Source organism: Myotis myotis, unplaced genomic scaffold, assembly GCF_014108235.1.
Source record: "Myotis myotis isolate mMyoMyo1 unplaced genomic scaffold, mMyoMyo1.p scaffold_m19_p_12, whole genome shotgun sequence".
Lineage (NCBI taxonomy): Eukaryota > Metazoa > Chordata > Mammalia > Chiroptera > Vespertilionidae > Myotis > Myotis myotis.
Window position 1 is genome coordinate 25,168,067 of NW_023416316.1, and position 71,030 is coordinate 25,239,096.

Below are 71,030 nucleotides of genomic sequence, written 5' to 3' on the forward strand. Positions count from 1 at the left end.
TAGCAATGTGCTTCCTCCCCTCCCACATCTTTCCTCCAGTTCAACCAGGCCTCTGAAATGCATGAGCAAGGCCTCAATACTTAAACCCCCTCTCTCCAGATGGGTCAGGAGGCAGGAAAGCAATCTCCCTCAATATCTGGTTTGGGCCAGTAGGAAGAAGGCCAGACTTGGAGGTTGGTGGTTCAGGTTCCAGGCTCAGACTACCAGTCTAGCTCTGTGACCTTAGTCAAATCACTCTATACTCTGAGCACCAGTGTCTTTTCTCTTTTTTAAGAGTTTAAGGTGAACTGAAATAAATAAGTACAGTTTAGGGTGAAAGTGAGTTTATTAATGAAGCAGTGAGACAGGGAATGGGCTACTCCACAGACAAAACAGTCTGAGCACCAGGCTTGATCTGAAAAATGATAATAGCTATTTCCTAAGTCTACTGCAAGGATCCAGTAAAGCACTTAGAAAGTGGGTCCCTGTGCTGGGCTTAATTTTCTTCTGTAGCTGTCTTGAAATTCTTAATTTTTGAAGGAGGAGCTCTGCATTTTCATTTTGCGCTGGCCCCTGTAGCTGGTCCTATCTATGTATGCCCTTGACCAAATAATTTAAAACCTCTCAGAGCTCTACAGCCTATAATGAATCGAATTAAATTGTTAGGACAATTATCAATCCTTCCTCTGCCTTTTAGCAAAATTTGACACAGTTGATCACTCCCTCTTTCTTGAAGCATTTTCCCACTTGGCTTCTAGGGCACTGCACTTCCCTGGTTTTCCTTTGCCTCACTGGCTGCTCCTTTGCTCCCTAATCCATTAGCACGTCCAGAGAAACTCCTAATCATCTCTTGCAAACATGCTCCTCCTAGTCTTTCTCATCTTTTCATGGTAACTCCATCCTTCCAGTTGCTCAGACCAAAACCCTTGTCATAGTTTTTTACTGCATCTCTCACTCCATGCCCAATTTGTAAGCTGCTCCAGAATTGACCACTTCACCACCATCATCACAGCCCAACTCTGGATTACTGCAAAACCTACCTCACCTCCCTGCTTCCACCTCCTCCCCTGTGCCCAGTGGTCTGTTCTCCGCACAGTTGCCAGAATAATCTTTTAAAAATATAAGCCAAGTCGCATCACTCCTCTGTTAAAAGCCATCCCATCACTATGCATCTCGCTCAGAGTAGAAATCCCCACAGGAGGTAGGAGCCGAGCCACCTCTGTGAACCCACCTCCTACCACTCCCTCACCTCAGGCCATTGGTCGGTGCCCCTCTGCCTAGAATGCCTTCCCAGATATCAGTCTGGATGGCCCCTCATCTTCAGTTCTACTCAACTGTCCCACATCGGTCAATCCTTCCCTGATTACCTGATTTGCAACCACCATCAACCTTCCCCCTCATTCCTCATCCAGTCCTTCCCTGCTCACTTTTCTCCAAAGCATTCACCACCATCTGATATGTATCATATTTTCTTTATTTGCATATTGTTTATCTCTTCCCATTAGACTATAGGCTCTGTATGGACAGGACTTTGTCTCTTAACTGCTATATAACCAGCACATAGGATAGTGCCAGTGAATGATGGTAGAAAGTTCTGGAATAGATGATGTTATTACTATCATTAGGTTACAGTTGCATCAGCCCCTCTGACTGTATAAGGTACTTTCACAAGCTGTATGCCTAGGAAGCTAGTCCTGCATACAGGAGTGAGGCATTTATGGGGACTACTGTGAGCCAAGCCTCCCCACCAGACACAACTGTGGAGATAGAAAGGCAAGTCTAAGAGTTTGTGGCCTAGAGGGAGGTTTCATAAATTTATGCAAATAACTCTAGAACAAGGCAGCATTTGTTAAAAATATGCCTTTAATGCCTAACATCTCACATTCTGCCAGTGACGCTGGAGTTTTCTAGAGAGAAGGGACAATGAACTCTGGCTTGTAAACTTACTGTGTGGCTATTTCTGTCCCAGACTAGTTTCTACTCTGGCCTCCTTATCACACCAGAGACACCTTGCCTGACTTCCAATCTAGTTTGCTACAAAGTCCCTCCTCCACTAGCCCCCTCCACCCAATAGTGTCCCCTAATTAACTGTTAACTGGAAACCCCTCCCACTTATAGTCCCTCCACATTCTGCTCCTAGATACTGGGAACAAGAGGCAGGGGTGGGATCAACTTTGGAGGATTGCAATAGAGAATAAAGAATCTAAATACGTCCTTACAATGAAGATGATTATCTCTATGAGCCTGCAGTACACAGAACTCAGAGACTACATCTGTTCATCTTTGTGGCTTGACAGCCTTGCCCAGTATGTGGTACAGAGTGGGCATTCAGTTATGTTTGCTGGATCGTTGACATGGGTGTTATAAGCTCCAAGTCAAGATAATCCTATTTAAGAAGTACTTCCTCATCTTCTGTAAGGTGCCCCAGATGTATTCTATAAGGTTATTTTATTGAGCTGTCATAAGAAACAACCATTAAGAATTAAAACATCTCAAAAAATAAACAATATTTAAAATGCAAGTTTAAATATAAAGTGACATTTTATAATTTCAAAGTTTCTTTTAATTTGCATTTGATTTCTTTAAGTCCTTTATCTGAAAATCCAAAAATAATCCAGAGATAGATTACAAAGCATGCCTTCCATTCCCTACAGGATTCCTCTGAATAGGGACTCCCTGAACTTATCTGAATTTTTAGATAGAGACTTGTGAGAAAGAATGAGGAACTGAGAAACGTAAAGCTAAAGCATTAGGATCTGCTAATTAAAAACCACGTTAAGTTTTGGCAGTGGTTACTTGTGTGTGTGTGTGTGTGTGTGTGTGTGTGTGTGTTATGTAATTTTCAATACTTTTCAGTGTGTATGTTCACATCACACATACATTTTCATACTCAGGCAAGATCAAGCATAAGAAGATAGCCCATCTTATAATCAGTAAGAGGTGCTGTCAGCAATAAGCGAGAAAATTTGGGACAGGTAAATCCTTCCTTAGTTCTTGTTTCTTTGTATATAAAGTAGGAGGAGGAACTAGATGGTTACAGGGGCCCTTCCAGTTCTAATGTGTTAAGAGTCTATGAAAGTATGGGCACCTATTCACATTATAGAGGATCCCTTTCAAATTTTCTGTTTCTGAAATGCCTTTAAACTATGACTTGGTTTCCCAAAATCTGGTTACTGTATTTTTATTATTAAGTAGAGACCCAGTGCACAAATTCGTGCATGGGAGGGGGCCAGCTGGCTGGGGGGGAGGGGCTGCAGGAGGTTGGCCAACCACAGTGTGTGTCATAGCAACTGGTCATTCCGGTCGATCCAGTTGTTCTGGTCATCTGGTCGCTTGGCTTTAGTATATATAGATAAAAGCAGCCAACGATAAAGCACATTCAACATGTCAGGCACATAAAATGCCTTATATTGATTATTTGATTCAGTGATCACAATAACCTCATGAGGTAGATGATGAATTGTTCCCATGTGAGAGGTAAAGTGGCTCCATGACTAAGGTCACTGAATTAGGGGATGTGGCAACACTGGAATTTAAACTCTCATCAATTTAATTTATGACTCCAGGACACAATGTTAACCCAAGTCTCCCTGACTGGCTGCAGGTATCAGATGTTCAGTGTTCCCTCCGTAGATGAACAACTGTGGTTCTCTGTGCCTTTTGCCTCCACAAATGGGGTGACCAATTGGAGATGGGGTGATTCCTTCCACTTCAGCTTTATTTCTGTGACTTACCATGGTGATGTTTTCATTAGGAAATGCTTTTTTACTTTTCTGGATGAGTACCAGTGGGTTTCACTAGTTAGCTTGAGTCACTTGTGAATGATCGGGTTAGCAGAAAAGGGTTCAAATTTGCTTTGAATTCCTATTTTAGGTCTTTTTAAATTTAAATTCTTTATTGTTTAAAGTATTACATATGCCTCCTTTTTCCCCCATTGACCTCTTCCAGCCCGCTCCCAGCCCCCCAGCACATGCCCTCACCCCCCTAGTGCCTGTGTCCATTGGTTATGCTTATATGCATGCATACAAGTCCTTTGGTTGATCTCTTACCCACCCCTCCCCTGCCTTTCCTCTGAGGTTTGACAGTCTTTCGATGCTTCTCTGGATATATTTTTGTTTATCAGTTTGTGTTGTCCATTATATTCCACAAATGAGTGAGACCATGTGATATTTATCTTTCTCCAACTGGCTTATTTTGCTTAGCATAATGCTCTCCAGGTCCATCCATGCTGTTGCAAATGGTAAGAGTTCCTTCTTTTTTACAGCAGCATAGTATTCCATTGTGTAGATGTACCACTGGTTTTTAATCCATTCATCTGCTGATGGCCACTTAGGCTGTTTCCAAATCTTAGCTATTGTAAATTGTGCTGCTATGAACATAGGGGTGCATATATCCTTTCTGATTGGTGTTTCTGATTTTTTAGGCTATATTCCTAGAAGTGGGATTACTGGGTCAAATGGGAGCTCCATTTTTAATATTTTGAGGAAACTCTATACTAGTACTGTTCTCCACAGTGGCTGCACCAGTCTTTATTTCCACCAGCAGTGCAGGAGGATTCCTTTTTCTCCACCTTCTTGCCAGCACTTGTCGTTTTTTTTTTTGTTTGTTTGTTTGTTTTTAAATTAAATCTTTATTGTTCAGATTATTACATTTGTTCCTCTTTTTTTTCCCCCCATAACTCCCCTCCTCCCAGTTCCCGCCCCACCCTCCGCCCTCACTCCCCACCCACTGTCCTCATCCATAGGTGCACGATTTTTGTCCAGTCTCTTCCCGCATCTCCCACACCCCTTTCCCCCCCAGGAATAGTCAGTCCATTCCCTTTCTATGTCCCTGATTCTATTATAATCAACAGTTCATTCTGTTCATCAGATTATTTATTCACTTGATTCTTAGATTCACTTGTTGATAGATGCATATTTGTTGTTCATAATTTGTATCTTTACCTTTTTCTTCCTCTTCCCCTTCTTAAAGGATACCTTTCAGCATTTCATATAATCCTGGTTTGGTGGTGATGAACTCCTTTAGCTTTTCCTTATCTGTGAAGCTCTTTATCTGACCTTCAATTCTGAATGATAGCTTTGCTGGATAAAGTAATCTTGGTTGTAGGTTCTTGGTATTCATCACTTTGAATATTTCTTGCCACTCCCTTCTGGCCTGCAAAGTTTCTGTTGAGAAATCTCAGCTGACAGTCGTATGGGTATTCCCTTGTAGGTAACTGAGTTTCTTTCTCTTGCTGTTTTTAAGATTCTCTCTTTATCTTTTGCTCTTGGCATTTTAATTATGATGTGTCTTGGTGTGGTCCTCTTTGGATTCCTTTTGTTTGGGGTTCTCCGCGCTTCTTGGACCTGTAAGTCCATTTCTTTCACCAGGTGGGGGAAGTTTTCTGTCATTATTTCTTCAAATAGGTTTTCAATATCTTGTTCTCTCTCATCTTCTGGCACCCCTATAATTCTGATGTTGGTACGCTTGAAGCTGTCCCAGAGGCTCCTTACACTATCCTCGCATTTTTGGATTCTTTTTTCATTTTGCTTTTCCGGTTGGGTGTTTTTTGCTTCCTCGCATTTCAAATCATTGACTTGATTCTTGCGCTCCTCTGGTCTGCTGTCGGGAGTCTGTATAATATTCGTTATTTCAGTCCGTGTATACTTAATTTCTAGTTGGTTCCCCAATATAAGATCGAGGGTCTCATTAGTTTTCTTGTAGATCTCATTAAGTTTATCGGCGGCTTCTTTTTTTTTTTTTTTTTTTTTTTTTATTTATTTTTAATTAAATCTTTATTGTTCAGATTATTACATTTGTTCCTCTTTTTTTTCCCCCCATAACTCCCCTCCTCCCAGTTCCCGCCCCACCCTCCGCCCTCACTCCCCACCCACTGTCCTCATCCATAGGTGCACGATTTTTGTCCAGTCTCTTCCCGCATCTCCCACACCCCTTTCCCCCCCAGGAATAGTCAGTCCATTCCCTTTCTATGTCCCTGATTCTATTATAATCAACAGTTTATTCTGTTCATCAGATTATTTATTCACTTGATTCTTAGATTCACTTGTTGATAGATGCATATTTGTTGTTCATAATTTGTATCTTTACCTTTTTCTTCCTCTTCCCCTTCTTAAAGGATACCTTTCAGCATTTCATATAATCCTGGTTTGGTGGTGATGAACTCCTTTAGCTTTTCCTTATCTGTGAAGCTCTTTATCTGACCTTCAATTCTGAATGATAGCTTTGCTGGATAAAGTAATCTTGGTTGTAGGTTCTTGGTATTCATCACTTTGAATATTTCTTGCCACTCCCTTCTGGCCTGCAAAGTTTCTGTTGAGAAATCAGCTGACAGTCGTATGGGTATTCCCTTGTAGGTAACTGAGTTTCTTTCTCTTGCTGTTTTTAAGATTCTCTCTTTATCTTTTGCTCTTGGCATTTTAATTATGATGTGTCTTGGTGTGGTCCTCTTTGGATTCCTTTTGTTTGGGGTTCTCCGCGCTTCTTGGACCTGTAAGTCCATTTCTTTCACCAGGTGGGGGAAGTTTTCTGTCATTATTTCTTCAAATAGGTTTTCAATATCTTGCTCTCTCTCATCTTCTGGCACCCCTATAATTCTGATGTTGGTACGCTTGAAGCTGTCCCAGAGGCTCCTTACACTATCCTCGCATTTTTGGATTCTTTTTTCATTTTGCTTTTCCGGTTGGGTGTTTTTTGCTTCCTCGCATTTCAAATCATTGACTTGATTCTTGCGCTCCTCTGGTCTGCTGTCGGGAGTCTGTATAATATTCGTTATTTCAGTCCGTGTATGCTTAATTTCTAGTTGGTTCCCCAATATAAGATCGAGGGTCTTATTAGTTTTCTTGTAGATCTCATTAAGTTTATCGACGGCTTCTAAACAGTTCTTGAGAGACCTTAAAAGTGTGGTTCTGAACTCTATATCTTCCATTGACAATTTTGTCCTGTTTCTTTGTCTCCGCATTTTGTTATGCTTCCTTGGTGCACCCCCTAGTGGTCTTTGTTCACAGTCTTATAGTTAAATCTTGATTGTTGTAGCTAATTCCAGGGAGGGTTTGACCTCCAGGCCAAGTGGCTATGAGAATCAGCTGTGTCAGCAGTGAGAGAACTTCTGTCCTCTAGGGAGGTGCTAATCTGGCGTTTGCCTGAGGCTATCCGGCAAATGCCTGTGTGCAGGGCTTGGGCGGGGCGGGTCGCACAGGATCAACAGGGTGGGCCGGAGAGAGCAGTTATGGCGGCTCTCAGTCCTGTCCCCAGGGGCTCTGCCTCTCTGAGTCCCAGCACCCGCTGCAAAGCTCAGAGAGAAAGCTGCACTCGCTCTGACCGAAGCCAGACAGTCCCGCTTCTCCCGTTTGAGTCTGGGTCCCTAAAGACTCGCCCGTATCTGGAGCTCAGAGTCTGTGACTCCCTCCCGATTGAAAACGCCAACCGTGCTCTCGGCCGCCAGCCCGCTCCGCGCACTCCGCACCTCAGAATTTGACTTCAGCACTGCGCCTCCTCTGAGTGTCCGTATGCGTTTCTCATTCCTCCTAGTTGTAGGACTTCCACTCAGCCAGCGTTCCTGTGGTTCTGGGTGATGTCCCTTCCGTTTTTTGGTTTCACTTTTGAAGTAGTTGTTCAAAGCAGCAAACTCCAGCGTTAACCTATGCCGCCATCTTGGTTCTCTATCGGCGGCTTCTAAACAGTTCTTGAGAGACCTTAAAAGTGTGGTTCTGAACTCTATATCTTCCATTGACAATTTTGTCCTGTTTCTTTGTCTCCGCATTTTGTTATGCTTCCTTGGTGCACTCCCTAGTGGTCTTTGTTCGCAGTCTTATAGTTAAATCTTGATTGTTGTAGCTAATTCCAGGGAGGGTTTGACCTCCAGGCCAAGTGGCTGTGAGAATCAGCTGTGTCAGCAATGAGAGAACTTCTGTCCTCTAGGGAGGTGCTAATCTGGCGTTTGCCTGAGGCTATCTGGCAAATGCCTGTGTGCAGGGCTTGGGCGGGGCGGGTCGCACAGGATCAACAGGGTGGGCCAGAGAGAGCAGTTATGGCGGCTCTCAGTCCTGTCCCCAGGGGCTCTGCCTCTCTGAGTCCCAGCACCCGCTGCAAAGCTCAGAGAGAAAGCTGCACTCGCTCTGACCGAAGCCAGACAGTCCCGCTTCTCCCGTTTGAGTCTGGGTCCCTAAAGACTCGCCCGGATCTGGAGCTCAGAGTCTGCGACTCCCTCCTGATTGAAAACGCCGACCGCGCCCTCCGCCGCCAGCCCGCTCCGCGCACTCCGCACCTCAGAATTTGACTTCAGCACTGCGCCTCCTCTGAGTGTCCGTATGCGTTTCTCTTTCCTCCTAGTTGTAGGACTTCCACTCAGCCAGCGTTCCTGTGGTTCTGGGTGATGTCCCTTCCGTTTTTTGGTTTCACTTTTGAAGTAGTTGTTCAAAGCAGCAAACTCCGGCGTTAACCTATGCCGCCATCTTGGTTCTCTGTTGATTTGTTGATGATAGCCATTCTGACAGGTGTGAGATGGTACCTCATTGTCATTTTGATTTGCATCTCTCAGATGATTAGTGACTTTGAGCATGTTTTCATATGTCTCTTGGCCTTCTGTATGTCCTCTTTCGAAAAGTATATACTAGTATTTAGGTCCTTTGCCCATTTTTTGATTGAATTGTTTATCCTAGTTTAGGTCTTTACGCCTATTATCTAAGTCTATTACAGCACATACAGCAAGACTTCATTTTACATAAATTTGCAACAGATTAAGGTAAAAAAATGCCACATGGGAAAAACAATATAAGATTAATTTCACAAGCATATGGCACTCTGCATAATTTTCACATTTATTATTTTCACTTTCACAAAAACTGTGTGAGGTGCGCAAGTCAGGAATTATTTTTACCCACTTTGCAAATAAGGAAAGAGAGCCACAGAAAGGGGTGAGTGACTTGTTCTAGGACATGGATCTGGTTAAATCCTAGACTAGTGTTCTATCTGTGCCACCCCCTCTGTAAAACAGAACGTCAGACTCAGGTACTTGTTGGCATGCAGAACCAAGTGGCTCCTGTACCAGAGGCTGTGCCACGCCAGGCTGGGGCCGTGGGCTCCTGTATAACTAGTAACTGTGCTAGAGGGTGGGGACAGAGCAGCAGCCATGACCCCTACTCACACCTGTGCACTGTGATAAAGAAAGTAGAAGTAGCCAGCAGCTGTGGTCCAACCAGATAAAACTTTTAGGCGGGAAGTCAAGTGAAAAGTGAGTTTGTGTGTGTGTGTGTGTAAGCTGTTAATTGCTTTTGAAATTTTTTAAAAAGGCAGCTTGAGGAAGTCGGACCACATAGCAGGAAGGTATTGCAGCAAGATGGATTTGGGAAAGAACCAATCTCGTTTGACACTGCATCAGACACCTGATTCTCACCAAGAAAACTACATTCCAGGTAATGAAAGAGTTTGTAGCTGTTGGGAAGAATTGGGCTATGATTATTTTCCTCTTTTTTATGGATCTGGCAAAAAAGGGGCATGATTGAGTACATTCATATAACCATAGGTGGGAAGAAGGGTTGTATATCTTTATGAAGTGCCTTCTAGTGCTAGGATTCTAATAAGCTAGAGAAACACAAGGAAATAATAAGTAAATTATTAATAAGAAATACATTTAAATGAAAGATAGTGAAAATACCCAATATTGGATGGTTGTGGTTAAACAAGTACACATCCATATATATCTATGGTATGTAAATTTGGTATAACTTTTGGGAAGCTTATAGCAATAGATAGCAGGAACTGTAGTGCTTATTCTTTTGGTTCACTAATTTTACTCATTGGGTCTATCCTAAAGCAGCATTTCTCAAAACGTTTTGCAGAATTTAGGCCTTGAGACAGTGCTTTTAAACGTTTTCGTGCCTTGGGCCCCTTTGACATTTGATGAACTCCTAGATTCCTACACTCTTATCTTTTGGGGCTCCCAGTGCAAATTTGCTGTCACTCCACAGGTTCTAAGAAAGCCTACATCAAAGACCCATTTAATGTTCCTCAAGCTTGGACAGCAACAGAACCTTTTTTTGATGATAACTTTAATATTCCAAAGAACGTGGAGAAACACCATCCTATGGAAAAAATCCAAAGGGAAAAAGAGAGTATATGCATGAGTGTGCTTATTATAGTTTGATTTACAACGGCAAAAAAATAACTGGCAACAACCTAAATGTTCAACACAAGTAGAATGACTGGGTAAATGAGAACACATCAACCTGATTAAGTATCATGCAGTCATTAAAGTTATAATTATGAAGACCAGATCACGGAAAATGATCTGATATAATGTTTGGTTAATAAATGATAAAATTGTGGTATATTCTCATTACAGTTTTGTGTAACATAGGAGCTAGATGGGTATGAGGAATAAAATAAAAACAGGTTATAATGTTAAAGATGGAAGAACATGGCTGATTTTTCTTTTCTTTCATGTGTATACAATATGTGAAAATTATTTTGAAGAAATTAATAGGTTGGTAGCACAGTTACATACAAAAACTGACCCTTTAATTTTAAAAGGTTTACTGTTTGCTCCTAGACATTCTTTGGAAGTACAAGGATAAATAAGGTAGAGTCCTTGTCCTCAAAAAGCTAGGAGAGAAGATAGACATCCAGCATAGAGTCCTTGGCTATAGGACTCTTGCTGATAAATGTCAGAATTTGTTGCTATCTCCTATAACTTTCATTTTGATCTTACAGAAGTGATTGGAAGTTGGAGTTTGCGAAACAGAGAGCAGCTCAGGAAAAGAAAAGCTGAAGCACAAGAAAAGCAAACTTCACAATGGCAATTTGGGTATGGTATCCTTATAAGGGAAAAAGGAGCTGATATGTTTTTAAAAATACGTTTTTATTGATTTTTAGATAGAGAGGGAAAGGAAGAGGGAGGTAGAAACATCAATGAGAGAGAAACATCAATCAACTGCCTCCTGCATGTCCCCTATTGGGGATTGAGCTCCCAACCCGGGCATGTGCCCTGACTGGGAATCAAACCAGGGACCTCTTGGAGCATGGGACGATGCTCAATCCACCAGCCGGGCAAGGAGCTGATATTTATCCAGCAAATGCTATGTGCCAAGAGCACTTTCACACACTATATTTTATCATTCCAACTATCCTGTAAATCAGGAACTATTATCCCTATTTACAAAAAAAAAAAAAAAAAAGAAATCAAGTGTCCAATGGGTTAAATCTCTTGTCTAAAGTCACACAGCTGGTCAAGTGGTGAGAACAGAATTTTATCTCCCATCTCTTTAAATTAAAACACCAGACAATCGAATTATGCTGTTGAGAGGCCTGGTATCCAACCACTCTGGTAATTTAAACACAGAAGAATCTTGTTGTTGGGAGCAAGAGACACCGTTAGGAAATCTCTGAGCTTGTTCTCCAAGCTTCCTTAGTAATCCTTATCAAATGAGTGTGATTAACTCTCTAGGAAGGAAACCAACACTGTAAATGAGTGATGTGACAAGATAGTTTGGGAATTCTTAAATCTCCCATCTAAGTCACCTGTCCTCTCAGGGAGGGAGTACAAGAACATGATTATAAATTAGGCAGCATCAAACTGCACCCATTTAGAATATGATTGAAAACAGGGACATTTCTTGCTTGGAGATGGAAAAGGGGAGAGCAGGGAGCCAACGAGCACAGCATCTATCGAAGCCAGGATTTTTGTCCCTTGGCACTATTGACACTGGGGGCAGGATACTTCTTAGTGTGAGAAGCTGTCCTGTGCATTGAGGATGCTTAGCAGCATCCTCTGGCCAATAGCAATCCTCTTTTCTCCCCAGTTATGACAACCAAAAATGTCAACATTGTCAAATGTCTCCTGGGGCAGGTAGAGAGGGAGCAAAATGGCCCCCAGTTGAGAACCACTGATCTAAGCACTCTTCTTAAAAAAGGGCATTTGTCTTTTCTGCTGCAATACCTCACATACGATTGGTAAATAGGAGAATGTTGTCAGTATAATGTGGAAGTTGTGTTGATTCATGATTTTTTCCTAGTCAAAGGAGCTAGAATATTGGGAATAGAAGGAAAGGAAAAAGCCTTTATCGTGGCTGCTGTTTAGGCAGGATCCTTTTCAGACTGCATCCAGGGCTGTTCCCTAAGAGAAGAGTAGCAGGTTACACTTCGTCCTGTGCTCAACCTAATGACAACTTCCCTGGCTCAGAGTGCCGCCCTTATTTGCATAATCTCGGCACCTGCAAACCTGCATTTACACGGTTGCTTTTGGGCATTTTTATTATCCCCTGAGGCAGCCTCCAGTCATGATTACCTACCTGTCTGGACTATCCAAGTTATCTTAAGTACCAATTATTGGTTCTGCTAGTGTTGAAAAAGTTGCATAGGTTTTGAGTCATTTGCCCCAGCTCATTTCCCCCCATAACCACTGTTACTTTTAGTGCATGATTTTTCAGAAAGTGAGATTTTCCAGGAATGTGTTTATTATTTTTTAGCAGAAACATCTATACTTGGGTCCTGTGGCAGGTGACTCTGTTGAAGAGTATCCAATTAGCTCTCTAAATTCTATGTTTGCCCAGCAACCTTCTGATCATTTATTGGCTTCCCAAGTACTTGCTACAGAGAAAGAGTGCATTCATTTATCAGCCCAAATACTCTTTGCTGTGTGACTTTGCACTTCTCACTGTTCATTTAAAAATGGGCCTTTGGGTTTACATATCAGTCTATTTGAGCTGGTTGATGAGCTCTGCCCCTGATAAATGGAGCTAGTGTTAGTGTGCTGGTAGAATTGGGTTTCTATGCTTGCTGGACTGGGGAGCCAAGGCTGAGGAAGTCACTGAAGTACATGACACCTTGGTGAACCTCTTAGCAGTTGGCTGTGCTTGCTCTGGTGACACATTTTTGTACTGAGTACTGTTCTCACTACAGCATACCACACAGTGAAACCTTAGTAGTTCCAGAGAGAAGCAGCAGGTGTAATGACTAAGAGCCTGGCTATTAAAGCCATGATGATTAGATTAGAAGCCTGGCTCCCCTACTTCCTAGGCATTTGATCTTGGATTATTACTCCCTCTTTCTGGGCCTCAGTTTTATCATCTGCAAAATGGAGATAATAGTATCCACCTCAAAAGTTGATGTGAAATCATTATTCCTTATATGAGAACTAGAGGTTTGGTGCACAAAATTTGTGCACGAGTAGGATCCCTAGGCCTGGCCAGTGAACAGGACCGATTGGGGCCTTCCGGCTGCCAGCCAAGGCCTCCCTTCTCCAGCTGCCAACTGCCAGCTGGGGCCTTCCTTTGTTCTGCGCCGCCCCCTTGTGGTCACACATCACAGTAAGCAATAGGACATCAGGTCTCCCGGTCAAACTCCCGTGGGGACACTTTGCATATCAGCCTTTTATATATATAGATAAGGAAATTACTTAAAACAGTGCCTGGCAAATAGGAAGCACTATAAGTTTCCTATAGGAATACAAGAGTGCTACTTTATATTTGGATAATTCATTCATGTAAATTATTACATGCAATTCTTATAACAACCACATGATGTTGGGGAGATACTATATATTCCATTTAACCTATGAAGAAAACAAGGCAGAGAGAGGTTAAGTGACTTACCCATAATCACATAGTTGATAAATGACAGAATCTTTTGAAAAACTACCAGGAAGAATATGGGACATGTATATTACTCAGATTTCCTCCTTTAGAGATCTATATAACAAATTATTTAGGACTTAATATCTGGGAAAAAGTGTTTCCTGAAGAATTCAGATAATTTGACAATAAGGATTTTATAACTTACCTTGTTACCTTGGTTACTTGGAGTTATATTTTAAAAAGTTGAGGTTCCATACCACCATTTTTAGATTCCCTTTTCTTCTAATTAATTTTTAATATTTTGACTATCCTATTGCATATATACCTTTTTAATATTGACTTTAAACTGGTTTTGGTAAGGCAATCTTTAAATTTTTTTGATTATGAAAATTTTCAAACACACAAAATAGAGTATATGTACATTTTTAAGGTGTACAAGGAACTATGGGCATTACAAAGATATAAAAGACACTGGTTTAATCACTAAAGAACATCTAGTTTATTTTTTTTAAAGGTTTCTCCAGAAATAACTACGGATTGAGGCAGCCTCTGTTCCTGGCCTTAAGTGTGATCCTCCTAATAAATCACAAAGGAGTGTTAAGCAGGGAGAGCATTTCAGCCCTCTGGTCTATAAGAGAAGGCTCTCTGGAACAGGTAGCATGGGGCAGAATTTCAATAGGTTTAGAAAAATGATCAAGTGTTTATTTATAACCTTTTCCTCCCCCCTGAGCCCATCTGTATTAGCCATCTGTATTTGGTTATATTTGCAGTACCCAACCATTTGTCATTGGCTGCAATTTCCATGTACATCCTTTGATCTTTAGATCTTTAATCCAGCTATTACTTCAGAGTAAGCATGACATGGCCACTCATGCCTTTCCACCAGGCTTGTTAACTTCAAGAAATGTTTTTTGCAGCTTGTGATCCAGCTTACAATATATCTCATATGACTTTTTTTTCTTATCTTCTATGTATCATTCCAATTTTAGTATATGTGCTGCCAAAGCGAGCGCTCAAGACACTGTATTAGATAAGCAAGCCATATACATCATCCACCTGCAGATTACAGAACAAGGAGCAGTGCCTGGACTGAGGGTGTAGAAACGCAAATGTATGAGTTTACCCAGGACATAGTGGGCCTAACTCAAACAGACTAAACCCAAAGAGACTAGTGTAAAAACCAGAATGCCAGTCTATTCATTTATAGCATAATTATACATTTTCATAACCAATTAAGTATATGCTCTCAAACACACACTACACTTCCTGGTGAGCAAGGCATCAGAGACACAAAGTTCTTGAGGGACAGTCCTCTCCTGACAACTGAGTACATCTAGCCCTGCTCCTTCATTTGGCAGACAAGGAGGTTTAGGCCCAGAGAGATTAAGTGACTTGTTCAAAGGCTATGAAACAAGGCAGTGGGATACCTGGACTGTTATTACCGAGCACGTATCTGAATTCTGTAGCCCTGTTGCTGACACTAATTCTGATCTCTCCACAGAGAGAAAAAATACAAGCGGCAGAGAACAGGAAAAGGAAACCAAAGGGGCAGAAAGAACAAACAAAATACAGAACTGAAGGTGGAGCCTCAGTCACAATTAGAAAAGGAAATGATGGAGAATGCACTGACACCTACAGAGAAAGAAAACGAATCACCTAGGAGTGTAACTGAAGCTCTCCCTTCAGTAGCCTCCCCACAGAGAATTGAACCTGAGAAAACATTTTCTGCAATAGGTCAAGAAAGCATTATATGTCAGGAAAATTCTTCTCAGTACCAAGAAACAACAGTTCAAAACCACCCTTCTGAAATAGGCCAAGATATGGCTGAACCTGAAGACCTCTCTCCTAAAATGTGCCAAGAAATCTCTGTAATTCAAGGCCCTTCTTCCAGAATGTGCCATGATATGGCTGAACCTGAAGACCTCTCTCCTACCATGTGCCAAGAAACGTCTGTAGTCAAAGCCCTTCCTTCTAAAACCCATGAAGACATAGCTGGCATGGAAGGATGCGCTCTTGAAGCATACCCCAAACCAGATGTGCCTAAAGGCTACACTCTTGAAACATACCAAAAAAGAGCTGAACCCAAGGAAGACAGTACTGAACCAGGTCAAGGAATAGCTGGGACTGAAAACTTTCCTCCTAAAATACAACAAGAAATAGCTGTGCCTAAAGACCTTTCTACAAAAGCATACCAAGAAACAGCTGAACCTGAACACATTTCTCATAAAGCATACGAAGGAAATTCTGTGCCCAAAGCCCTCTCTTATAAGACAACCCAAGAAACACCTGCTCATGAGGAATGTCCGTCTGAAATACACATTTACCAAAACACACCTGAGCCTGAAGATTGTGCACCTGAAATATACCAAGAAAAACAAGGGCCTGAAGACCTCTCTACTAAGCCATACGAAAATAAGAATGTGCCTACAGAATGCTTTCCTGAGCCAGACCAAGAAGCAGATGGGCCCCAAGGCCAGGATCCTAAAGCACACCAGGAAGATGCTAAGGCTGTTCATACTTCTTCTCAAGGTAGGGGTGGCTTATAGGGACAAGTCAACGACCTGTTTCCATTTATAATTAGAGCATTAAATAGTTATATCTCCCTCAGAGTGGTGATTTATAGCCTTCTTCAACAATCCTTGGTTATCCCGTCATCTCAAAGGGTATCATTAATGTCATTGGCTAGTTTTTCATTTAACCAATGTCTGTTTGGCACATTTTCAAGAATTAAAAGAAAATAATTGAAAATATAAGTGTATATAGTAGTTACTTGTACATGCTATCCACTTTGAGAAGCTTTAGCCAGTGAAAAGAAATGAACCCAATATAGGATAATGTGTGTGCAAAATATTTTAGGGATAATTAAGTTTAGATTTACAAGAAAACTTGAATAGAGTTTTTCTAGAAAATTAAAATTTCCTGGCAAGTAAATACATGGTGTACAGTACTGAAGAAGATACAAAGGTGTAAAATGTGATTCCTGTTAACCAGGATTTATCATGTTTATCAAAAACCCTTTTTATTTTATTATTTGTCTGAAAAGCTTTCTCCTAAGTATAGAATTTTGAAGAGAATGTAACCTTTCTTCAATTTAACTTGCCTCAGGGACATTACTGAGAATCTCTGTTCTCTTTGTACAGTGCTGTAGATTGTACTATAAGAAAATGGGCTCCCCTAGCTGGTTTGGCTCAGTGGATAGAGCATCAGCCTGCAGACTAAAGAGTCCAGGGTCTGATTCCAGTCAAGGGCACATACTGGTTGCATCTTAATCCCCGGCCCTGGTCAGGGAATATGTGGGAGGCAACCAATTGATGTGATCTTTCTTTCTGCCTCTCCCCCTCCTTTCCACTCTCTCTAAAAATCAATGGAAAAATATCCTTGGGTGAGGAGTAACAAAAAAAAAGAAAGAAAAAGAAATTGAGCTGAGACTGTCAGACCATAGTTTTCTCCAGGGAATTATTTTCTAAAGAAATCCTTTTGATAGTTTATTTACTGTTTCTCCTTAAAGAAGAGTGCAACAAAACCATGGGATTAGTAGGGTTCCAAGTAATGTTTTAAAAATCTTTGCCTACCTGCTAGGTTAAAAAAAACACTAATTGTTTTAATTTCCACCTTTTTGATGACTAATGCTACTTGACATCTTTTCATGATTATTATGAATTTGAATTTTTTCTTTTGAGAATTGCCTGTTTGAATCCTTGTTCTATTTTAAGTTTGGGATATCTATCTTTTTTTGGTTGATTAAAAACTCTTTAAATAATAGTTATTAAACCTTTGCCTACATATAAGTTGTACATATTTTTTCCAGTTGTTGTTTGTGGTTTAACTTTGTTTATAGTGCTTTTTGTCTTGTATATGACAACATTTAAATTTAAATTTTTAGTTGTTCAAATGTATCAATCTTTTCCTTTATGGTTTCTGGTCTGTGTTCTGCTTAGAAAGGCCTTTATAATCCGAAGATTATAGGAACATTCTATTGTTTCTACAACATTTATGGTATTTTAATATTTATATCTTTAATTCATCTGTAATTTGTTTTTGTGCAAAGTCTGAGGTAGAGTTTTGTTTTTCTTCAAATGGATAGTCAATTGTCCTAATACCATTTATTGAACCTATTTTTATATTTTATTTTATTTTACAGAAATGAAAGAAAAACCCAAAGCACAAGAACCAGAGACACCAGCAATTCCAAACGTTCCTCAAGAGATTCACCCAGAAAATGACGTCTATAGTTATGTTTTGTTTTAACAATGCTCAATCATAACAATTGTGCAACAAAATACACATCTTATTACATGTGACTTTTCTCAAAATATTGTAGCAATCTCTACAATATTCATTCATATTTTAATAGTGTGTTCTTTTTCCATGTATAGATCATATCTGAAAGAGAGAACTAATGTGTTTTCCAGGCTATACTACATAGACAACAACCTACAGTGTGTGTGTGCGCATGTGTGTGTGTATGTATATGTATATTGGGGTGAGGATAGTGGTGGGGAAAGACGAAAATGAGAAAGGGGAGGGCTGAATAATTAACTTTCCCCTAATATTTTTTATTATTTTTTAATTTACACCTGTGGATATTTTTTCATTGATTTTCAGAGAGAGAGTGGAAGGGAGGAGGAGAGATAGAGGGAGAAAAACATCGATGTAAGAGAGAGACATGGATTGGTTGCCTTCCGCACGCGCCCTGACCAGGGCCTGGGATTGAGCCTGCAACTGAAGTATGTGCCCTGGACTGGAATTGAACCTGGGACTCTTCAGTCCATGGGCTGACGCTCTATCCACAGAGCCATACCAGCTAGGGCTTGATTAATTCTTAAGAGCAAAAAAATTAATAAATTTGAGCACTTAAAATTTGGGTGAGTATATACTTTTCTTGTAAACTTTGTTCAACTAATAATGTAACAATAGCATCAAAATTTTATTTAAGTTTTAGTTGTTTTTTTAAGTTAATTTTATCTTTCTGGGACTCCAAAGATATTTTGTAGTGCTGAATGTATTTACTTGTGTATTTGAATTTTGTTTTTACTTTTTATATATTGTATTTGTACATTAAATCATTATTACATGCTTAATTGTGTGGAATACATCATGGTAAGCATTTTGAAGGTTAGAAGACTTATAACACTTAGTCCATCAGGTGTTTAATCTAGTCTTATGGGGGTATAAAACAGGAAACAAATAATTACTAAAGAAAATAGTAAATGATAGTGCCATTTGAACAGTAGATACAATAAAGGGAATGGTCTCTTTTGCTGAAGTGATCTGAAAAATTACACGAGTGGAGCCTTGAAAGATGGAGAGGATTTCTATTATAGGTGAGGATAACGGCATTATTATGGTATGTTCTACAGAGAGGAGTGAATTCAAGTGTTCAAGACGTTCAGTTAATGCAGGGTACCTGTGGAATAGCAGCTTAGTAGCTAAAAATCTTGTATTATTAGAGTGTACAGAATTTTGAATACTTAACTAAGAAGTATATCCCTTACTTGTTAGGTAATAGGGAACTAAGTAAGACTTTTGAACAATGAAGTGGCAGTTTTAGTATTTTAGGAGTATTTATTTGGTGATAATGGTCAGGATTAACTGAAAATGACGAGAGCCTGGGGGCAGGAGCAGGAACTATTCTGGGTGGGAAGAGGTCGGGAAGTTTGGTTCAGCAAGGGCACAATTGCCTAAACTTTCTATGCAGACGTAGGCAACAGTAAAGAACAAGACAATCCTAGTCTCTTAAGCATTCATGGTGTAGAACAGTGGTTCTCAACCCTCTTGGTATATAAGAACCACTGGGGAAGATTTCGAAATTACAATGCCCAGACACCTCCCTGGGGCTTCTATTCACCTGCCTAGGATGACATCCAGACATAGGTATATTTTTTATTTTGCTTTAAATGACTTTTTGAGGAACAACTTTAGAATTACATAAAAGTAAAGATAGTACAGATATTCCTGTATACCTCTCACCCAGTTGACATCATCTTTAACCATGGTCCACGTACCAAAACTTAAGAAATTAAGATGTTACATTACCTTGAAGAGGTAGCAATCTACTTCATTAGTGTTTCCAAGTCTGCTCTGCATTTCAGTACTTGTCACACTTGGTAATGAATGTATTTTTGTGTGTGAATGTCATTATAGATGATGTCTAAGGCAGGGAAGGCAAATAAATACCTCATTTTCTACACTAGACTGTCCACATATTAAGGAAGACTGTCACTTTCCACAGCACCACCATCTAGTGGCAAACACAGCTATTACCACCCAGTTTTACAATGTATATATAGCTCAGCCATCCTCAAACTTGTTTCTTCAGCTACACAGAGCTGTTTCCGAATGGAAACAGAATAATTGCATTCTTTTCCAAATTGTCAAGTGCCTTTCTTTTCAAACCACGTTCTCTTTAAATCCTTGGCTTTTTCTGCTGATTCTTTTCTACTAGTGACCCATTAGTTCATAACAAATGAACAGGTTTAGAAACAGCTTTTTAAAAAAAATGGTTGTTAAGCTTTTAAGTCTGTGGACTTGTATGCTTTTGAATAATTTATATTGTAGGCAATATGTCTCCATCCAACAACCACCACGCCACCTGAACCAACAGGATAAAATTCCCAGAAACAGAAAAATGCATACAGAGAAACTTAAAATAGATAACAGATGATGTTACAAATGGGTAAAAGGATAGGCTATCCTACAGGGATAACTGCTCATCGAATGGGATTTTAAAAAAGAGTCCTCATTGTCCCTCAGCTTCTCAGAGCTGCCCAGAAACGACGACCCTAATCCCTTCAATGCAAATGGCCAGCTGACTCTCAATTTCATTCTCACTTCAGTTTCCTTGAGGGAGGGAGCACAAAAACAGTCCCAACTTCTTAACCCCTAATCGGTATGGGGTTTCCCATCCATTTTATTTGAAGGTTTACCTGGGTTCCTTTCTGGTAAATCATTCTTATTACGGAAAAATGGGAGGGGAGCATACATACAAGTATGAATGTATGGGTATTCCCACCACCCAAGGAGAATTTTAAACATTTCCTAACATCCGATCATTTTGCTATTTGGTCATTGCATATACACATTCTCCCCCCGCCCCCACATTATTTTTCTTTAAATATTAGCGTTATGCGCTTGATATGTAGGATGCTTATTTGGAGACAGACATCTTTTAAATCTTCTTGATTGTGCCCTCCCCCCACCCGTTGGGAAGGGCGGGGACTCGGAGTCGCTGACTGCTCTGAAAGGGCTAGCAACTGCAATGGGTCCGCGCGAGACAACTAAGACACCGGTTCGGTTCCGAGAGGAACCCCGTAACGGGAGAGGAACAGAGGATGACAAACACCTGCACAGCAAAGGTAACCTTTGGGCTGCCCGAGGACATTGCGCGCGCCCCATCCGCAGCGCCTGCGCCGGATACTGACACCACCTTGCGGGTGCGACTGCTGCGCAGGCGCCAGGCATGCAGACCGGAACCGGAAGGCTAGAACGCGTGGAGTGGGCGCCTCTGTCACCTGTAGCCATGCGCGGCTTGGAGGAACCAGGGCGTCGCCCCACAGCGACCCCGTGCGGGTGCGTGAAGCCGGCTCTGGAGACAGGTAACTTCTGAGAGGCTGGAGATTTCGCCCTCGGAAGAGGCCTAGGTGTGGGCCGCCCACTTCACTGCAGAGAGGGACGAGAAATGCAAGACCCTGAGCTGACGTGCGTCACATTGACTGCGAAGGCACGGCTCACGTGCTTCGTCGACCACGTGACCCGTCTAGGCGGGCTGGATGACGTCACCATGTTCCTCGGTAGCTGAGGTCCGCCGGTCTTGCGGAGGTGGTTGAACTGGCCTCGTCCCGAGTAACGGCTCTCGTAGGGAGCTTTTGTTCATGTAGGAGAGAGAGGATGTGTGCCGCTGGTGGTGTGCGGGTTAGGGATTAGTGCCGCCAGTGAGGAGCTTCCTGTAGGCAATGAGGAAAGCCTGGAAAGGCCAGAGGGAGGAAATAGTTTTAAACTGGGCCCGGAAAGATGAAATGAGTTTGCTTCTTTTTTTTTCACCTCTGCATGTAGAGCAAACTATAGTAACTTTACAAACTAGAGGATGCAAGTGGAAGGAAATTACCCACCACCCAGAGAAAACCATGGTGAATATCTTGATGTTTGTTTTACTGCATACACCCTGGAAATATGAGTTGATATATGACCCCTAAAAACTTAAGATTCATAAAAATCCATGGTCAATCATTTTAATTTTAAGGGGTTAATTATTTTGTTTTATAGATGTCCTCTAACTTAACAAGTTCCCTTGTTAAGGGATTAAATTATAGGGCATTTAGGGTATTGCCAGTTTTCATTGTTTTAAATGAAAGTTCTTGAAACTAAAATCTTTGTGTATGCTCTAAATGTTTGACTTAAATTTCTTAAAAGTACTGTTATCTGGTCAAAGGTTGTGCTCTTTTTTTTTTTTAAAGTTGCACTCTACCAGATTACAAGTCTAGTATTTTGACGGGCAGGAAAGAGCGTGGCTCAGAGGTTCGTGGAATTGGATTAGGAAGCTGTAAATCCAGAAGTATTTGATGGAACAGGGAGTTTGGGGAACCATTGATTGGATTCAGATTATAGAGAACCTTGAACACCAGGCTAAGAAATGCACCATCTGTTAACAGAGGGGAAGCATGGAAAGTTAAAGTTAGTAGCATAACATAGGGAACCCAGAGTCTGGAGGATTGGAGTAGTGTGTGTTGAGGAGGGGAGGGACTGGCAGAGGGGAGACAAATTATAACAAGAGTCATTTAATAGTCCAGGCAAGAAGTGGAGAGGACCTACCATTTGAACTTTTCTGCCTGCACAAGACTTGTAAATAAACACTGTGCACAAAACCTCTACATCAGTAACTTACTGGTCTTTTTCTTACTACACAGTTAATATAGTTGTTGTAATATTGTTAAAAGGAAGGAAAGCCCGAGCAAGGGCTGTAAAAACCACTCCTTGCTGAGCACCTTCTATTGTACTAGGTACTTTACATCTTTTGATAATCTTATAATTCTGATATAGGTGTTATTATCCTTGTTTTATAGATGAGAAAACAGATTTAGAGACGTAAGCGATTTTGTCCAAGGTCACACAGCTAATGTAATAGCTCTACCTTGTTTTTGTCCTTTTTCTCTTCGATACCCTAACCCTCCCGTATTACTTAGGGAATCACTTCACCCCATTTCTCTGATTTTCATGCCAGTACTACTCCCATGGCATGCCTGTGCTTATTCCTACCCTGCATGTAAGAATCATGTTCTGTAGTTGTATAACACCTGGTAGGTTTTAAAACTATGAAATCAATGCCTTAGAAAAAACATGTTTTCATACACCGTTTGACTAATGATTTCTTACCTAATTTATTTTCTACAGGGAATCTTTTAACTGAGCCAATTGGCTATTTGGAATCCTGTTTCTCAGCCAAGAATGGTACTCCAAGGCAGCCATCCATTTGTCGCCATTCAAGGGCTTGTTTGAGAATTAGAAAGAGCATCTTTAATAATCCTGAACATTCCTTGATGGGTTTAGAAGAGTTTTCTCATGTTTGGTAAGTTGTTTTATAGCGTTGGGCAGAGCTTGCCCCTGAGTAAAATGTATTCCAGTTGATATGCAACCACTGACGGAGGCAGCCTTAGAGCCTGTCATCCAGACCAACCTGTCTATTGCATGAGATTCCTCTGCTGTATTTGTGCATGTGATTGTCTGCATAACTTGGACACCCTGAGGGAAGCTTGGGATACACTGAGGAGGCACGGTCCTTTTGCAGTTGGCTCTCATTGTGATCAACACCTTTCTGTTGAGCTGAAATCTGTAGACCCTCTCTGTTCTGTCTATGGGTAGTCATTCTGTCCTCTGCACCAGCAGTCAGCAAGCTGTGGCCCATGGACCAAATCCATCCCACACCTTCTGTTTTTGTAAATACGTGTGTAGGAACAGCCACATGCATTTGTTAATGTGCTACAGCAGCAGAGTTGAATAGTTACAGCAGAGACTGGTTGGCCTACAAACCCTAAAATATTTGATATCTGACTTTTTACTGAAAGTTTTTGGACCCTGCCCTACACCCATGAAGAATTAAGTCTGCTCTTCTTAGAAGACAAAAGAGACCTTAGAAATCTGGATAGTTTATAAAATGTTACCTGGGGACTCTTTCCCCCTCCCCACGTGGGAGTCTGCTTATTTCTCAATAAATTTCCACCTTTTACAATAATAATAATAATAAATAATAATAATAATAATAAAAATAAAGTGTTACCTATATTAAAGCCTGTGTTATATGTGTCATTTGGAATTCTTTTTGTCCATTCTTCCTCACCCCAACATCAGCAGTCTGAAGTGGTCTAATTTTACTGGTGTAGACCTAAAATTAAGTTTTTGTTCTGAAATACTTAACTTTTTCATGTTAGTTTGGATAGATTAGAAAGAACATGGGTGTTCTGATGATCTAGTGTGTATGATCTTGATTGGATTATTTAAGTTAACATTGCTGATATAAAAAAAATGGACTCAGGAGTATATAGATTTTTTTTTTTCTTAATTCTCCTCTTCTTCTTCTTTTTCATCCCCACCTTCCAACACTCTTCAGGGATTATCGCTGTTAACAGATCGGTGTATATCCTGCCAGGCCTTTTCTTTCTTTTTCTTTTTTGATACTCATAGAAGCATAAATATATACATACAGAGTGAGTTTTTTTTTAAAAAAAATGGAATATGTTTTCTTCACTTAGTGTGTATATCATGACAGTACATATAGATTTACTTTCTTTTGCTTTAATGGCTGCCTGTTAGTGCAAAATATAGATGTACCATGATTTGACTGTTCCCTTGTTAATGGAGACTTATTTTGCTATTACAGTCATGCTGTAACAAACCCCCTTAGACACATTCTTGGGCACTTGTATATTTTTATGAATAGGATATGGGAAGTGGCTGTATTGGGTTAGAAGGTGTACATACTTATCATTTTGGAGAGCTCCTGCCAAATTGCCCTCTAAAAAGCGTAACCAATGTATACGTCAAGGGTAAATGAAAATGACCTTTTCCATACACGATTGATAACACTATTTGTTACCAATTTTTTACATTTTTGCCTGACAGGAAAAAACAGTATTTTGTTTTTTTAGTTTAATTTTTTTTTTTTATTAACAAAGTTTAACATCTTTTCATATAGTTGTTAGCTATTTCTCTTTCTTTTGTCAATTACTTTTTCATGGTTTTTGTTTCGTTTCCTATATTGAGTTGTCCTTTGTGATATGTAGGAATAGTTTAGATACCACAGGTATTAACCTATTCATTGTCTATTATACACACAGCAAACATTTTCTCCTTGGATGACATTTTGTAGCACATAAACTTTATGATTTCAAATCTGTTAACTGCTTTTCTTCATAGATTCTTGCTTTTAATCTTGTATAGGAAGGCCTAGTCAAGTTGTTTAACATTTCTGAACAGCAATTTCCTCATCCTTAAAATGGGGAATAAATTATACTTCTTAGGATTGTTAAGCAGATTAAATGATGTGAATATAAAAATGTCTAGCATACTGCCTGGCATATACCAAACACCTCATAAATATTGTTTATGGGGCACTTGACAAACATCTATTAAGTTCTTACTGTGTACCAGTCATTGTAGTAGGGACAAAGGATACAGAGATAAGACTCTTCCTTCATGAAACAGGAATGGTATTTTTTTTCTCACGGATTACATTTTAATACCATTAAAAGCATTCTTTCTGATTTAATTTGTGAGGATTAAAGATTTTCCTCCGTCAGCTCATTATGATAAATTAACTTGTGCTTTTTTCTTACTCAGTGGTTTGTTTTTTTCAATAGGATTTTGTTTGTTTTTCACAAAAATGGTCATTTGAGCTGTAAGGCAAAAGTTCAGCCTCCTAGGCTGAATGGTGCGAAGACTGGCGTTTTCTCCACAAGGAGCCCACATCGTCCCAATGCAATAGGACTGACCCTGGCCAAGCTGGAAAAGGTAGAAGGTACACATGTCGTTTTTACTTTTAACCTTTTTTTCTTCTTAAAAAGAAGTCTTATAAAATCTGCATAATATTCAACACTGGCTGTTATTCAGACAAATACTGGTGATGTCGAGAAACATTTTGACATAAACTGTCAGGATGCTCAGAACTTATTTATATTGTTACATTTATCCAAGTTTAAATTATTTAAAAATAACTTTTAAGATTTCATAATCATTAAATTAGGAACCAGATTTTCTCTGACTTGGAATGCAGTAAATACAAATGTATTTGGATGCTTTCAAAATTTAACACACAGTAACTGGTCATACATGCATATGTGGTCAGCACACGGAGTGGTGGTGTGTCATTTCTTCCCTGCAGCCTGGAGGAAGTGAACTTGCATTGTGCTGCAGTTGTGTTTGTCAGCTGTGATTCGTGGCAGAGGGCCTGGGATGAATCACACTGTAGGGTCAAACATCTGTCAGATTGTAGAAGTCCCTGTGTAGAATACCAGATTAGTTTTCACTCCCTGTTAATGTATAACCTAGTTTCTGAGCCAGACGATTTGGAAAGCAGGCATCCCTTCTTGAACTTCTGGCCTAATCAGCACATTTGTTAGAGAGGCAGAAGATGAAGCAGCAGGTGGACTGGAAGTCAGAAGACCGCTCCAGGCCTCAGCCTGCTTATTTGTTCAGTGGGCAAAGAAGAAGGACCTGCCTCTCTGGAACGCTGCATGATTTTTTTGAGGATCTTATAAGACAAAAGCTCTAAGAATACTTTTCAGACTTTTGGGTGCTAAAAAGATGAGAGCAGTTATTTTGCTTGTTCTTTCTCAGAACTTGAACTCCTCTGCTGGATTGTATTCAACCAGGCCTTGGATAGGTTTTCTGGAAAAATTCTGTAGCTGATCCAACTTGAGTTTTATTAATTTGTGATGACTAACCAACTTGGGTAAGCAGTACTAGAACATTTTATGATCATTTGTACACCCACACATATTTTCTGAGCACTGAATATGTGCCAGGCATTGTTCCAGGTGCTGGGGATATAGTGATAAACAGATCAGATAAAAATCCCTGCCCTACAGAAGAACTTAACACCCTAACGGGGGAGATCAAATCAGAAAGGTGAAAGGCAAGCACAATAACACTATAGTTACTAAATATGCATTATAGTGACTACTAATGTTTGTGTGGTATGTACAGTTTATGAAGAGCGTTCATGTGCGTTATCTCACAGTGGCTCTGTGGGTTTGATAGGGTAACAATCTCCATTTTATGGATGAGGCCACTGCTGTTCTTTGATATTAGATAATTTTAATAATAGCCTCTATCCAGGGGGTAGTCTGACTCCAAATCCCATGTGCTCTTCCCTATGCTACATTGCCTTTCTTTCTTCAGTAGACATTGTTAGGCATAATCACTTAGAAAGTACAAAAGGCATCTTTCCAAAGTTCCAGGCTCACTCACAGTAAGCATAATTTTAGAAATCAAAGTCCTTTGTTAGTCATGTTTTTCTTAAACGGAGACAGAATCCAATGTGATCATACATAGTTTTTCTGGCCAATTTCCCAAGGATCCAGTTAGTAGACTTAGACTGTGCACGAGTAGTAGGATCTGGAGAGCAGTTATGTAAGTGAGAAAACAAGAGACCTGTTCTTAATATTTGGTAATGGTGACTTGTGTTCTGCTTAATTGTTTGATGGAGTATTAAATTTCAATTGCTGCATAACATGTTATGCACTTATCAGTTTAAATAACACACATTTATTATGTGTTTAAAACATTATGTTTTTGTGGGTCAGGAGCTGGGTCCTCAGCTTAGGGTCTCACCAGGCTGCAATTAAGGTGTCAGCTGGGATGAGTTCTTATCTGGAGGCTTGACTGGAAGAATTCACTTCCAAGCTCACTCAGGTTGTTGGCAGAATTCACTTCCTTATAGTTGTGGGACTGAGGGCCCCAGCTTCTTGCTGGTTGTTGGTTGGTGGCTGCCCTCCACTCCTAGACACCCCGCCTGCAGTTTCTTGCCACCTGGGCTATCCCTGCGTGGCTGCTTACTTCATCAAGTCCACATGGAGAGTCTCTTGAGTGAGTCTGCCAGCAAGCACGGGCATCTTAACATAATATTGTTACTGGAGTGATATCAAGTCACACTCAAGAGGATAGGATTGTACACGGCTGTGAACACCAGGAGGTGGGCTTCATGGGGACCACCTTAGAGTCTGTTTGCCACAATGGAAACCCTCATTGGTCCCACAGAGATACATTGAGGACACCAATGTGCCTGACGAGAGTTAGAAGCCCCAGTAATGCAAAGATGAGTCAGCCCCACCCAGTGCTGAAGGGCTCAACTGCTCACTGTCTAGGGCAGGGGTGGGCAAACTTTTTGACTCGAGGGCCACAATGGGTTCTTAAACTGGACCGGAGGGCCGGAACAAAAGCATGGATGGAGTGTTTGTGTGAACTAATATAAATTCAAAGTAAACATCATTACATAAAAGGGTACGGTCTTTTTTTTCAATAGTTTTATTCATTTCAAACGGGCCGTAGTTTGCCCACGGCTGGTCTAGGGAGAGAGACTCTAAGCCGGTTATTGCCGGACCACATGAAGAGGGCTCTAGGAGAAGTTTGTATACAGTTCCTCTAGAACACGAAAGAGTGCTTATGTCTGGGAGAGCCAGGAGGGCTTTTGTAGAAGAGGTGTTATGTGAGAGCCTTGGAGAGCAAGTGGGCGTTTGACAGGTAAAGACGAGGATGGGTTTCCAGTGTATGTCAGCACCAGGTGTAAGAGAGCCTGGTACATAAGAGAATTGTGAGCAAGCTTAGGGAAGCATAAGTAGACGATGTCAGTTCTTCAGTTGTTTACACTATTCTTCATTGTTATTTCTAAGATGTATTTTTCACATTATAGGTGGAACTATATACCTTTCTGGAATTGACATGATTCATGGCACACCTGTACTGGACATAAAGCCCTACATTGCTGATTATGACTCACCACAAAATTTGATTGAGCCTTTAGGGGAGTGTAATTTACAGAATAACCAAAATAAACCAAAAATTGTGTCCCGGTCTGATGCCAAGACTGACAGCCGTGTTCAGCAACAGCTCTCTGAGTGTGAGGAACCACAGCCCTGCGGTCGCACTAAGGAGAAGCCTACATGTCCCGAACACAGAGCTTCAGGAGAAAATGACACGCAACACAAAGACACAGCCAAAATCCAGCAACGCTCGCCTAAGCACAGGGAGACAGCAGACTTGGGTTTAGAATCCAGAAGTGGTCAGACACTGAGTCTGGCGGAGAAGCAGATGGGCCCATGTCTCCTGGAGAAGAGCTTTTCAGAGGAGAGTACAGATAAGCGGCCACGGAGAAGGAAAGAAGCAGTGGTCCCACAAGGAGGCAGTGGGGAGGTGCAGCCCGTGCCTCCTCACTGCCCTCCCCGGATGGCTGACGCAGCCCACCACAGTGTGGTTCCCGCCTGGGTGCGAGAGGCCCCTGTGGCCACCTTGCAGGTCCGGTTTACTCCTCACGCAGAGATGGACCTTGAGCACCTCAGTTCAGAAGGTGAACCAGGTACTTTCCATTTCTTATTTCTGAATGAGAGAGGAGCTTTTACTAGGAGGTTTAGCCAAATTTGCTATTTCTGAGGGTAAGATCTCTTAGCACAGAAACTGTCCACATAAAGTCCTAGCACTAGAGACATGCACTTTATTGCAGAAGAGGCCAGACTTTTACTTGGAGCCTGTTTTCTTTAACATGTGGTTCTTTAAAAACATTATCTGGTTTCTCCAGCCCATAGCAGATCCAAAGCAGCCATCTAGAATGAAGGACAGGCTGTGAAGAGGTGGGTGCAGTGGCTCCAATAGAAAGTAGCCAGTTATGAAGGAGATGTCAGATTTCATCTGCCCCTGGAGGGTTGTGCTTCTCATTCCTCCTAAGGCTTTATGTTTAAACAAAGCATTTGCTTTTTAAATTGATCTCCTTGTTAGGAAGTTTTGTTTATGAAAGTTGTTTTATCACTCGATACAGTTGATGGGGAGGAGGAAGTTCAGTTTTAAAAGGGTTTTTGTGGTAGAACAAAGGAGTGCTCCCTAGAAGATACTTTATATTTACACTTGCCCTTTGTCTTGTGGTTATTGTTGAATGCTTCTTACTTTGGAAAGTTCTCTCTTTTTCAAACTACAGTGTTGTACTTTCTTAATTAAAAATAGTTAAAAAGAAATTACAAAATATAACTATAAACAGGGATTGATTTATAACAGATAGCAGACTTTAGAGCCTGTATAGAAATAAGAAATGAGCTCAGAAAGTTCAGAGTCTAGAAAAGATGAAAGATACTGAATGGAGGGAGAGAGGTTGGCACTGATAGAGTGCTGTGGGAACATGAGGGAGAGAAGGATTCTGACTTGTGCAGCAAGGAGACAATCTGGGAAGGCTTCCTAGAGGAAAAGGCATTTGAGCTTAGCCCAGAAGGATAGGTAGAAAGGGAAGTGAGGGAAGGCACCTATGCCAAATGAACAGCCAGGCAAAGGCCTGGAGCTTCTTCTACCAGACACACTGTTACTGAAGTCTGTGATGTGTTTTCTGTTGTTTCGTTATTTATTTTTATTTTTATTTTTTCTTTTCTTTGTTGTGTGTGGATGTTTTTGGAACTCTGCTGTTTTGAGTGGTTTTAGAGTCATTTTATGAGCCGTGCAACAAGGGAATCTTAGCACTGTGTTATTGGTCCTTGTTTTTGATCAAAAATAGAACTTCATGGCTTTACCTACAAACGTATTTATTGGAGATAGTCTAGAGTGAATTTTGGCTGTTTTCTAAAAATTAAATTTCCTTTCAGAAGGATAGGAACCCACAGCCACTCTACATCAGCAGTTGCCAGCCGGTGGGCCGCGGACCACTGAGGGTCTGTGAGGTCTGAAAGGTTGGCGACCGCTGCTCTAGATGATATTTTGAATAGGGACAACATTGTTTAAATCACATGCCTTTCTGGAAGGGTCTTGCCTTCATTTGGACATATATATTATGTTACAGCTATTAAAAATTAGGTCACTGTTAATTTTTTATTTAACTACTAGTGGCCTGGTACATGAATTCATGCACATTGAAAGGAAATTAATTAGAAGAAGTATTTTATTATTGCTATTTATCCTTTCTCTATAATAGAAATGTCAACCAAATTCATGATCTACAATGACAGATGGAAACACATGTGTGCGATTGGCGCCAGCGAGAGCTTTACATGTATTATGCATGTGCGAGTCAACTTAGCCTTTTATAGATATAGAACAAACTTGCTTAATTAGACCTGCTTCCAGATGTAGCTAAACTTTTTCCAGCCCGTGAAGCACCCCAACTTCTCTTTCAGGTAATTGTCAGCAACACAGCACTAAATATCAACACGTAGCAGATTATTATTGTAGATCACGCAGGGAGAACAAAGGGTAAAATATTTAACTGCAGCAGTGTTTGACTATATTCTGCACAATGAGAAAACCTGAAGTCATTTTTAAGGTCCACCATTTCTTCTTTTCAGTCGGTTCAAGTTTCTAAGCTTTCTAAATCTCCGTTTTCCAGCTAATGAAAAGAAAATGGGATTCTACCGAGTCTCCTTTCTGCCTACTCCAGGATTTCTGTGAGGATCAAATGAGATGAGGCACAGGAAAACGCTTCACAGACATTTGGTTACGGTGTAAAGTGTTTCCACTGGCTATAAAGCAAGTCGTGTTCCTGGGCCGCAGAAACTGCAGGGAGGCTAGTCATCACTAAGGAGAGGAAGCTGGGCATTGCTACGTGACATCATTACCTGGACGGAGGATGGACACTTAGCATGTTAGCCTTTTATATATAGATTTTACAGTGCCATCAATGCAGGAAGTGTTGCTATTTGGCAGGGTAAACATCTGTTTGCCTGACATACACACCTGGGTGGAATGGGTTGGCCTGCTCTTTAGTGATGGCTTTGAACTTTCTCAGTGTATCTGTTCCACAGTTTTCACAAGGACTCTCTCATGTTCTGTTCCTTAGAGAATGTGGCGTCACTAACTGTGGAGCTGTGTGACACCTGCTCTCAGAGGCAACTTCCCTTGCGTACAGCTAGTGCTCTGGGCCTGTGTGGGTTTAGTGCTCTTTCTTGTGGCTTTCTGAGAATGCTGGGCCTGTCACGTATTTCCCTGATCATGCCTCCATTTATTCTGAGAAGAAAATGACAAGGAATTGAATTAAAGTCTACACTGATCATAGAAAAGTGACATTTAGGTTGCCAAAAAATGAAAACTCAGCTCTCCTATTAAGGGACTAAGGAAAAATATCACCATGGTATTTTTTGTTTAGCAAGTAGAAATTTGGGGAACCCATAAGTTTAATGACACTTGAAGTCTTCCTGAAGGAAAAGATATTACTCGAAGTACTACTTGAAGGTGACGTTCTCTGTAATGACTGAATAGATTTCCAAACAGCCTTCATTTCAAGTGATACTCAAGGAACTAATAAAGCTCCTCATTGAAGTTTACTGTAATAAAATTTGACCTGCGTGATTTTGAGCATTAAGTTGTGTTGTTCTCATTGCAGATGTCGGTCGGGCTTCATTTAAGTATTTTCAGTCAGCAGAGGAAGCAAGGCACGCCATCGAGGCTGTGTTGTCAGCCGACCCCCGGTCTGCATATCGACGGAAGCTCTGCCAGGACCGCCTTTTCTACTTTACTGTAGACACAGCACACGTCACTTGCTGGTTTGGTGATGGCTTTGCAGAGGTCCTAAGGATCAAGCCGGCTTCTGAGCCTGTTCAGATAACTGACCCTGTGGAGTCCTTGGTGTCTCTGGGATCGTAAGTAGCTGCCATCACATCATTAAGACAGCCTACTTGGCTTTGGTTGTGACTAGCCAATTTTTCGTACAGGCTAATGATGTGACTTCTTTTCAGAAAGAAGCAGCACTTTGTGGTCTCACTGCTTTGTTTGATTTGAGTTGTTCTTAATATTTATTTAAAAAACATGTCTTTTAATAAATAGAGAGAAAAAATTTAAAGAAATTGCTGTATGCTTCTTGACTGGTTAATATCAAAGAATGCAAAATGATGCTGTCTCAGTGATTTCTGAAAGAAGCTGGTTGTTCTTGGCACTTGATGAAATTGGGCAGAGATCATTTTAGCAGGGACTTGCAAGCTGAGGGGACCTGTTCAGCAGTTCATATTGGTTTTCCTGTTTGGAAAAGCCTGACCTCTCTGTTTTATTCTAATCAAGCTGAGTTACTGTATCCTGGGAAACTAACAAATAAAACACAAGTGGTTATAAAGATCTTAGAGATTAAACCCCTGTGCTTCAGACAAGCACACGTGTGCGCATATGAATATATATTTAATCCTGATTCCAAAATAGAGACTTAGATTTCTTTGTCTAAGAAAAAAAAGTCAACCTGGCCAGTGTGGCTCAATGATTGAGCATTGACCTATGAATTAGGAGGTCACGGTTCGATTCCTGGTTGGGGCACATGCCTGGGTTACGGGCCTGATCCCCAGTGTGGAGCATGCAAGAGGCAGCCAATCAATGATTCTCTCTCATCATTGATGTTTCTATCTCTCTCTCCCACTTCATTCCTCTCTGAAATCAATAAAAATAAAAAAAAGAAGAAAAAAAAGTCACCCCCAGAAGCCTAAGAACATAACTTAATTACTGGTTTATTTCTTATTTATTCTATGACTGTCTGTTGGGTTAGATTCTGGTGATAAAATGAGATGAATATGATCCAGTTCTTGTTGCAAATCATAGTTAGTGGAGGAAAAAGACATAAGGACATTATTGTATTCTGTTAGATAAATATATAGTAATTAAGTCTGTATATACCTCATTCCTGTGTAGTACCATATAGGAAGCAGTTGTAACAATATATTGCCTATAGGTGATTTTATTGATGTGATCTCAGATAAAATTTATAATCAGTGTAACCAAATTAGATACCTGTAAACATGGCATAGGCTTTCCTAATCACAATTGTAAATCTTAATGGCTAATTGATCATGGTTTTGAAATGAGCCCTGCTGCTTGCACATTCTTGCACAGAGTCATTTGTGGCTGATGACACTGTACTTGTGAATCAAACTAGGTTGTCTATGAGGTGACATAGAACCTCTTGGGGAAGTATCTTTAATTTAATTTAATTTACTTTTATTTTTTATAGCCAGGGTGGAGATTTATTGAAGAACAAGTACAGACTCCCACATGGGGAGAGGGAAAGAGTACCACAGAATGGACTCCCATGTAAGGAGGGGGAAAGGGTCCCTTTAATTTTATTTTTAAAAGCTTTTTATTTTGAGTTATAATAGATTTACAGGAAGTTGCAAAAATAGTGCAGATGTTCCGAGTACCCTTCACCTAGCTTCTAGTTGTGATAACATCTTACATAACTATAGTATAATGTTAAAACTTGAATGTTGACATTGGTATAATCCACCCTAAATTTTGACTTCGATGTTTTTCTCTTAAAATTATTTTGAGACTGAATAAGGGCTTGAAGCACAAAATGTGGGTACTTAATATGGAAAAAATAAGTCTGAGGATGATACCAATTAGCCTTCTAGCAAGAGGACTGTTCAGTTGTTAGAGGTTTTAATATACATTCTCAAACTTTTAGAACTAAGTCCTAAATATATTCCAGCTTAATTCTCAACCAGCTCATCAGTCTCTAATATTCCTAGTGTTTGACCTTCTAGCCCAGTGATGGCGAACCTATGACACACGTGTCAGAGGTGACACATGAACTCATTTTTTTGGTTGATTTTTCTTTGTTAAATGGCATTTAAATAAATAAAATAAATATCAAAAATATAAATCTTTGTTTTACTATGGTTGCAAATATCAAAAAATTTCTATATGTGACACGGCACCAGAGTTAAGTTAGGGTTTTTCAAAATGCTGACACGCCGAGCTCAAAATGTTCGCCATCACTGTTCTAGCCCCTGCTTAAAATCCTCCAGGATGATCCTTCACCCTGATCCTCATTATGTATGGACAGTGCTCATTATTAAAATTTCCTTCTTTATGACATAAAATCTGTTCTCCAATAACTCCACCCTTTACTGGGACAATTTCACTCCCATTAGCCTGTCAGATACCATGGAGCTTCCCACCCTTCAGTCCCCTCATATGTCAGCACCCCTATTTTCTTCAGCTGTTTCTCATATAACATGTTCAGAAGCCGCTCTCCACCCCAACCCTTGAGTTCCCGAGTGCCCTGTTGTAAAGAATTTTGGATCTCTAGGTCTTGAACGTCCATCCCTCAGAAAGAGAAGTAGTTTTATTTTTAAATCCACACCCGAGGATATTTTTTTCCATTGACTTATAGGGAGAGTGGAAGGGAGAGGGAGAGACAGAGAGAAACACTGATGTGAGAGAGACACATCAGTTGTAGAGAGAAACATTGATGTGAGTGAGACACATCGATTGTTTGCCTCCTGCATGCCCTGACCAGGGCCGGGAGCCTGCAACCGAGGTACATGCCCTTGACTGGAATGGAACCCAGGACTCTTCAATCTGCAGGCCGACACTCTATCCAGGGAGTCAAACCAGCTAGGGCTGAAAGAGAAGCAATTCTTATATTTATTTTCATTTGGGAAACTTTTTCAAAAGCAGAAGAAGGGGACAAAATTTTCTGTACTATGCATAAATAACATCTACCTTTAATGTAGTCTTTCCTTCTTGGTGCCTGTAGGTGGAGCCCTAGATAGCTGATTATTTTCAGTAGATTGGAGATAAACTCCAGGAGTTCAAGCTGTTCAGGTAATTTAGGTTTTCTGCCTTCCTGTCCCAGCTTTCCAGAACAGTAATTTCCACAAGAGATGTTGATCAATCACATATAGGAAGAGATTAGAAGGATGAGTGCCATTTATTAAATTTGTATATTGGAGCTTGGTTTAGGGTTGGGATGCATTATTCCAGCATGTAGAGCAAGCATGTCAAACTCAGGCTAACATGAGCCAAATAAACAAGGCTTAAGTTTATCTGAGCCACAAAAAAACAAAAGCTTCAATTTTCATAGAAACATAAGTTTATTTTGATAGAGACATGCTGAATACAAAGGGCTGAAATAATGAGTAATCGTTAACATAAAATAATAGAACATTTTAATAAAAATTAATATTTTTTTCTTGAACATTAACTTACCAGACACTGAATAACTGCACAAATTAATTAGCATAAACCAAATAAGCCTATTTTTCTTGTTCTCCGAAAACGAAGTATTTCCTGTTGCACACACCAAACAAGTCAATCGGAGACTAATGATGTGGCAATCAGCTGCTAAAATATTCACTGCGAGTATTAGGGGAGAGAAATGGTGTGCCTGCATGTAAGGTGTGTAAGGGAAATGAATGCAACATGATTATAGTAATCAGTCATTAGTGAACGTTGTAGTTTGTTATTAATAACTAGGGGCCCAGTGCACAAATTCGTACACCTTGAAAGGAACTGTGGGGCCATGAGGCTGCGGTGGACCCAGGGGTGGGTCTCGGCCCATCCTCTGTGCCCCCACCTGGCCCCTCCCGCCGCAGCCCTGTTCCCTTACATGCCAGCAGCCCCGCTCCTGCCGCTGCCGCTCCCACACGCTGACGGCACCAGCCCCGCTTGCACCCGCTGACTGCGCAGAGCGATTGGGGCTGGTGCCATCAGGCTGCTGCCCCGATCGCCCCTCAGGAGCAGGGGGAGATGGAGAAGCCCTCAGGGGTGATCAGGGCCAGCAGCCCCGCCGCTCACACCTGCTGACAGCACCGAGCTATAGGGACCAGTGCCAAGCACCGGCTATGGGTGCGAGCGGGGCCAGTGCCGGCAGTGGGTGCAAGCGGTAGCTCTGGCAGCTGGTGTGAGCACCGGGTGGGACTGCAGCATGTGGGAGCAAAGAATTTTCAGTAACCACCAGAGACTTGCCCTGATGACAGCGACCGGCGTCCCGCCTTGGTCTGGTGCCCCCGCACACCTGGTCCACCATCCTGCTGCAGCTGATGCCCGCCATGTTCTGCACTCTGGTGTCTGCTGCCGACACCCGCCATGTTCTGTGCACACCCCCTGGTGGTCAGGGCATGTCATAGCAACTGGTTCAGTTATTCCACCATTTGGTCTATTTGCATATTAGGGTTTTATATACATATACTAGAGGCACATTCATGCCGAGACCCACCCCTGGGTCCACCGCAGCCTCATGGCCCCACAGTTCCTTTGTGCCTCTAGTCTTCATTTGTGCACTCGGGGGGATGGGATCCCTCAGCCCAGCCTGTGCCCTCCTGCAGGTTGAGACCCCTTGGGGGATGACCACCTGCTGGGTGAGGCCCGCTCCCTGGGGGATTGGGCCTAAGCTGGCAGACATCCCGGGAGGGCAGCCCGGGAGCCCTCGGGGGATGTCCACTTGCCAGCAGGGAGCAGACCTAAGCTGCAGTTGGACATCCTTAGCGCTGCTGAGCAGGCGGGAGAGGCTCCCACCACCACCGCTGTACTGGCAGCCGTCAGCCTGGTTTGTGGCTGAGCAGAGCTCCCCCTATAGGAGCACATTGACCACCATGGGGCAGCTCCTGCATTGAGCGTCTGCCCCCTGGTGGTCAGTGTGTGTCATAGTGACCAGTCATTCCCAGTCGTTCTGCTGTTAGGGTCAATTTGCATAGTACCCTTTTGTTATATAGGATAGAGGCCTAGTGCATGGGTGGGAGCCGGCTGGTTTGCCCTGAAGGGTGTCCCGGATCAGGGTGGGGGTCCTGCTGGGGTGCCTGGCCAGCCTGGGTGAGAGGGTGAGGGGGTGAGGGCCGTTTTCAGGCTGGCCACACCCCCTTCACGGAGGGGGGTCCTGCTGGAGTGCCTGGCCAGCCTGGGTGAGTGGCTGATGGCTGTTTGCAGGCTGGCCACAGCCCCTTCAGGATGGGGGTCCTTGCTGGGGTGGCTGGCCAGCCTGGGTGAGGGGCTGATGGCCGTTTTCAGGCTGGCCAAGCCCTCCAGCGGGGACCCTCACCCCATGAGGGTGTGGCCAGTCTGGGTGAGGGGCTGATGGCTGTTTGCAGGCTGGCCACAGCCCTTCAGCAGGGACCCTCATCCCATGAGGGTGTGGCCAGCCTGGTGAGGGGCTGACGGCTGTTTGCAGGCTGGCCACGGCCCCCAGCCACCCAAACTCCCAGTGGAGGCTGGCTGGAAGCAGGTATCTGGGATTTATTTATCTTCTATAATTGAAACTTTGTTGCCTTGAGCGGAGGCCACAGGCTGCCAGGGCAGGTGGGAAGCTTGGCTTCCTCCATTGCTGGGGCAACCAAGCCTCCTGCTTGCTCCAGCTCCATGGCTGCCCCCCGCTATCTTGGTTGGGCTAATTTGCATATAGTTGCTCTGATTGGCTGGTTGGCATGGCTTGGTGTGTGGCAGAGGTGCGGTCAATTTGCATGTTTCTCTTTTATTAGATTACATGTAACAGGATATTGTAAAAACTAAGTTACAAAATTTTTATTAAAACGTTTTTTACGTACCGTTATATTGGCTGGGCCACAAAAATATTTGTTCTGTGGCCTGCAAGTTTGACATGCTTGATGTAGAGGCTGTACACAACCAGAAAGTCTCATTAGCCAAACCTACAAGCATGTGTGTACAAGGCCTTCATTCTATTTACCTGTTTGTGATTTTTTGTTTGAAAAGAAGAAAATGAAGTTGAAGACATGAATTCACTTCTTGTGATAGTTTTCTTTTTATGATATGGTCCTAGAGAAGGCAGATGAGGACTCAATCATAATGAAATGTGTGTCAGTTAGTGAACTTTTATCATGTCCTTGGTACTCATCTACATGATCAGAGGTTAGGTCAGCCGTGGGCAAACTATGGCCCGCGGGCCGGATATGGCCCGTTTGAAATGAATAAAACTGAAAGAAAAAAAAGACCGTACCCTTTTATGTAATGATGTTTACTTTGAATTTATATTAGTTCACACAAACACTCCATTCATGCTTTTGTTCCGGCCCTCCGGTCCAGTTTAAGAACCCATTGTGGCCCTCGAGTCAAAGAGTTTGCCCACCCCTGGGTTAGGTCAAGCTCACATAGCTGGTCAGCATGCATCGAGGATGTCAGCCCACCCAGGCTGGCCCCAGAGTTGGCTCCCTCCCCAGCTTGGCTCCAGATGTAGATGCTCAGCAAACCATGCTGGTTTATTTGAGGGTCAGCCGTTCCATATGCTTACTAAGCACGGGATGCTTACTAAGCATCATTACTAAGTGATGTTCATGGGAACCCGACCACTAACTGAAGAACAGAGAGAGGAATAAAGGCAGAAACATCCATTCCCACTCGATCTCCATGGAACCTCCTGGGAAGCAGCGTGGGAGATGTGGAGAACACTGAGTTTGGCCTCAGAAACTTCAAGTGCTGTTTTTTGCTCTGTCCTGCGCTAGCTGTGTGACCTTGGACAAGTCACTGCGTTCATCTCCAGCTCCCTGACCTTACAGAGTTGCTACAAGGGTAATGCTTGGGAGAATATTTTCTAAACCCTTTAATAGTCTGTAAACTTAGGTAATATTTTATTGGGCCTATAATCATTAACACCCTTTCTCTGCACTCTGCTCCATCTTACATGGCTGGGCAAGCAGACTCAGGAGAATCAAGGGGTCCCTAAAATCCCATGTATAGATGCCTCTGTTTTCTTTTTGTGGTATGAAAATGCTTTTTTTTTTTTTAAGGGACTCCTTTTAGCAAGTCATAGGATGTTTTGCTAGGGGGGTTTCACAAAGCGCCCCCATCCTGAGGACCTACTTGATGTTCTGCCACAGGCCCAAGGCAACTTCTTTCCATCTGGCTTTCCCTTCTGGGTGGTACATGTACCACAAACTGCCTTCACTGTCCATGCATGCAGTCACCAGCTCAGTCCCTTGCGTGTGCAAGGCAACCAATCGTTGTGTCTCTCTGTCTCTCCCCCTCCCTTCCACTCTCTGAAAATCAATGGAAAAAGTATCCTTGGGCGAGGCTTAAAAATTTTTTTTAGTCAATATGTATTTATGTTGTGCTGATGAAGAAAAGGTAGGATCAGATGTAATAGTGTTATCTACCTCTTCTACCTTGTAAATTATTTGAGCATTCTATTCAGATTCTTCACTGATTCTTTTTGCAATTCAAATATAGACAGTTCTCTGTTACGTGGGACTCCACGTATGTCGTTTTGTGGTTACGTCGCCATCTCCCATTTATTTATAAAAAAAGGAAAAAGTTCCATCATTTCGACATATGTACATACATGCTTTATGTTTTTTATTACTTATTTACCACAAGTAAAGGTCAGGAATTATTGTCTTTTAAATTTTTTTTACTGTTTCACTTCATTATTGCTGTGTATGTGCTCCATGTGAGTGACGTAGGTGCTTCTGTAGGTGGGTTCCGACTTACGGGAAAATCGTGTTACGTCGCGCTGTAGGAATGGATCTCCGACATAACCCAAGGACCTATTGTATACACAATGTTGTTATTCAGTTTTAACAGTTTTATTTTAAAAAGTTACTCACATGCTAAACACTGAAGAACTGTTAATAATTCTTCACACTGGTATAGACATTATACTTTACAAAGCAATTTTATTGTTTTTTATTTTTAAATTTATCTTTATTGTTGGAAGTATTACAGATGTCCTTCTTTCTCCCAATTGACTCCTCCCCTCCCATCCTACCCCCTTACTAGGCCTTCACTGTATTATTATCTGTCCATGGGTTATGCATATATGCATATAAGTTCTTTGGTTAATCTCAGTTTTAAATATATTATCGCTTTGGTAACTTAGCAACATATGATGGGTTAATTTTGCTTCTGGGACCTAAGCTGGAGACCTAACCACTATTTAAAACAGGGGTCAGCACACTATAGTCTGAAGGCCAAGGTGGGCCCACAGCCTGCTTTTGTAGAGCCTAAGAGCTAAGATTGGTCTTTACATTTAAAAAAGATTACAAACAAAAACTTTCAGAGAACACATGACAGAGACTGTAGCCTGCAAAGCTGAAAATATTTTACTACCTGGCCCTTTACAGAAAGTTTGTTGATTCTGATTTAGAACATTTCTCTGGCTTGGGTTTATTGCATGTTTCTAAGCCAAGTACTATCTATATTTTGAAAAGATTTAATCATGTACCTATATGAGAAAACTTATAAATACAACATAAATAGTATGTATTATAATATCCTATTCATCTGTATAAAACAAGGTTATACAAATCCATGTTACACACACGGAGAAAATTTCTAGAAGGGTAATAAAATATGCTAACTGGTTGCCTCTGGGAAGTGGTCTTTGGGGACTCATTGGGGAAGGGAACTTTTCATTTTATTCTCTTCAGTATATTGTGGATTTTTTTTCCTAATCATGAGCATACATTATTTTTATACATGGAACATAGGAGAGTAAAGTGTTATAACTTAAATAAGTTAAATTTAGATCTCTAAATACATAACTATATATCCTCCTTCCTCCCCTACACCCCCCCGCAACCCCCCCCCCCCAAAAAAAAGCCCCAATTTTTTTGATAAAGTTAAAGACATTTTTGCTTTTTCCTGGAGCATCACATGTGGATCCAAAAACCAGAAGTCACCCATTGGCTGTGGAACTGAGCCAGTTTGGGGCAGGTAAGCTGGCTGGGCCTGGGCAGTTTGCCCCTGAGGGGACACTGATGTTTTCTGCACTTCCAAGCACAGGGTTTTGGATAAAGCATTGTGTCTCTGGGCAGAAGACAGACACCCATGCCATGGTGTTGCTGGCAGAGGTCTGAGCCTCCGAGAATGCCTTAGTCCAGTACTCGCCAGAGCTGTGCAGTTTATCCATTCTGGACTAAAGGATGGGTCTCTGCTTGCAGGATCCACTCACTCATCAGCTCCACCCACTGATTTTCTGTCTGCATGCGTTTAGTGAGCTCATGGGCCATGATCACTTTCTCTGCATCCCCAGGGCTGGCCCTCCCACTGTCAGAATGGGAACTCAGCTCAGTCAGCAAGAAAGAAGAGGCTTGGAGCTGGGGATCAGCTGTGCCCATTGGGTAAGGGGTCTATGCTAAGGGGGTGGGGCAGACTAGGAGGCAGGACAGGCTGGCATGGTGGCAGGTGGCAGAGCAGAGCTTGTGTGTGGAGATGGAGTAGGGCTATCAATAGATTTGGAGACTCTGGCTTTGCTTGGGTTGGGGGAGGAGTCAAGGTCTGAGAAAATTGGCAGCACGGAATCCCAGAGGGGTTAGGCGGGTTATCCAGGGGACCTCAGGGACTTCAAAGCAGGGACCCCCACATATCAGAGCTGGAGATTTTTCTTTCTTAATTCTTGCCTGATACCTTATATTTTCCAAGATAAAAGGTCACATTCAAAAATATCTTCGATATTGTAGGCCAACATGAATAAGGAGTGCTTGCAAATGACCAAGCAAAGGGAAAACAATTGACATAAAATGGGTTGATTGGTGAAGCCACACACAAAAATGTCCACTGAGTCACAAGTGGGAGGACCTTGGTCACCAGAGCTTGCCCTTTTTTCCTCTTGGAAATCCTACCACCACATGGACTAGCCTGGGTTAGCCTGCTGGATGATTGCAGATACATGACTGAGTCTCAGCTGACATTGAACCAGTCACCAGACATAAGTAAGGCCATCCTACATCATCTAGCTCTATCTGAGTTGGCTGAAACTGGAAAAACTGCCTAATCAACACATAGGATCATGGGAGGAAAATGTGTTAATTGTAGCCACTAATTTTGAGGTGGTTTCTTATAGAGCAGAAGCTAGCTTATACATTTAGCTACCATACTCTTGAGCAGTGGAAAGCTGGAATTTATCTAATAGAAGACTTTATATGAAAAAAATCCTTAAATAATGAAGGGGTCGTTAGTACAGGATAAAATTTTGTAATTGAAGAGTAATAATAAATAATAGCTAACATATATCAAGCACTATGGGTTAGGTATGAAGCTAAGAGTTTTACATAAATTATTTCATTATGAGGAAATATATTCTTTTCATTGTACAGATGAGTAAACTGAGGCTCAGGACAGTAAGTTACTTTATGAGGTTATGTAGCTAGGAAGGGGGAAGACGTAGGATATAAATCCTGAGTATGTCAAACTGCAAAACCAAGGTTTTTAAACACTGACTTCATGGTCTCTAGCCTAAGAGAATCTACAAATGGCAGTTTCATATGTATGAATGGAAAAGCCAGAAAACTAAAGCAGAGTTCATCACCTCGCTCCCTTAAATCACATCTCTGATTTCTATATAAACACAGAGTGAAGCAAAGCATTTGTTTCTGCCGCATGCTAAAATTCCAATAAATGGCAGCAAAAAAGATAGCAAATTAACCCAAAGTAAGCAGCAGAAGAATATATTTAATAAAGATCAAAGCATCAATTGATGAAATAGAAAACAAAAATAGAGGAAATCAAAAAAACCAAAAGCTGGTTCTTTAAGATCAATAAAATTGATAAACATCTTGCCAGATGCCAGACTGATTTGAAAAAAAAAAAAAAGACAACAATTAACGATACCAGAAATGAGAGGTGACACCTCTACAGATTCCACAGATATTTAAAGATATTTGTTCCATGAACAAATTTATGCTAATTTTAAAACTTAAATGAAATAAAAAATATGAAAGAGAAATTACCAAAATCCATCCAAGAAGAAATAATCTAAATAGTCCTTATATCTATTAAAAATTGAAATTGTAGTTAAAAACCCCACACAGAAAACTTAAGGTGTAGGTGGCTTCATTGGTTAATTCTATCAAACATTTAAGGAAGAAAAAATCTAAACAAACTCTTCAAAATACTGAAAAGGAGGGAATAATTTCCACCACATTCTATGAGCCCAACATTACCTTGATACCAAATAAGACAAAATTAGTACAAGAAAACTACAGATCAGTATCTCTCATGAATCTAGTTGCAAAATGTATAAACAAAATTTTAGGAAATTTTACCAAACAATATATTAAGGGACAATATGCTATGACCAAGTAGGATTTATTTCAGGAATGTGGGATTAGTTTAATATTAAATCAGTCAATGCAGTTCACCATGTTTATACTAAAAAAGAATAACCATATGATCATCTCAGTAGATGCAGAAGAAGCATCTGACCAAATATCCATTCATGGTGAAAAATCTCAGAAAACTAGGAATAGAAGGAAACTTAAGCTGATAAAAGGGCATCTACAAGAAACCTACAGCCAACATCATACCTAATGGTGAACAACTGAATGCTTTCCACCCTGAGATCAAGACAAGGATGTCCACACCACTTCTATTCAATATTTTACTAGAGTTACTAGCTAATGCAGTAAGGCAAGAAAAAGAAATGAAAGGCATACAGACTAGAAGGGAGAAATATAACTGTCCTTATTTACAGATGACATGTCTATGTAGAAAATCCTAAAGAATCAACAAAAAAGCCATTAGAATTAGTGAGTTTAACAAAGTCACAGAATATAAAGTCAAAAACATCAATTTTAGCCCTAGCAGTTTGGCTCAGTGGATAGAGCCTCGGCCCGAGAACTGAAGGGTCTCAGGTTCGATTCTGGTCAAGGGCACGTACCTTTGTTGCAGGCTCGATCCCCAGCCCTGGTTGGGGCATGTGTGGGAGGCAACCAATATATGTGCATCTCTTACATTGCTGGTTCTCTCTCTGCCTCTCCTGCTCCCTTTCGCTCTTTAAAAATTAATGGAAAAATGTCCTTGGGTGAGGATTAACAAATAAAAAGCAAACACACACACAAAAACATCAACTTTATCTCTGTATATTAGCAATGAACAATTGGAAATTTAAGTAAAAATGCCATTTATGTACAAATATGAAATACTTGGATAAAATTTACCAAATATGTGTAATATCTGTACACAAAGAATTACATTGATGAGGGAACTTGAAGATCTAAATACATGACGAGATCTACGATGTTTGTGAATTGGACAATGTGATATTATTAAGATATCAACTCCTAAAAGTTACAGATTCAAGGAAATGGAGTATGCAGACTATCTGAGGCAAGGGGCACTTCAATGGGAAAACCCTAAGTCTGGCTCTGTAATTCTACCCCCAGTGTGAGCCTCAATTCATCAGCAAGTCATTCTTTAAGGGAGCATTCCTTGGTCACTGGAGCCCCTTGACCACTCAGCCATTCAGTTTCTGTGTATCTCCCAGCTCACTGGCTCTCAGGATATCTTCCAGTTGTGGCTTCTTGGTCTGATAGTCTTCTTGGTCTCTTTGGCCCTTGAAGGAATCCCTAAATCAGTGGTCGGCAAACTGCGGCCCCTTGAGTGTGGCTCTTGCACAAAATACCACGTGCGGGCGCGCATGTACAGTGCGATTGAAACTCCGTGGCCACACTCAAGGGGCCAAAGAGCTGCAAGTGGCTCACGAGCCACAGTTTGCCGACCACTGCCCTAAATCAATCTCCAACATCCTATACCTAAAGTGGAAACTCCAAGAAGATGCTCTTCTCTGTGCTGATACTTTCAGACACTCTGTTCTCTGCCTTAGGGCAATCCTCCTCCATGGCTGCAGTCTGTTAGGACACAACTCCACTCTCATCCCTTGGTCATGACCTGCCATTGTTTGACTTGGAGTGACTCTGGACTGCCTTTCTTGTCCCCCCTACTATGTAGTCCCACTTTGCCATGATTTATCCATGAAGATGGGTGTGAGGAGTTAAAAGGTTTGTCTGCTCTTCTCCTTGGACGAAGGGCCTTATGACCTTCCTTGCTCAAAGCTGAGGAGGCAGGAAAAGGACTATCCAGGATGGGGACTGAGTTTGTGATTGGCTTGTCTCTCAACTAGCCTAGCTTAGCTAGAGTTTCTTTTGTAGAGCTAAGCAACCTTGGATTAGCCATCCCTGAAAACTGGGTGGCTGAAAGAGAAAGGTGGACTGGGGAAAGGGCCATGGTTGGGTCTCTATCCACTTAATTTATGGATTTGAGGACCTTGGGAGGTAAGCTGTACCTTCGCTGTATTCCAAACTGTTCTCTGGGCTCCTAGTGTCTGTGTCCTGCCTGGTCCAGGGAGGAAAGCTTCCAAGAGGTATTCAGGTAGTGTGCCTGATTTACTGAAGGTGCAGAATTTCTAGTTTCCAAGTGACTATGGAGGGGCAGTTTGTAGTTGGCAATGAGCCATGAACTATATGCACCTCTACAGAGCTCCTGCTGGAGACATCTACCCAACTTCTTGTCCAAGTAAATCTTTAGGGTGTTTTCTGGTTGCTTCTGGTCTAGGCTCTCCCTTGAATCCCTCAATAAATCATTTCTTGGGTGACATATAAAGTCTCTTTTTTTATTTCTTACATGAGGACATGTTTCCATTGATTTTAGAGAAAGAGGAAGAGAGAGAGAGAGAGAGAGAGAGAGAGAGAGAGAGAGAGAGAGAGAGAGAGAGAAAGAAACACTAACGTAAGAGAGAAATATCTATCGGTTGCCTCTTGTGTGTACCTCGACAGGAGATTGAACCCACACCTAGGTATGTGCCCTGAGTGGGAATCGAACCGGTAAGTTTTTGGTGCATGGGATGACACTCAAACAATTGAGCCACTCCAGCTGGGCTCAGTGTGCTTTGAGAAGGGCATTTTAGCATTTAATGGGGCTGGCTGCCTCCAGGTACAACATGTGATATCAAGCAGTGCATCCTATGACCCTGGGTTTACTCCCTTACCTTGCTCACTGCGAAGTGAGTCCCCTGGTCATATGCTATGCTCAGTGGGATTCCATGCTTGTGGATCAGGTAATCCTTGTGACCATAAGAGATCAAAAGCACCAGGATGAAGATAATGGGAATCATATTAAGAATATAGAGGGTGTCAATTTACAGTAGTAGGCAAGGTGAGTGGTAAAGTAAAGGGAAAGAAAAAGGCTTCTGTAGAATCAGAAAGTTAATCTTGTTCTGTCATCTTGGATAGAAAACTATCCACTTCCAAAGTCTGCAGATTCTGGAAAATACCTAAGAATTCTCAGTCTTAGGCCTCCTAATGTAATGGATATTTTGTAGCCAAGAGAAGGTGATGTATGTCTTTTCAGTTGGCAAATGGGTATCCAAGGATTAACTCTTTGGAGTTTTATGCTATGTCAACTGTTAACAGTGGCAGATAAGACCCTTTCCATTAAGGCTCAAGGGTAGTTTTCCTCTCATATCTTTCAGAAACCATATTTTCATATTTCAGGTCATGCAGAAGCTGTTTAGGTGGGTATATTTTGGAAACATCAAAACATTTCAGACACTTTCCCTTCTTGCATGCCTGTTTCTTCCACCAATCTCCCCAAGGGTGGGAGCCATTTCAAAGTCCTATCTGTCTTCCTCCTTCTTCTCCAGAGACCCACACAGGGCCGGGTGCACTTAAATATTTAGAAAAAAACACACGTGTTGAACAGAATGACATTGCGCCCACCTTGCTTGCAGTGGGCTCACACTCAGCTAGCAGCCACTCGTTCTTCCCACGTGTCCAGCCTGGTGGGTCTGTGCTGGAACATGCATGCTCCAGTCCTGAGAGACTGGCCATGTTCCAGGGCAGTACTCACTGCTTGATGAAGCTAGAGAAATGCCTGCAGCGATGACCACATTCCCCTCCAGTGTGCAAATGGGGGTGAAATCACTGCAGCTTCCTGTGGGGAGTCAAACGCCATGACCCCGGCCCCAACAGGAAGATGCTGGCAGGTACATACATGGGCAGAAACAGATTTTCCAGAGTGCAGAGTTCTTACATCCTGCTCCACCCAGGGTCATTACCATTGGAGCGTAGCTTTATCTTTTCCTTGGACTTCCAGCATCGCAAGACTGCGTTTGTAAGAAAAGGTTTTCTGACATCCTCGCTGGCTCAGTGGTGGAATGGGCTGTCGTGGGAAGTTATGCGTTCCCTGCCTGGGGCGCTGGATAACTGCTTGGCAGAGATGGTGTGGAGGTGGGGAGGAGGACTCCCAGGCCCAAGATGATGTAAGTCTTTGGTGCCCATTGTCCCTAGGACGCTGCAGAGGTACACAAGCTGATGCGGATTTCGCAATGCAGCTTTGAGGTTGGTGATGCAAGTTCATTCAAGAGAAAACTGTGGCTGGTGATTTGGACCCCAGGTTGCTGCTGGGACTCAAAGGGCCTGACTCAGGCTTCACAGCTCCTGCCAGCATTTTAAAGGGAAGCGATGTTGTCTCGAATTCTTTCTCCCCTCACCCCCTAAAGGTAGGTGGCTGGTCTTCAGTTCTCCACTCTTTCATTCCACACAGCACCCCCCCCACACACACACACCCCCTCTGGGAAATCTCAGCCACACCCCTGCTTTAACCCCTACCTCTCTGATGATAAATCCTAGCTCTGTGTCTCCAGCCTTGACCTCATCCCTTAGCAACAGACCCGTATAACCAAGTTTATTGGATATCTCCATTTCATCATCCTATATCTCAAACACAGTGTATACCAAACTAGGGTGTTTTCTTGCCTTCAAACATGACACCCCTCACCCAGCCTTCCACCCATATGTAAACTGTCTTCCACCTCCATCTAAGTCCATTTCTACTTGGTGTGCTTGTCCTGTGTATTCCACCCCTACAGTGCCCCAGTGCCCTCCCCAACCCCCAGTCCTACTGTTGTTGTTTTTTAAAGAAAATATTTTTATTGATTTCAGAGAGAAGGAAGAGGGAGAGAGGGATAGAAACATCAATGATGAGAGAGAATCATTGATTGGCTGCCTTCTGCATGCCCCACACTGGGGATTGAGCCCACAATTTGGGAATATGGCCTGACTGGGAATTGAACTGTGACCTCCTGGCCTATAGGTTGATGCTCACTGAGCCACGCCGGCTGGCCCAGACGTAATTTTTTTTTAGTTTATTTTTCAATTACAATATGCATTCAATATTATTTTGTATTAGTTTCAGTTGTGTAGCATAGACAGCGCCCTTTAAAAAAAATCAGCCTTTTTTATTCAAGTCATATTGCTATTGATTTCATTACCCCTCTCCTGGGCCTTACTGCCTGGCCTTGTGCCTGGTCCCTTTGTACTAGCTCCCTTTCCTAAGCCCACACTCCATGCTGCTGCCAGAGTGACTGTCCTTCAACCTACATGGGACCGTGTCACTCCTCTCCAAACAAACAAGCATAAAACATAAAAGGACTGCCAATACCAAGTGTTGGCGAGTCTATAGAGAGAGCAACCAGAACTCCCATGCATTCCTGGTGAGTGTATAAATGGACAAAAAACTTTGGAAAACTGGCAGTGTCTACTCAAATAGATATGTGCATACCTTATGATCCAGCAGCTTCACTCCTAGGTATGTACCCAACAGATGTACACCCAACCAAGCACCAAAGGACGTGCAAGGAGGTGTGCAGCTCCCACCGGGAAACCACACATGCTCATTAGTAATTATGGTTCACTCATGAAATGGGATATTAGCAACGATAAAGAACAAGTTAAACGTATATATAGCAACAAGGATGAGCCTTGACACATTATGTTGAGTGAAAGAAGCCAAATACAAAAAAAAAAAATAGTGAAAACTAATTTATGGTGTTAAATTTATTGGGCTGCTATTTACATAGGTGTAGTCAGTTTGTGAAAAAGATTGCATTTTATGTATGTTATACTTCAGTAGAAAGTTTACGAAAACATGCCCACCCACACATACACACTAAAACAAAATTCCTTTCATGTTCCTTGTACCCAGAGGAAGCATTTCCAAACCTAGTGGAACAGCCCATTTTTCCGTGATATGACCCAGTCCAGCAGGCCAACTCCTTCCCACCTGTGCCATGGGTGCCATCCACACTAGAGCACTCCCCATTCTCCTCACACTTTGCTGTGCCCTTGCTTTTGTACTTCCTTCAGCCTGGAATTCCTCTCTCTCTCTCTCTCTCTCTCTCTCTCTCTCTCTCTCTCTCTCTCTCTCTCTCTCTCTCTCTCTCTCTCCTGAAAATGCCACATCCTATGTGAGGCCGCCTCTGATTTCTCAGACCAAACAGATCCCTCCTGGTGTTGCATTCCCGGGCATGCTGCTTTTCCCTCTCTCATGGCTCTTAGCTCTCTGTGCTTGTGTGTATTTCCTTGACTGGAGATAAACTTCTGATGTTATAGAAACAGTGTCTCATTCATCTATGTAAGATCTCTGAGGACACTGCCCTGCCTGCTACTGTGCTTGAGTTAATGAATGTTTGACAAATGATTGAATGTGTGCTCTGAGTTAAGCCAAGGTTGGTACTGCCAGAAAGCCAAGACACCCAGCGTGCCCGCAAGAAAGCTTTTGCCAAGAGCCAAGTCCCTTTGGAAGTAAACACATCCTGCAGTCCTTTATTGGCTGCTGACAACCAAGTAGATGTAAATGTGTTGTGCAGCCTTGTGGGCGTGTCCAATTTGACTGGGTGAGACCAGCCAGCCCCACTAACATGAATAAGCCGTGCAAATATGTGGTTAATGACCATGTCGCTCCGTGTCAATTCTTAATCCCAGGTAATTAGCAGATAGATAATTGGTGGAAGAATGGGAGGTGCTGAGGGATGTGCCATCACTTGGGTGAAGCTAATGATCCTCTATGGATTAAGACCCACCCTCTGTAAGTGTTGATGGCTCCTATTTGAAATGCTCCTTTTGAAAAGGCCTCCATCCAAGTAAAGGTGTCAGGAGCAGAGTGTTGGCATCAGCACTCGTTTTCTGGGCTGCTTCCGTGGAAGGTGGGTGGATGGGCCCACTGCTGCCAGCCTAGTGCAGGCAGCTCAGAGTCTGTGCTGCCCCTGACTTGGTGGGTAATCCTGAGCATGTTCTTCCTCCACTCTCGGTTTTACCATTTGTCTGATGGCCAAGGGTGGGTGGGGAAGCTGATTCAAGAACCCCTTGTAGACAAGAGTTTCCCTACTCTGCTCTCTTTTGGCTACAGAGGCATGGTTAGCTGGCCTGGATGAGAGGGTGCCGTGGAAAGGACATTCTGGGGATGAAAGCAGGCGTCTGTTGTGTCTTATAGGACCCGAGGCAGGGCCAGCTAGGTGTCCATCAAGATGGGTGCACCTGGTTGCAGTGTTGAGTTAAACTCCTGTATAATGATTTTGTTGGCATAGACCATCTTTTGTCTCGAACCCAGTGGCAATTTTTCCCCCCGAAGTTTTCCTCCAGGTGAAAATTGTGTGCATGGTGACCCTGGAGTTGCACACTCAGCAGCCCTGTGTTTAACAGCCTTCGCCTGTAACATTTGACAAGCCATTCATGCACAAGAGAATGGAACTTAAAGGGAGCCCTGCCAAAGAACCCGGTGTAGAAGAGTGAACACTGGACTAGAGGTCGAGAGGCTAGCATGTGCTTTCTCCTATTGTTGGGTGCCACTTTCCGTAAGTGACCTTAGGCTTATTAATTGAGCTAGTGAAGTATTTTTATATTTAATGATATTTTTGTTTGCTTGATTTATTTTTTTAATTAAATATATATGTATATATATATATACATATATATTTAATTAAAAAACATATATATGTTTTTATTGATTTCAGAGAAGGGAGAAAGAGAGAGAGATGGAAACATCAATGATGAAAGGGAAGTACTGATCAGCTGCTGCCTCCTGCACATTCCTATTGGGCACAACCCAGGCATGTGCCCTTGACCGGAATCGAACCCAGGACCGATTTATTTTTTTTAATTATCACCCGAGGATATTTTTCCATTGATTTTTAGAGAGAGTGGAAAAGAGAGGGAAAGACAGAAATATTGATGTGAGAGAAACATCGATTGGTTGCTTCCTGCATGCGCTCCACCGGGGAGGAACCTGCAACTGAGTTTGGTGCCCTTGACCGGAATCGGACCCAGGACCCTTTGGTCCACAGGCTGATGCTCTATCCACTGAGCCAAACCATCTAGGGCTTGCTTGATTTATTATTATTAAGAGAGATGTGTTCACTGTGATGATGTATTTCTTAAAAATCTCTTTTAGTTTTGCCAACTTTTGCTCTATATTTTAAAGCTATGTTGTTAGGTGCATGCAAGTTTAGAATCATTATCTTCCAGGTGATTGAAAAGTTATTATTATGAAGTGGCCCACCATATTTCTAGTGAAGGTTTTTAACCCCTATGAAATGTATTTGTCTGATATTTTTACAGCTATACAAGGTTTATTTTATTAACCTGGCATATTTTATATTAAAACATAATACTTTTAGATAATTGTAGGTTCACATATGTAAGAAATAATACAGAGAGCCTATGTGCCCTTTACCTAATTTCCCCCATTAGTAACATCTTGTAAAACAATAGTATAATAACACAACCAAAATAGAAACATTTATATAGTCAAGATACAGAATATTTAAATCACCACAAGGATCCCTCATGCTCTGCTTTTATATATACACCCACTTCATTCCCACCTGCACACTCTCTTTAACCCTTGGCAACCAATAAGCTGTACTCCATCACTATAATTTTTTCAAGAATGTTATTTAATGGAATCACACAGCATGTAACCTATTGGATTTGCTTTTTTCACTCAGTATAATTCCCTGAAGGTTCATCCAAGTGTGTGTGTGTGTGTGTGTGTGTGTGTGTGTGTTTTAAAACCTCACCCGAGGATATTTTTCCATTGATTTTTAGAGAGAGTTGAAGAGAGAGGGAAAGACAATGATTTGTTGCCTCCTACACGTGCCCTGACCAGGGTCCAGGCCAGGGAGGAACCTGCAACCTAGGTATGTGCCCTTGACTGGAATTGAACCCAGGACCTTTTGGTCTGCAGGCCAATGCTCTATCCACTGAGCCAAACCAGCTATGGCCAAGTGTGTGTATTGATAATTCATTCTTTTTTTTGCTAAGTGGTATTCCATGATATGGATGACCATAGTTTGTTCAACTATTTACCCATTGAAAGACATCTGGGTTTTATCCAGTTTTTTTGTTGTTGTTTTTTCCTTTTTTTTTTTTTTTTGCTATTACATGCATGTGTACATTTTAGTGTGAACAAAAGTCTTTATTTCTCTGGGATAAATGCCCAAGAGTGCAATTGCTGAGTCGTGTGGTTGTTGCATGTTTAGCTTTACAAGAAACTGCCAAATTGTTTTTCAGAGTGGCAGCATTTTACATTCCCACCAGCAATGTATGAGTGATTCAGTTTATCTGACTCCTTGCCAGCATTTGGTGTTGTCACTATTTTTTTAATTTTAGTCATTGAGATAGGTATGCAGTGATAATTCATTGTGGTTTTAATTTGCATTTCCCTAATGGCTAATTATGTTGAGCGTCTTTTCACATGTTGATTTGCCATATGTATATCCTCTTCTGTGCAGTATATCTTTTGCCTATTTGCTAGTTGGATTGTATGTTTTCTTACTGTTAAGATTTGGGAACAGATCTATAAATACTTTGTCCAATATGTGATTTGTCCAGGGAGGAGCCTGCAACCGAGCTACGTGCCCTTCACCGGAATCAAACCCGGGACTCTTCAGTCTGCAGGCCGATGCTCTATCCACTGAGCCAAACTTGCTGGGGCTGGTTTAAAAATATTTTGACCTAGTTTGTAGCTTGTCTTTTACTCTTTTTAATGGGATCTTTCACAGACAAATATTTTTAATTTTAATAAGTCCTATTTAGCGATTTTTACTTTTATAGATTTTTTTTTTTTTTTTGGTGTCAAGTCTAAGAACTTTTTGTCTGCTTAGTCCTACATCCCAAAGATTTTCTACCATGTTTTTCTAAAAGTTTTATAGTTTTACATTTTATGGTTAAGTCCATAATCCATTTTAAGTTATTTTTGTATAAAGAATGAGGCATAGGTTGAGGTTTTTGTTATTATTTTGGGGTTCTCTATTCTTTTTCATTGGTACAGTCTTGATTACTGCAGAGTGTAAGAAGTCTTAAAGTTGGGTAAGTGATTCCTTTGCAATAGGCTAAATGTTTTTGTCCTCTCAAAATTCATATGTTGGAATCCTAACCCCAATGTGAGGGTATTAGTAGGTGTGGGGTCTTTGGGAGGTAATTAGGTCATGAAGGTGGAGCTTTCATGAATGATATTAGCGACCTTATAGAAGGACCCTCTTTCCACCATGTAAGGATACAACAAGAAGTGGGCCGTCTGCAATCTGGAAATGGGCTCTCCCCAGAACCCGACCGTGATGGCATCCTGATCTCAGACATCCAGCTTCCAAACTGTAAGAAATAAATTTTTAGTGTTGCCCTGGCCCATGTGGCTCAGTTGGTTGGGCATTGTCCTGGGCAACAAAGGGTTGGTTCCCAGTTCAGTTCCCATTCAGGGCACATGCCTGGATTGTGGGGTCAGTCCCCGGTGAGGGGCATGTTGGAGGTGGCCAATTTTTCACTTCACATAGATGTTTCTCTCTGTCCCTCTTCCTTCATCTCTCTCTAAAAACCAATTTAAAAATCTTTAAAAATATTTTTTAATTCTTTTTAAAAAATATATTTTATTGATTTTTTACAGAAAAGAAAGGAAAGGGAAAGAGCATTAGAAACATCAATGAGAGAGAGAGAGAGAAACATCAATCAGCTGCCTCTTGCACACCTCCTACTGGGAATGTGCCCGCAACCAAGGTACATGCCCTTGACCAGAATCGAACCTGGGACCCTTTAGTCCACAGGCCAATGCTCTATCCACTGAGCCAAACCGGTTAGGGCAATTTTTAAAATTCTTTATAAGCCATCCAGTCTAGGGTATTTTGTTATAGCAGCCCCAAATGACTAAGGTATACTTTTTACTTTTCAATTTTTTTTTTTCAAATTTAACTATTCTAATTCTATTCATTACCTTTACATAAATTTTAGAATAATCTTGTCTATATCAAGAAAAGCTCCTGCTGGGATTTTTATAGGAATTACATTAATCCCTTATGTCAATTTGGGGAGTACTGACATCTTCGTATGTTGAAATTTCCAGCCATGATCATGGTATGTCTCTCCATTTATTTAGATTTCCTTTGATTTCTTTCATTGGCATTTTATAGTTTTCAGCATACAAGTTCTGTACATGTTTTGTTAATTTACATCTCAAATTCTTAAGTGATTATAAATGGTATTGTATTTTTAATTTTGATGTCTATATTTTTATTTCTTTTAATTGAATTTATTAGGGTGACCCTGGCTAACAAAATTCTACAGGTTTCAGATGTAAAATTCTACAACACTTTATCTGTACACTGTATTGTGTGTTCACCACCCCGAGTCTAGTCTCCATCCATCACTGTTTATCCCCCCAGCCCCTCTCCCCTCCCCCACACCCCACGATGTACACATTTTCATTGTTAGTACATAGAAATATAATTTTAGTATGTTTATCTTATATTCTGTGACTTTGCCGGGCAAAGTCAGGCAGAGGCATCACCTCCTTACTCTGAGAACTCTACTTCTTTTAATGCAGCTTCAAGTAAAATAAATTAATATGGTAGCCTCATGACACTCCTGACTCACAGTGAGCACGGCATTGTCTAAGCTGTCTTGACACATGCCAGTACCCATCCTGGTGTCCCTGCTGGCCCCTGTGCTGTTTCTTTTTTGAACTCACAGCACTACTTAAAAATATGGCAGATCTTGCGAAATTTTTCTGTGGCACAGTCAGAAAGATCTTACCATAGGCTCAGGTAGTTTCTGGATTCTTCTTGGAGTATTTGCTCTTAATATGCAGAAGAAGGGAATGTTAGGAAACATGCCTCTCTTTCAACAGTGTCTAAACAGTGTCCAGCTTGGAGCAGAAGTCATGATCATAACTCTGAGAAAACTTAAGCCCAGATGGGGGTTGGCTGAAGTCTCCAAAGGTAAGCCTCTTACTTAAGGTTGTAATGCATGTTACTCACTCCCTTTTGGGAACAGTTAATTCTAATATTAATGTCAGACATAAAGGCCAAAAGAAAGTGGATTGAATTGATGCAGCACAGTCATTTTTTCAAAGGCTACAAGGTAGATTGGGATATTGTGAAGCTTGGGTCCTCTCTGTGGAAGAGGTGGGGTGACACTCAATGTCACTTGGCTGGGTAACTAGGGGTCCTAAGCAAAGGTCTAGGCTTCTTGAGGGTCAGCTCTCCTTGCCTTCCTTCAGTCTGTCATCTCAGGGGAGCTCCCCAGTCTTTTACTCTCTCTGAGTATCAGGAGGGCCCAAGGCTGGAGGGATCTCCAGGCTTCAGGGTCCCTTTACCAAGTCTCCGCTGACCTAGGGGAAGGACCCAAATCTCCTACCACAAGGAGACCAGGCATCAGTTGTGTGTGTGTGTGTGTGTGTGTGTGTGTGTGTGTGTGTGTGTGTGTGTGTGTTCTGGCTAAGGCAGCCAGCCTGGCCCGAGACTGTGTGTAAGTTGGAGTGCTTTCTGTGCATCACTTGCCTACTGCTGCATAACAAATTATCCCAAAACTTAGTGGCTTAAAGCAGCAACATTTATTATCTCACAGGTCTTCTGTTTCAGGGTCTCTCACAAGCCTGCAGTTGCCTCAAGGTGCGGCCAGGAAGGATTCACTTTCCAGTTCACTCATGCAGTTGCTGGCAGTTTTTGTTCTCTGTGGCCTGTGGACTAAGGGCTCAGTTCCCCATAAGCCCCTTGGTTCCTTGCCACCAGGGCCTTTCCACACAGCGTCTTACAACTTGGCAGCCTGCTTCATTAATGCAAATGAGAGAGAGTGCTAGTAAGGTGGAAATGACAATCTCCTACAACCTACCACAGAAGGGACGTGTTATCACTTTTGCTGTATCCTGTTGAGTAGAAGCAAGTCACTAGAGGTCCAACCTGTATTCCATGGGAGGGCGTTACACAGGCTGTGAGTACCAGGAGGGAAGCCATGTCAGAAGCTGCCACCACACGGTGTGACTGTGGAGCAGGCAGGAGGGACAGATGGGGTATGAGGCATGTCAGGCCTGTGACAACTATCAGTGCTCCATCTGGAGGGTGAACATAACAGGGCAGAGGGCAGAGGCTTGGGGACCCAGGCTCTCCCTGGCACCCTGGGTCTGAGCAGCCTATAAGATTGGGCCCGGATCTGGGTGGTCGCTGGTCCTAAGTCCCCCTGGACCCAGGCTGATGAAGGTGGGCGTTGACGCTCACACTTCTTGCTGCCAAGCCACTTTCCTATGTCTGCATGTTGTGAGCACCACTGCAAGCAAGACACGATGCCAGGCACAGCATTATGCCTGGATCAGTGGTATGCTATGGGCATCCATTCATTGTGAAAATTCATTCAGTGTAATAGCAAGAGCATCATGTCAGGGTCTAGCATCAAGAGTCTAGTGTGGGCTGCCTCCTAAGCTGATTTTGGACTTCAGTTCTCCATTCTATAAACATGAATGCAATAAAAAACTCGCCCATCTCATTCACTTTGGGAGAAGATCTTGGTAGTAAACTGTCACACTACAATTTGCAAAAACCTTCACATTATACTATTCTATACTCATGTTCGTGTTCAGGGAGGGGCACTCAAACTCGCCAAACTTTATGCTAAAGGGACAGTAGAGGCCATCTGATTGCCTCCAGTCACATACACCTACCAAGTGTGCAGATGAGACTACCAAAGGCAAGGGACTCACCCAAGGTCACACACAAAGTTAGTGGCTGGGGAGGGGGAGGCCTTGGGTGTTTTGACTTCCAGCCTAGTGCCTCTCTGAGAACCAGGAGCCTCCTGATGCAAAGTGGTGTCACCTAGAAGTTCTGATGCTCGGCTGCCGGAATTCAAACTCTGCTCCCACCATTTCCTACTTTGTGGTCACTGCCTCCCAGGGGAGATTTTGGAGACTGAGAAGCACTTAACTGAATGTTAGCCATTGTGATTGTTACTAGAGAGGGAAGGCAGTATTATACCCATTTTATTGCTGGGGAAGTTGAGGCTGAGACTTCCCCAGGTACCAGACCCAGAATTCGAACCAGTGTTTTTCTGACAGAGGCAGGCAGCCTCTCAGAAAACAGGAAAGAACCAAACAAAGGTAAGATTTTACCTCTATTAATAATATATTATAGACTCCAGGTTCATTTCGTGCAGTGAGGACAGCTCAGGTTTCCTGAGAACGAATTCAGGAGGAAATCTTCAATGAGACCTGAAAGCCCCTTGCAAAGAAGTGAGGTGTCTGCCAGACCATATAAGTCATGGGCTGGCCGACCTGGCAGCAGGGTCTCAGAAAAGCTGTGTATGTTCATTGTAGTTTGGGATTTGGGTGGAAAGACTATTTCAGTTCTGGGATTTTGTTCTCCTATCAGGCAGCTGCAGGCCCAGACGGGCCCCTGTTGGAAGGAAGTCAGACCTCCTCCCCACAAGGAGGAAGGGCCCTCCTGTCTGTGGTTGGCGGCATTGTACTTGCTGGATTCCAGGCTGTCAGTCTCACAGCAGAGCTCCCAGGATGCTTAGCAGGCAGATTGTTTTGTTAGGTTTCTCCTACAATTAATTTGGAAATTACCCAGCTGCCCACAGCCTCTCCCAGGTGTTCTGTAACCTATGTGCCTGCTCCTGCCACTTTCATATTGGTGGGACCAATGCTGGCAGGAGCTGGAAGGGTCAGGGTGGGGTGACGGGAAGCATGGTCCCATATTGGGCTTGTCTTAACAGCCAGACTCCTTCAGCTTTGGAACGAAACATTCTACTTTGTAGAATCTTAAGCAACCAGATCCACACACTTCACAACATTATCTTTAAGCCTCACACACTCTGTGGAGGTAAATCAGGGGCATGTGGAGGATCCACTGTACCCAGAGGCCCAAAGAGAGAGAATTTCCCTGGAGCTCCAGTCAATACATAGATACAAATCTTCAATTCCCAGATCCAGGGAAGAAAAATCCTCAGGTCCCTTTTGCTGTGGATTTTGTGACACTTGGGCTGAGTCCCTCCCATGCAACAGTCATGTGACCTTGAGCTTGTCCTCTCCTCTTGGCCCTCAATTTCCTCATCTGAAAAAAAATGCAGCTGAAACCTGCTGCTTCCCAGGGCAGTTGTGAGGATCCAAAGGGCAATGTATATGGAAGTGCTTGGTACACGCTGAACACAGCCACCCTTCAATATGTCCGGGTGATGGTTAGCCAGCTGTGCCACTGCTCAGCCACATGAAGCTGAGGAAGAGCAATGGTGTAGTGAGAGAGCCCTGGGAGGTCTAAGAGGTTAGCTCTCTGTGCAACCGTGGAAAGTTACCTTCTCTGGGCCTTGGTTTTCCTTCTATTAAATAAAAACCTGCCAGCTGCATGTTTATTTATAAGAATTGCAAAGGAAATAACAAAGGGAATAAGCCAAGAATCAATTCTTTTCCTTCCCTGTAAGGGTCATCTTCTGTATCAGTTCGGACGCATTTGGTTGCAAGTAACAGAAAGCTCGAGGAAGAAGGCTTAAAGTTGGAGGATATTTGTTATCTTTAAAATTAGGGGCCCACGTGTGTAATGAATCGTTTAAGGGTTGGTTCTTCCAGCAGCTCAGTGATGGCATCAGGCACCCAGGTTCTTCCCACCTGTCTGCTCTGCCATCCTCAGCAGGTTGGCTTGTTCTCCTAGGCTGGTGCCTTCCGGGTCCAACATGGCTACCACACTCCCAGGAGTCATTCCAAAAACACTCAGAGGAAGAAAAGGGCTGTTTCTCTTCCCTTCTTTGTAAAAACAAAGAAATGCTTCCCAGAAGCCTATAGCAGACTTTTCTGAACATCTCATTGGCCTGGGAAGTATCCTGTGCCCATTTCTAAATAATCACTGGCAAGCCCTGGCTGGTGTGGCTCAGTTGGTTGAACACTGACAGGTCACTGGTTCCTGGTCAGGGCACATGCCCAGGTTGTGGGTTTGATCCCCAGTAGGGTGCATGCAGGAGGCAACCAATCAATGTTTCTCTCTCCCTCTACCTTCCTCTCTCTCTCAAAAAAATCAATTTAAAAAAATCACTGGCAAGAGTGATGAAATCCTCACCATGTTTACGTTGGACAAGTTCAGATTGAACCAGGGGTGCCCCAAGGGGTAAGACTTCCCCTGAAACGCATGACCAACAGAAACCTGGAGAAGATCAGGGACGTGTGACCAAAGGAAAAGGGCAGACTAGACAGTGGACGGTGTCTGGCACACCTTCCTCTTGAATATGCCAGAAAGAGGATGTACTGTTTCATTTCTGTTCAGCGTTGCCCACTGTGCCTCAACATGCTTCATTTGGTCACTCTGAGCTCTACCATCAAGCCCCCTGTGTCCAGTCCCCACGATAGGACATCTTTTGAGCACCAGTGCAGGAAAAATGTGAGCAGACCCCACTTCATCCGAGGTTGAATAGTTGTATGAGACTGATGAAAATTTAGGGTAAGAGGAAAGTGTTACCTGGGAGGGGGAAACTTTGAAAAGGCTAATATTAAATATGTTTCTCAATGTGTAAGAAACCCTTCACACCCTGGCCGAGTAGCTCAGTTGGTTAGAGCATCATCCTGAAAAGCCAAGGTTTCGGGTTTGATCCCGGTCAGGGCACATGTAAGAGTTGACCAATGAATGCATAAATAAGTGGAACAACAACTCTTCCCCCCCACCCCCCAATAATAAAGAAAAAGAACCCTTCACAAGGCTTCCCACAGGCATTCCATGCGCCTAATCTCACTCCCTGGTCTTGAGGTCTGAGACTCTGTGAGAGAGTGACAAGATCCGTTGACTTTTGAGCTGGGCCATATACTGGCTGCTGTGCGGGAAATAACTGACTGAGGGGAGTAGCGGAGGGGGAGCAGAGAGCCCTGTTAGGAGGCTGGTGCTGCGATCCATGAGACAGAGATGATGGAGCCTCCCCACTGAGGACCCTTGGAAGTGTAGGGTGGGGTTAGATGGTTCCTGGAGAGGTAATGGTCAGAGCAAATTCATGGTGACAGGAACACAGAGGGATTTTTGGGGAACAGCAGGCTGGCTGGTGCCTAGGGATGCAGGAAGGGCAGGTATGGGAGATGAGGCTGAGGACAGGGTTGCCATAGGGATCATGGAGGGTCCTGAGTACCAGGTGAGGGAACCTGCTCTCCAGGGCAGTGGGGCAAAATGGAGGGAGGATGCAGGAGAACCCATGGGGAGGTCCTGTCTGGCTGCTGGGGACTGACAGCAAAGGCGAGAGTTGGGCTCTGTGATGCTATGGTTCTCACACTTTATCTCTCATTGCTGAGTGCCTCCAAGCCTGAAAACCACAGCTGAGGGTCTGCTCTACCCACACTTAGATAGTGAGATGAGTTGATTCTTTCCACCAAAGCTGAGATCCACCCTGATTCCAGCTTCCCAATCCCTTTCTCACCTGGGAGGGGCTGACAGTTGATCCCTGACTACGGCTTTTGTACCTGGTTAACCTTTCAGGGCTGAGCTGGAGATCTGAGCCTCGGCTCTCAGAAGAGGGGTTGCAGGGCCGACAGGGGGGCACTGGGAATTCTAGAGAGCAGTTACCATCTCCTGGGAGCAGCAAGGGCGATTCCAGAAGCTCTGCTGAGAGAGGGCAGGGTCAGGGAATGACCAGTGGCAAACTCATTAAGAACCTCCTCTCCTTCCTCCTACCTGTCCATCCCATTTTTTCTTAGTTCACTGCCCAGTTTGGACTGAGAAGCACTAGCCCACACTGCCTTTCCCTTTGGGTTGTCCTAAACTTTAGTAAACCAGTCATGGGCACAGTTTACCCATCCATACAATGGAGGGTCTAACAGGGAATCCCCTCAAGCTGCCCTGAACCCCCAACTGTCACCTTCTCCTTCCCCCATGTGCTTACTTCCATTTCCACATTGCCCTGTATGAAGATGACAATCAAATACAGTCTCCCTTGGGAGAGGCACAGGTTCTAGTCCGGTTGGGCACTTAGCTATGAGAGCTTGGGTAAGTCATGTGCCTCTTCTTTAGCTCTGTGGACGTTCTACACACATTCGTGATGTTCCTGTTTTTTCCTATTATTGAGATCTCATGTGAGCAGAGAGATGAGAGTCCTGGTCTCCCGGTGAGTTGCCGTGTAATTCTGGGAAGAATGCTTCCCCAATCTGGGCTCTGCCCCATTCTTCATGGCACATGTTCCCTGTCTGAACTGCTTTTAATCAGGACGCCGCCCCCCCCCCCCCCACCCCCCCAGTGACCTGTCATGCCAATTCCCACCTAGAAGGCAGCCCTTCTCAGGAACAGAATGAGCACAGAAACCAAGTTCTCCAGAAAGATGTGTGTATTGGGGGCAGGGGAGGACTTGCTCAGGTGCCCAGGATTTAGGGCTGTCAGGGGCACTTAAAATGCTCTATTAGACTCGCAGCGGCTACCAACTAGTGGTCTGCAGACCAGTGGTGGTCCGTGAGGTCCAAAAGGTTGGCGACTGCTGGCTTAAGGAAACCTTTGGAGCAGTGGCTGCCAACCAGTTAATAAGGATCCCTCAGCCCAGAGGGACTCAGAGAGGGGGCTGCTTCTGGCTGGCTATTGTGTCCTGAAAAGAAAGCTTTACTTTTCTCCTAAACCCCCACCTACCCCAGACTTGGGTCTGGAGCTGAAGGATCAAAGGCTGAGTTTATTCCATACTGAGCAAGTGACTGTTGCTTAGGAAGGGTACGAAGACCAAAACCTAAGGTCCAAAAAACGCCTCAGGAGCCTGGGTGCCTGCCCCGGCTCTAACTGGTACCTCAGCTTTCAAGATGCTTTTAGATATACTCTCAATGCATGTCATTGCCACAGTTGCCATAAGTCTGGGAATATGAGGTGAGATCCATTCTGAGGGCCAGGAATCCAAGACCCAGAAAGTGCACCTAAGGCAGGAGGTAAAGCGCCCCACCCCAGCCCTGGCCCCGCTCTCTATGCAGAGCCACCAGGTAGCACTGTATGGGGCTCTGAGTCAGAAACAGGAGGCTCCTGGAGGTTATTCTGGTCCTCTGATCTCAACCACATGGCACAGTTCTCCCCACCCCCATTTCTCTAATGCTCTGCCTCTTTGCCTAGGCCCTAGGGCATATGCATCACCTGAGGGGCTTGTTGAAATGCAGGTTCTGGTCCAGTAGATCCGGGGTAGGGCCCAGGACTCTGCATGTCTAGCCAGTTCCCAGGGGTTGTCCATGCAGCTGGCCTATGGCCTACACTTATGAGTTGCGAGGCCTCAGGGTCTGGGTCTCTTGTGTAAAGTGGCAGGGAGGGCAGCCTCAGCTCTAAGCCTCTCTCCAAGCCTGTCTCCTGGCCTTTGGAGAACTGCATCCGGGATTCAAATGACCAAGAAAAGAGGAGTTAGAGAATGAAAGGGGGCCTGAGGCCTCCCCAGTGCAGGAAGAAACTTGTTCAAGATCTCACAGCATTTCAACCGTGATTGAAAAATTAAATTATTAAAAAAAAACACAAAAAAGATCTCACAGCATTTCATTGACAAAGTTCCGGCACAGGCTTCCTACACGGGAAAAACAAAAACTAGAAAAAATACTGAGGTGTTTACTGTGCTTTCTCTGGGTGAGCTATGGGTTCCTTTGACATTTTTCCTTTCTAACTTTAAAAAAATAAATGCATGTGTGCCAATTTTGTATTTTAAAAAATTAATTTTAATAAAAGAAAGTTCTCACAAGGTTCTTAGTAAATGAGATGATGTATGAATGTGCTGAGTAAACTGTAACTACATACCGCTGCTTCATGTCATGGGCGTTTAGTTCAGTTCTAATCGCCCGAATTCATTTCAACAGTTACCCTGACTCTTCTGGGCACACGAATCGCCAGGATGAGGAGGATTCACCAGCAATCGCCCTGAGCAGCTTGCTGCTCCCCTCACCTCTGCTGTCTGAATTGGAGTCTTTCCCCTTAAACGGGAAGAAGGTGCCCTAATCCGTTTTCGGGTAAACGACCTCGGGCCAATTCTGCTTTTGTTGCTGGTTTCCTGAGCTTAATTGCAAGCAAAGTTAATTTGAAAGAAAATAAATGTTACAGCTCTGGGGCGAATTCTAACGAGCCTTGGGCAATTAGGTAAGAACGCATCTAATTGCCCAGGGCCTGGGGCCGCCTGCACACAACGCTGGGGTGCAGGGCTCAGAGAGGGGCTTCATAACAGGAAGAAGAAAAAGTAGAGAGAAATGCACCTCCCGTCTCTGAGCCCCCAGAAGGGGAACCGGGAGGTCCTGGTCCACGGTTTGGGGGCGTTCTTGGAGTTGGAATTTCCAAAATACTGCAATGAAATGTTCTCAAGAGCCTACAGTCACGCGGAGGGTCTGCCCGCGCTGCATACCACCGCGGAAGCCGGAGTGGGCGCTCGCTCGCTCGCCTGCGCTGCAGCGTCGGTTCCAGCCCGGCCCGCCCCCGTGGCACCTGAGCTTTGGGTGTCGGCAGCCGGTGGGAGGCCGAGAGGACTGATGCTCTGTCGAAGCCTCGATCCCAACCCTCGTGGGGCCCCTTGTTCTCCCCGTGACACCACGCTCCCTCCTCGCCGCCTCCTCTGGGCACAGGCCCTGGCTTTGGCACTCTCACCTGTGGTCCTGGTTGACAAGGAGCGTGGGGGGGGGGGGGGATGGACACGAAGGCGCGGGCACTTTACACTCCATCTTTCTCCTTCCCGGGCTTTATGGTGATGCTCCAGGTAAGGTGGGGATGAGGTGGCGCTTTTTTATTTTAAAGCCTTTCCTCCCTCCTGTGCCTCGTACTTGTTTACAAAGAGTTTTTTCACTTCTAGTGTCTTGTTCAACTTCAGGAGGACTCTGCGAGGTAGGGGTCACCCATTCCCGTTCACAATGAGGACAATGGCTTAAGGTTATTGGCGCTGTCAAATCACTTGACTTGGTAATTAAACAAACAAACAAAAAACAGAGGAAGGGTACACTCCCGTACCAACGGGGCGCTTAGACCATCCTTTCCCAGCCCCAATCCCCTGCTGGGCTGTTACCAGCCAAGGACAAAACCCCTGGGTGGAGGGCTCTCAATTTCCAGGGCTTCCAAGGAAGCAAGGCTTCCCGCCTTCTGCGGAGGAGAGCCAGCGGTCTGGCTGTGCATGGGGAGCCTTTGAATCTCATACCAGCACCGGTCCACATGGAGATGACGACCAACCCCTAGAATTTTCCAAGTTCAAAAGGCTGGGACTTGAACCCAGACTCGCGGACAGCAGGGTCAGTGCTCCTGCCACCTTCTGCCTCCAGGTGGTCGTTTAGCGCCACCAAAGTCAGGATGGCCAGCATCTAGACATTCCCTGTCCAGCGCAGTAGTCATCAGCCACACACTCCTATTGAGCCCGGGGCAGGTGGCTGGTCCAAATTTAGATGAGCTAAAACTGTAAAACACACTCCAGAGAGTATTTTGGAGACTTAGTATGAAAAAAAAACTTCTCAACAATATTTATATTGATTATATGTTGAAATGATAGTTTGGACATATTGGGTTAAATACAAAATATTATTAGTTAATCTCACTTGTTTCTTTTTATTTTATTAATGTGACTACTAGAAAAACTTAAATTACACATGGATCTTGCGTTCTATTTCTATTGGACAACACTGAATTAGACAAATACCCGCCTGGAATGAATCACATGCACATGCATGTGAGCAGGACAGCGCCATCCCCCAAATTAAAAATAAAAAGTACCAGTGGTTTTCAGTCTTCTTTTTCACATACCCACCACCCTTCCCTACCAAGTTAACTACGCACAGAGAGGCCGAGTTTCTCTTGCCAGAACTCACTTGCTCAAAGATTTTTATTAAAACGGTTCATCTGAACACTCGGGTTTATCCGAAAGCTGCACCCGAGCCTCTACCATATTTAACGTTGGACATGTTTACTCCAGAATAGAAACTTACAAGATTTCTCAAGAGGAAGGTGGGAAAGTTGTTGGATTTTCTACTTTTGGTTAGCTTGCTTCTTAAAACAGACAAACGGATACAAAACAAAAATTTTAAAAATCTAGTTTCTTTCTAAAGCTTACTTCAACGACCACCTCAGTTACTTTTTCACTTTCCTTTTTGCACAGGGAGAGGGTGGCAGAGGGTGCCAGGGGCCAGGGATGGAACAGCCAACCCCATACACTGAAAGCGTCACTAATGGGCTCCCCTGAATCCTTGTCACCCCTTTGAACTTCAGTTCATCCCCTGGGTCCAGGGCTGCTTGTGAAAAGGAAGAGTGGATGGAGCGTGGACAAACGTATTTCTACCTGCTTCACTGGAAAACTACATCTAGGACCCAGAGGAAACAGCTGCCTAATAATCAGCACATCATGCTCAAAAGATTCAAGAAATTATGATATAATGACTGCCTGGAGCGAATCCAGAGACTTTAGATTAGCTGCTTGCCATGAGCTCTGTTCCAATTCCCTGGAATAGGGCTAGTTTAGGCCCTGGGTGGCCCACGGATGCTGCCAAATATGCAGGCCAGCATCCACGGGGATCGGGCCCTTGCAGATCATATGAACGCTGCAGCCCTCTTGTGTAACAGCCGGGAGACTCGGGTATGGGTGACGGTACTCGGTCACACTGTGGAGCTGAGGCACAGTCCAGGCTCCGCAGTATCTGCTATTCTCAGAGGCAGGGAAAACCAGCGGCAGGCCCGGCAAAGCAGAGCGATTTCTCCAATTGAAAACAAAAGAAAACAAAACTACCTCTTTTGCACAGTTGTCTTCCTCACCTTAACAAGGAAGGCGCTATTGGAGCCTTTTATTGCAGTAACACAGTTAAAGGCATCAGAGGCGGAACCCGTGTCAAAAGGCCCGTTTCCCCTGCATACAGGGAAGAGTGAAGGCATGTGATTCGGATCCTAGAGTCTGGTGTAGACACTACACTGCGCCCCCTGAAAGGCATGCCTTTAGGCGCGTCACCTGATTGAGGGTCCTTTGTCCCAGTCCGCGAGCTGAGCTGCCTCTCCCAACTTCCTCCCATGAGCAAAGTGAACCGAGTGTGTACGCGATGCACTCGGAGGCCGACTCTCCTGTCCACGTCTCTTCTCTGTAGCTCTCAATTCGGCCCTCTCTCCAGGCCTGTCCTTAGTCTTGGGGAGACTTTGCGTAAACAGCCGAGGCATCTATGCATTTTTTCCACCGTATGCTCGGCTCACATGGCGGACACGAAACGATCCACCCCGCCAGGATAGGCGGCCACATGGCGAGCATGGTAGGCGCCTGCACTGCCCCCTCCGAGCTGCCCACCGGGGTTGTAGCAGGGCCCCAGCGCTCCGAACTGACCGGGCGACGTGCGCCCATAAAAGTCCACGGCGGTCTCGACGCCGCCGCCGCTGCCACCTGCGGGGGGCGAGGCTGGCCCAGCCAACCGGCCAGCAGCCGCAAAGAGGGAGCTGCTGGCCCCTTGCGGGTAGGCGCCGTCCGGGCCCGCGTAGGCGGCCGCATAGGCGGAGGGGTTGACAGGTCGGGCTCCCGCGCAGCCGGCGGGCTGGTAGCCGGTGGCTGTGGCCGAGGGGCCGGCCGCGGCAAAGGCGCAGGAGCCCGCGGGGCCCGACGGCGCGGGACCCAGCTCGGGGCTGAGCGGCCGCTCAGGCACCAGCCCGAAGACGCGGCACGGGCCTGGCGACGCAGCCGGGTAGTAGACCGGGGGCGGCGCGGCGAGCGACGGCGGGGCATAGCCCGCATAGACGGCGCCCGGGTACGGCGGGCGCGCGGCGGGCACGGCGCCCGGGAAGATGGCGGCGGCGGCGGCGGCGGCGGCAGCGGCGGCGGCGGCGGCGGCGTCGTGCATGTAGGCCGGGTAGGTGGAGAGGTCCGAGCGCTTGAAGCGCTTGCGGCGGCGCAGGAAGCTGCCGCTCTCGAACATGTCCTCGGCGTTGGGGTCGAGCGCCCAGTAGTTGCCCTTGCCCGGGCGGCCGGCCTCGCGCGGGATCTTGAGGAAGCAGTCGTTGAGCGTGAGGTTGTGGCGGATGCTGTTCTGCCACTTCTTGGGGTTGTCGCGGTAGAAGGGGAACCGCTCGGTGATGAACTTGTAGATGCCACCGAGCGTCAGGCGGCGCTCCGGCGCGTGCGCGATGGCCATGGCGATGAGCGCGATGTAGCTGTAAGGCGGCTTCCCGCGCTGCAGGGGGCGCTTCCGCCGCCGCCCGCCCGAGCCGCGGCCCGCCGCCTCCACCGGGACCCCGGCCCCCGCCTCACCGCGTTCCTCCTTCACGGTGGCCAGCGCCTCCGGCTGCGGCGGCGGCGGCCCGCTCTCGGCTGTCATGGTGCAGCCGTCGCGTCCCCGCCGCGCGCTTCCGTCGAGGGGCGGGGGCGGGTCTGAGAACCGCAGGCCCGGCGCGCAGGGTCCCGGGAAGGACGCCGGGCTCCTCGGTTGAGAGCTCCCGCGGTCCGCGCGGGCTGGCGCCGGAGCACGAGTTCCCCGGCGAGGGCGCGCTGGAGGCTGGGCACCCGCAGCGTTCCGGCTGCCTCGGTGCAGACGGAGGGGCGTGTCCTGCCCACTGACGGCTCTGCCCGTGTTCGGGGGCGCGAGGCCAGGCGCCGGCAGCGGCGTTGGGACTGGGACTAGCTGAGCGGTCCTTTGGCGCCGGTGCCAGGCAGTCAGCGGGTCTGGCAGGAGTCCGGGGGCCGAGGCGCCTGCACCGGTCTGGGCTTCCCGCTGATCAGAGGATAACCGTCGAGGTCGTGCTGCGGCCCGAAGGCCAGAAGGGCAACGAGTGAGGGCGTGTGCACTCTGGTGGGGTCGCTGGGCCGCGCCCCGGAGGCCCTGGCTGCGGACGGCGAAGAGGGCCAGGAGGCGAGGCGCGGGCCTCGAGGTCTTGGCGCGGGGCAGGCGGGGCGGCCGGCGACTCCCTCTCCGCAGACTTGGCCTCCACCGCCGACACCGCAGGAGAGGCTCTGCCCTGCACAAACCCGGACCGGCTCCTCCCTCCACCGACTCCTTCTCCTTAAAGGCGCCAGGAAGCTTAGGGCGGCGCCCGCTCCCCGCCCGCCCCCCGACTGCCCGCCCCCTGGGCCCGGGCGCACCTCTCCAGGTAGGAGCAGCTGTGGCGGAGGGCGGGCGCCCCAAACATCAGAGCGGGGAGGGTGCTGGGAGATCCCCCGGCCGGCCTCCTCTGCACGCCGCAGCCGACGGGGAGACTGAGGCCAGGGGAGGCCAGGGACTGTCTTGGGGATCTCGGCGCCCGAACTCAGCGCTTCCGGACGTTTCCAGCCTCTGTAGGGCGCTGGGACCCACAGGTGAAAGAAAGGGTTTGCTTTCCTTTTTGTCCACCGAGGGTGAGAACTGGCCAGGACGGTGCTGATTCTTGTTGGGTGGGGGGCTGGGAAGGGAGAAGACTTTCCAGGTGACTGGCTCCCAAGGTCTTTCAAGGATGATTTGCAAACCCCATTCAAGACTGGCTGGCCCGTTCCTCCTCCAGTCCCGCATCTTCCAGAGGAGGGTTCCCGGACCCGGTAGGGGAGGTGACTTGCCATAGCCCCGCGTGGTGTTGCTGCTGGGGGAACCTCACACCGTGTCTGTGCGGACTGCGCTGGAGACAGCCACTTTCTCTTTGGGTCGAGGACTCCCCCACGGTGGGGAGGGTTTGCGTCTTTAGATTCCTTCTATTGCCGATATTACGGGGATATTAAGGGAAAGGCCGCCCGAGACCTGCAGTCATGTCTTTGGGTGACTCTACCCCTCTCTTGTATGTATGATGGCGAGTGGCGCGCAGCTTAGAGGATGAAGGCTGGGCTTCTGCCCTCTCGCGGCCACAGGACTCCAAGTGACTCCCAAGACCTAGGGGGCGGCCGAACCGCCCCTTCCTCAGCGGGGAGTGAGGGCTGCCAGAGGTGATGGCCGCGGGGGTGCTCGGCATGGGCGCGTCTCCCGAGGAAGGGGCGGGCTGATGGGACCCTTTTGCTTCGCCGGTGTCTGGTTTCCTGATGCGCCCCCCGCGCCCCCCCCCCCCCTTCGCAAAGGCGAGCCTCAGGCCTCTCCAGAGACTCCCTGCGGCGGCAGCCCCGCCGGCCAGGGTTTGCTGCTCGGCCTTTCCGCAAAAAAGACCTTAGGGATGTCCCTTCCTCGAAATCAGGACCTTAATTTTCTGCTCTGTGAATAGAGGGCACGTTCAGAGCTCGGAGGTCTCTTCGATCCTTAGGACTCCCGGGCTTTGGTGCCAAATCCAGAGGCTTTTGCCCGGAGGCAGCTTTCTGCAGGGCCGCGGGTGCAGGGTGGGGCATAGCCTTTGGGAGTTTTAGTCTTCTTCGCGGGCGGAGAGCTGGGGGCAGGCTCAGCCCCGCCAAGCATTGGGCAACAATCTTTGGAAGAAAGGCAGAGAACCTCCTAGGTCCTTGCTTTGCCAACTCGGGATGTGGAAGCGATTGCACGATTTGCAGGAGGACCTATTTCTGTGGATAGGAGTTAGCATGACTGGAGTGGGGCTTTTCACTGCCCAACAAAACCCCCAGCTTCCTTCTTCCAAAGTAACACGGACACGAAAATCCAGGTTTAATCAAAGGGGAGAAAAACAGTTAAAATATTTTTTTTTATTTTAACCGGATTACATTATATCAATCTTACAATACTTGATTTTGTGGTTCCAAGATTCTAGAATAAAATCTTTAAATTTAAAATTTTGGATCACTATCCTAACGTAATTCCAAAAATCAAAGAATTCACATTCTGTAATTCTAAGGTTTCATGACCAGAAGTCTAAATTCTTTGACTGTAACTATATTCCTGTGATTTTAAGCTTCTGGTCAAAGTGTAAAAGCATATTCCTCGTATTTTAAGATTCTGGGACTAAGATTTTTGTGCCTGAAAATATGATATCACTTCTCGAGATTTTCGATATGTTTGCAGCTCTAAGGTGGTATATATTACTTCATTTGAATTTCTGTCTAGGAATGTCTAATTGGAAAATTTGGCTCCTCTTAATGCACAACTAGCATTAAGCCTGAAATGCTAGTACTGGTCCACTATTCTTTAACTCAAAGAATCTAATTCTAATAATTATTGTAATATTCATGACCATTGACTTTGGTTGGTCATGACTTTTATTTGGTTACATGAGTTTATGATTCTGTACTTTAAGCTCCAATGGCTAAAGTTAGAAGCCTTCATGTCTCATGATTTCTTGATCCTCAAGGTTTCTTGTCAGTGGACACATTCTTCTAGAATTCCAATTCCTCTTTCTCAAACTTTGCTGTGACCAAGCAGACCAAGAGTTAGCATTCCAAGATTAGCAATCCCAAGATTCTAAGATTTTCATGAGCAAAAGATCCTAAAGAGTCTAGTGCATGAATGTTTTATTCTAACGAATTATTTCAAATTTCTGTACTTTGAAGAGTCTATGAATTCACGATGTAAAATTTGAATTGAAAGATTTGATGAGTGAACGGTGACAGTTTACCCGTTTGGATCAAAACTATACAAAAAGATCCCCTCGGTGCCTGGGCATTTCCTTGCTTTCTTCTGGTCAAATCTGCCCCTCTTCTCCGGGAGGTGCTACTTAATGTTTTGTAGGGGTAACAGACCCCATTGAGAACCATTTGAAAGCTACGGTTTAGGTTCCAGTCCTTTGGAAATCATTCTCCTTGGTCAGCAGGGGTATGTTGGCATTGGTGGGTGATCTGCATCTGCTTTGTGTTTGCCTTCAGTCCTGTGGGTATCCCCAGCACCCTTTGGAAAACCCTGCTGCCCTGAAGGATAATTTAATATGTAATTTTTGTGTGTGTGTGAGGTTGGGGTATGTGTGTGTGTGTGTGTGTGTGTGTGTGGATGCTGGTGCTCTGTAGATGCCGC

General features: G+C 44.1%; 3 protein-coding genes across 5 annotated transcripts; 2 read left to right on the plus strand and 1 right to left on the minus strand.

The window, feature by feature from the left end:
- The first annotated feature begins 9,006 nt into the window (after positions 1 to 9,006).
- On the plus strand, positions 9,007 to 18,207 carry HEMGN (hemogen). Its single transcript, XM_036330257.1, has 4 exons — positions 9,007 to 9,389; positions 10,687 to 10,780; positions 15,049 to 16,076; positions 17,689 to 18,207. The coding sequence occupies exons 1-4, from the start codon at positions 9,314 to 9,316 to the stop codon at positions 17,793 to 17,795; spliced, it is 1,305 nt and encodes a 434-aa protein (XP_036186150.1). The 5' UTR covers positions 9,007 to 9,313; the 3' UTR covers positions 17,796 to 18,207.
- Positions 18,208 to 18,268: 61 nt separating this feature from the next.
- Positions 18,269 to 32,959, plus strand: TRMO (tRNA methyltransferase O). 3 transcript variants are annotated; one of them, XM_036330259.1, is made up of 5 exons: positions 18,269 to 21,142; positions 22,935 to 23,109; positions 25,397 to 25,554; positions 28,447 to 29,100; positions 32,104 to 32,959. In XM_036330259.1, exons 1-5 carry the CDS (start codon positions 21,007 to 21,009, stop codon positions 32,361 to 32,363), a joined length of 1,383 nt encoding a protein of 460 aa, XP_036186152.1. In that variant the 5' UTR covers positions 18,269 to 21,006; the 3' UTR covers positions 32,364 to 32,959. The 3 variants fall into 3 exon arrangements, with proteins under 3 accessions (XP_036186152.1, XP_036186151.1, XP_036186153.1); XM_036330258.1 differs by having other exon boundaries at positions 28,447 to 29,109; positions 32,104 to 32,956; XM_036330260.1 differs by lacking the exon at positions 18,269 to 21,142 and adding an exon at positions 21,353 to 21,673 and having other exon boundaries at positions 28,447 to 29,109; positions 32,104 to 32,956.
- A 32,991-nt stretch (positions 32,960 to 65,950) lies between these two features.
- On the minus strand, positions 65,951 to 68,165 carry FOXE1 (forkhead box E1). Its single transcript, XM_036330261.1, has one exon. The coding sequence runs from the start codon at positions 67,506 to 67,508 to the stop codon at positions 66,396 to 66,398; it is 1,113 nt and encodes a 370-aa protein (XP_036186154.1). The 5' UTR covers positions 67,509 to 68,165; the 3' UTR covers positions 65,951 to 66,395.
- Between the last annotated feature and the right edge of the window lie 2,865 nt (positions 68,166 to 71,030).

Excerpts from the sequence above, each read along its gene's own strand:
- FOXE1 (XM_036330261.1), bottom strand. The coding sequence starts at position 67,508 with ATGACAGCCGAGAGCGGGCCGCCGCCGCCGCAGCCGGAGGCGCTGGCC.
- TRMO (XM_036330258.1), top strand. The coding sequence starts at position 21,007 with ATGCAGACCGGAACCGGAAGGCTAGAACGCGTGGAGTGGGCGCCTCTG. Across the intron at positions 25,555-28,446 it reads CAAGCTGGAAAAGGTAGAAG|GTGGAACTATATACCTTTCT; the intron begins GTACACATGTCG and ends TTCACATTATAG. Across the intron at positions 29,110-32,103 it reads CAGTTCAGAAGGTGAACCAG|ATGTCGGTCGGGCTTCATTT; the intron begins GTACTTTCCATT and ends TTCTCATTGCAG.
- HEMGN (XM_036330257.1), top strand. The coding sequence starts at position 9,314 with ATGGATTTGGGAAAGAACCAATCTCGTTTGACACTGCATCAGACACCT. Across the intron at positions 9,390-10,686 it reads CCAAGAAAACTACATTCCAG|AAGTGATTGGAAGTTGGAGT; the intron begins GTAATGAAAGAG and ends TTGATCTTACAG. Across the intron at positions 16,077-17,688 it reads TGTTCATACTTCTTCTCAAG|AAATGAAAGAAAAACCCAAA; the intron begins GTAGGGGTGGCT and ends TTTATTTTACAG.